Below are 56,510 nucleotides of genomic sequence, written 5' to 3'. Positions count from 1 at the left end.
AATTTTTATCTGGTGTATCACACAAAATGATGCGGGCTGCCTATTAAATATATTAATGAATATCTTCTGGTTGATCAAATTTTATGGCAGGAATGAAATGGGAAATGGTAGCTAACAACACAAAGTCTAAAGAGCTTAGTATTTATAGCCCAGTTCTGAACCAGATGGCTGCGTGTTCAGGAGGTATGTAATCTGGAGTCACCTCTTAGCCTGGAACCAGTTATCTGGTCTATTTCAGCCTTCATGCTAGGGCGAATTTGTTAAGCTGTGATGTGTGTGTGTCAGTGGTGGGTTTCACTTACCTTTGCTACTGGTTCGCTCGTACGCGCTCAGTTCACTCGCTCGCGTGCCACTTCTGCGCATGTGCAGAGCATATTTAATAATGTCCAGGTGGGTGGGCAGAGCCTTCCACCACCACTGCTACTGCTTCGCCTGAACCGGGGCGAACCAGTAGCAACCCACCACTGGCATGTGTGTACATAAAGATGAAATAATATCCTGCGATACCTTGATACCCAACTGCTTTGAAACTGATCAAATCTGGTACTCAACGCATTTTGATGTGAGAACTTTGTCCCAATACTCATCGTTTGTTTGGTACTTAATGCACAAACTAGAACTTTTGCCTTCTGACTCACTACATTATTCCTTATGGGAAAAATTTGTTTGGTACTCATTGTTATGATACCCAACCGGCACCTCCTGAAACCAATTAACTGTACATCAGTACATCCTATATAAATAAAACTGTACATCAGTTTTATTTGTCCTGTTTAATAACTATATTTTCCCAATTAACAGACTGTTTCCCGAATTGGCTGAGTCCTTCCATAATCCATGAAAGCTCAAGAAGCAAGCCAGTGGCTCCTGGTTGCAGTGGGCTCTGATGCTTTCTCCTGCAACTTTTGCCCCAAGTTCTAACCTATTGCTAAACCCAAAACTGGGGGAACAAATCACAATTGCTGTGTTTACATCTTGCGCAATCCTCAATTTAAAAAAAATTCACATTATGGTTTAACTGCCTAGGGCTAAGGCTAGGGATGGATTCCCACAGCACCCTGAATTAGGAACTAGCCAATCCTTTTTCAGCCTGGTCAGAACACTGTGCAAACCCACAATATGGGGGATGGGTGCTGCCCCAAACTTACTTGGCTCTACCTGTATTCAAAACACCATCCCATTCCTTGTGGCCGGGGTGAATTCTAAAAATTTTCCCTGCCGGTTCTGTGGGCGTGGCTTAATTGGTGGGTGTGGCTTGGGAGGGTCAGGTGACTGAATGGGCATGGTCAATAATAATAAATAATAAAAATAATAAAGTATACAAAACTTGGCAGGCACCAGTCTACCTTCTTTAAAAATAGAGGCACCGGTCTACTAGCTGCCTACAGTGCTGATCTGAAGCCCTTTGAAGTGCCGCGGCAGTCATTTAAGGCCATTTGCAGCTATAACACCACCGAGAGCTTCAGGGACAGAGAAGAGGAACAGCGAGGCGTGGGCAGTGGGGGGGGGCAGGGATTTTTGCTACCGGTTCTCCGAACTACCTGCTCCCATCGCTACCGGATCGTGCGATCCGGTCCGAACCGGGAGCATTTCACCCCTGCTTGTGACTCTATTCACAAGTGCTTAACCACCTGTCAAATTAGCTCAGAGGATTCAGGAACAATTTTGGGAGGGTATGTGGCACAAATATTTAAGTATTTTATTTACATTTATTATCTCATATTTATTATATTTATAACAAATGCAAGGCTTCAAACGTACCTACTATAGGTAGTCCTTGATTTACAACCACAACTGAGCCCAAAATTTATGTTGCTAAGCAAGATATTTAAGTGAGTTTTGACCCATTTTGTGACTTTTTTTCAGTTGTTAAGTGAATCGCTGCAATTAAGTTAGTAACACAGTTGTTAAGTGAATCTGGCTTCTCCATTGACTTTGCCGGTCACAAGGTCACAAAAGGTGATCACATGACCCTGGGACACTGTAATTGTCACAAATGAATTAGCTGCCAAGCATCTAAATTTTGATCACGTGACCATGGGGCTGCTGCAACGATCACGTATAAAAAGGTGGTAACTCACTTTTTTCAGTGCGGTTGTAACTTCAAACGGTCACTTAAATGAACTGTTGTAAGTCGAGGACTACTTGTACTAATTCCTCCTCCTATTTTATCCACAACAACCCTGGGAGGTGGGTTGGGCCGGGAGAGAACGACTGGCCCAAGCTCACCCAGCAGGCTTTCATGACTAACCAGTCTCTTGGTTTCTAGCCTGGTGTCTTTCTGCTAGACCAACCTGGCGCTCTGATCAGAACTGTCTGGTCAAGTTTGCCCTGGCAGCACAGAATCACTTTCAAAATCACCCCAGAACTGTAAAAGTTTGAAAATCTGGTGAATGAAATGGGAAATTTGAGTTTAAAAAGTAAGTAGAAAATTTTGTTCCTAATCCAAACAACTAATGAAACATATTTTAATTTATGGGAGGCTATCATATCATATCATTTATTTTAGGAAGTTACATTTCTAAAACTCTAAAGTAACTCATTGAATTGCGAATTTATCAAATGGACCAACTGCCAGAACCCCCATGAATCAAAGCGTAATGTTTTAAATTGCCAGATCTTTCAGTGACTTGGTTTAACAAGTATGTGACTTACAGCCCTGAGTCTCCAGGTCACCGTTTTGAAACCTGAGAATTTGGGTTGCATTTGTTAATTGACTATTTGGTTTGATGAATCCAATTGACGAGATTTTTAAGATTTGAGTATTAAACAAGAACTTCAAAATCAATCAACATTTCTTTACAATTGTGATTATTTTTAATATAGTAATTATGAAAACTGCAGATGGCAGGGCTTTAAAAGAGGCATTCACTCTCACACAGGAAATTACGTTTGTGTGTATATAATAAGATGCACTGTCAAAACCCAAAATACGCTTCCCTCTCAAAATTGTTTTATTGATATGCAAATTGTAGGAATTCAATTTGATTTAGCTAATAAATTACAATTTATTTCACTGAATGAGAGCCTTCCTCCACTCTGAACTAGGCACTTTGCCCATCTTTAGCTGTGAGATGAGTTATTTTGTTTCCCGATATAGGAGCCCAGGAAAGCAAATCACCCATCATGAAAGACATACACCCATTTTACAATTTATTTAGATGCCTAGTTTCCTACATTTTATCTGAATATATCTCTTACAGACGAATGCTATGATAGCACACTGTGGTTGAAGAATCCTTTAGAGCAGTGCTTCTCAGCCTTGGTAATTTTAAGATGTGTGAACTTAATTCCCATAATTGCCAACCACAACTGATTACTATAGTTGGGACCAGAGTTTCCACAACTAAGTTGCTGAGGTTATAAGTTGAGACAAACCCAGTTTCCTGACCATTTTTAGAATGGTTATTAAGCAAAACATCACAGTTGTTAAACAAATCCAGTCATTAAATGATCACTTCAGTTGGAAATTGAATCCATTCTTCCAAATGAGCATTTTTTGCCAAAACCAGCAGGGAAAAAATGGTCACAAATTGTAATGTGACTATAGATAAAGGTAAAGGTTCCCCTCGCACATACGTGCTAGCCGTTGCCGACTCTAGGGGGCGGTGCTCATCTCCGTTTCAAAGCTGAGGAGCCAGCGCTGTCCGAAGACGTCTCCGTGGTCATGTGGCCGGCATGACTCAACGCCAATGGCGCACGGAACGCCGTTACCTTCCCACCAAAGGTGGTCCCTATTTTTTCTACTTGCATTTTTACGTGCTTTCGAAACTGCTAGGTTGGCAGAAGCTGGGACAAGTAACGAGAGCTCACCCCGTTACACGGCAGCACTAGGGATTCGAACCGCCAAACTGCCAACCTTTTGATCAACAAGCTCAACGTCCTAGCCCTTGAGCCACCATGTCCCTCCTATGTGACTATAGAACACTGCAATTGATTGTAAATGTGAGTCAGTTGCCAAACACCCAATGGTAACGTTTACATGGGGATAGTGCAATGGTCTTGAGTGCGAAGACTTGACTTTTTTCAGCACCATAACTTTGAACAGTGGCTAAATGATCATAAATTGAGGACTACCTGTAGTTTATCATGCAGAACCACAGCCCAGTGGCATTTTGCAGGACACAATGTCAGTGGCATCATCTTCCACACAGGATGGTATCAATGGTAACATGTCAGATGCGTCCCACCCAGTGGTAAGATGTTGAGCTGTTTTCTCACCTTCGTCTTGGCAGAACAAATATTGTTCTGGCCACATTTTCATATTTAGCCATTATCCCAACAGGCTGAAGCAAATTTCAAAGGGAGATGAGAGTGATGTTTCCTTGCAATTGCCTTCAGGCAGAGAAAGAGCAAAATTAAAAATACAGGCTCCATTCTGGTCCCTCAACTCAGCACCAACAACTTGACGGGCACATCCAAGTATTTTTGCAATAACAGGGAATCATTATGCTATTTTCTTATGAGATTTTTTTAAAAATTGCAATTGAGTTTACAGCCCTGAATTTCTAGTGATCTCCATCCAGGTACTGATGACAGTGGATCTTGCTTAAATGCAAGGATGGCTAGGGCAGATCCATTTCACTAGCTCAGTGGAGAAAATATTTTTGTTTCACTCCACATTTATTCCTTTTCCAACTGACCATGACCGCCCATTTCAGAATAAATTATAGTTGTAACAACCACAGCCACATTGTACCTGGCAGTTACAATTAGGAAGACCAGCAGGGAGGAAGTGGTCAGATTACATCCAGCTTCCATCTATCTTGAGCAAAGCATATGAAACCACAAGGCAAGGATTAAGAGATGGTCAATTTAATCTGGACACATTAGTTCAAACTATAAATCACCGCATCCTTACATCTGCAACAACTGTTCAACTGTATCTTACAGCTCACAGAAAGCTAAACTGGAGCAATAGAAATGATAAAAGGAGAGATGTGCAAAACTTTTCAAATTTAGAATGGGTCAACCATTAGGGAAGATCAAAACCACTGTTTCACATTTGAATTAGATGTTTTAAATGTTTTGTGTATTTCATGAACAAAACTTAAAAGATCTTTTCTGCTCATCTGGTCCAAAACTTGACAGCTTTTCTTCAATTAGAAAGTAATTCCTGTCTATGGCCATATTAGTATAGCAGATAAACCTTTCTTCTCATGTCAATTTCATTATTGCTCATCTAATTAGCATTACAAATATGCACCACCCTTTTCCAGCTGGTGCCCTAAAGATGACAACGCTGGCAACAGATCACATTTGGAACGCCACAGAAAGTAGGTTTATGGCAACTGTACTAACTTCATGTATTAGAATTGATATAGATGTTGCTATTTGATACACAAATTATCCAAAAGATGGAAATTAGGGAAATGGAAGGAAAAGACCAGAACTTTGCAGCATCTAAAAGACAGCTTTGGTGAGCTATAATCCACCATCCACCTGATCGTGTTATCCTGAATATCAAGTGAAATGAAAAACTGAAAGATGACACTTACTGACCAATTGTGAAAAAAAAGGCATGAGGCAAGATTTTCTTTTTTGCACCAATGGACTGATTATCCAATGCAGGGAGAAAAAAAGGATAAATCCCTGACAAGGTTAATCTGTGAGAAAGGTGTGGACCTTCCTCATAAATTCAGGGCGAGTGTTTTTGCAAGACTTTTGCTCAACCAGAGGAATCATTTGGGAGGCCACCCCTGACTTCCATTTGCCTTTTCTGTAGGGATGCCTGCTTTGGCCAAGGCATGCAGCCAGCCCTGCTGTGGATGATGGGGCGCTTGGTGCACTTGAACCTGATCCACAAGCACCAGGGAGAGGAAGGCAAGTATGGCTACAGCTGTGCAGGAGGCGCGATCGAGCCTTCTCTCACAACGCAGCTAGGCCTCAGGGGCCCCATCTTTCCCAAAGCCTTCGACTTCCGGACCCATCATGCTGCACCCACGAGGAAGTCAGTCTTGTCACGTGTTCCGATGAAGGAGGAGGAGGAGAGATGCAGCCCATCTTCCAGGTAAGCAGTGCGAAAAGTGATGGGGGGGCCGTTGGGGTTGCAAAGAAGGCATATGGCTGGCTGGATGGGACGGATAGGTGTTGTAGTCCTCACCCACCTCTATCGCTTGTAAAGTCTAATAGTGGGAGGGAAGGAGGGAGGGAATCGACGAGGCTGCAGATAGCTGTAAACACCCCTCCACACTCATTTCACACACACCCCGCCACCCGTTTACAGAGCGGGAAGCGGCCCCGGGCTGTGGGTGATGGGTCTTGGAGTCCCGCGGGAAGGCGAGAGCCGCAGGGACCAAACGGCCTTTCCGAATTGCAGCGGCTTCTCTGGCATCGGGGAGAGGCTCGCGGGCGCTTTTCTCCACCGTGGGAAGAAGCCCCTCAGGCCGCCCCGAGACCACCACCCCTCAGCTTGGCTGGCCTTCAAAATGGCCGCCCAGCGGCAGCCAGCCTATAGGGCCGCTCCCTCCCTGCGCTTCGGACTCTATGATCCCCTCTCCTTGCCTTTCCGCTCTGCACCATTCCAGCCGCTCCCTTCCACCGAGCAACGTAACGGGAGAAGGGATGGTGAGCTCAGGGAGCATGCGCGCGCTGCGAGGCGGGGCGAGGGAAGCCGGTCGCGTCACTTCCTCTATTGCGCGGGCCGCCGCCCGGCACCCAACCAATCACCGCGTCGGCTTGCGCTCCTTCCCCCCCGCCGTGCTCCCTCCCCCCTCCCGACTTACCCTCGCCGTTTCCGGCCCCGAGTTCCTTAGTAACAATGGAGCATAAAATGGCCGCTTGAGAGAGCGAAGCGGAGCCAGGAAGGGACGCAGCCGCCGCCGAGCCAGCCAGGCCGAGGAGACGCGTCGGCGGGCGGGAGAAACGGGAGACGGGACGGAACGACGCCGCGGCCTCAGGGGCGGTACGAGGGGGTGCGGCGGACGGGCGGACTCTGGGAGGGCGGCTGAGGGGGAAGACGGGGGACGGGGCGGCGGCGGCGGCGCGCGAGGCCGCGGGGAGGGAAGGCTCTCGGGTCGCGCGGCAACAAGGCCCGTCCTCCGCCCAGGGCCGCTGCCTTCTTTTCCTCCCTCCCTCGCGAGGCGGGATGATCGCTCGATCCGCCGGACTACAACTCCCATCGCCTCTCGCCGGCGGGGCTGACGGCCTCCCAGGCCTTCCCCTCCGTAAATCGGGGAGCGCGGAGAGAGGCCCGCCCTTGGCCCCGCGGCGAGCGGCCTCAATGGCCAGTGTGGGCCTGGCTTGGCCTGACGATCTAGCCTCCCCAGGCCCTTCTCCAGTCATCGCCGCCCCCGCCTAAATCGGGAGCCCCCTCCCTCCCCTCCCCTCCCCTCCCCCGGGGACAGCAGCTCGATGAGGAGAAATCGCGGCGTGCGAGGTCTCGGTCTCCCCCCCCCTCCTCCTCCTCCTCCTGAGTTTCGTTTCTGATCCTCGCTGGAGCTCCGAGGTCGGGCTGCCTTCTGATGTGTCATGGCTGTTGGTTGAAAGTCACGGCTCTGCCAGGAAAATCCCACCTAGCGTGGCTGTCCCAGGAAAAAAAAAAGCCTCTTCGGTTCCCGAGGTCAAGCGGGCTTCTCTCCTCTCCTTTGCCTATTTCGGGTGGGGGGGGCGATTTTTCTTCCTGGCATTAACCATTCTTCCCGTGTGTCTCCTTAGGGTGTGGTAGAGGCAGGAAGGGGGAAGCGGGGCCTCTTTTTTTCCCCCCTTTCCTGGGTCATCATCCCCTCTGATGGTCACAGGCTATGGAATTTTGTGGTTCCTTTATAGATCCCAGAGATTCATGTCCTCTGTAAATTAGAAATAGTCTCTCCCAGTTTTGGAGGACGACCACGACCTGGATCAGGGGTCTCCAACCTTGGTCCCTTTAAGACTTGTGGACTTCAACTCCCAGAGACCCTCAGCCAGCTTTGCTTTGCTTTGCTGGCTGAGGGACTCTGGGAGTTGAAGTCCACAAGTCTTAAAGGGACCAAGGTTGGAGACCCCTGACGACTGACAATGTCCGTAGACATTTAGCAATAGAAATAGTCTGGTTTTAAATCTGAGTTTATTTGGCCCATAAATCAAATGAGAGAACTTGGGGTTGTCCTTGGTTCACCGGTGTGGTTTCATCAAATACCAGAAAGACACACTCATGGTTAGTTACGGTAGTGATCAGGACCCATTCAGATATTTGTCACCCCTAACCAAACAGGAAGCACCTAGTTTTATTACTTTGTGCCTTCATCCTTTCAGGTTTCTGTAATTTGCTCAGTCCAACCACTTGTTAACAATACTACTTTATGATGACAAGAATATCAATTATACTGACAGTGTGCAGGAATAGCTATCTTCAGGATGTAGGTAATTATATAGTAAATTTTGAGTTACTCCTAGTTTTGATATAAAGAATTTTAAATGGGTTAAGTTACCAGCTGTACTGAATTCTGCCAAAAGCTCTGGTGTGAGATTCAAGTATAACATGAAAATAATTGACATTTAAGTCAAATTATGTTTTCTTTTAAATGATCGGCTAGCATATAATGGCTTCATTGTATGTGGTATTCTTCTTTTTTCTAAAAGACAGAGTTACCCCAAACAACTTTTAATTAAAATTTGAGCCGTACATAGAGAGGAACTATATTGCTAGAATCTACCAATTTGTTTAACATCTGCTCTTTAGCATACAGTGTTCTGCTTGGGATATGGAAACTGTTCCAGAGTAGGTGTGAAATTTAAAAGGGTAGGTGGTGGAAATGAGACTTGAAAGGTGCTGGGTTGAAGTTCCAGGCATAAGTAACGGGAAGCCAATAGACCAGTGAGATCACCTCCTCTTGCGAAATAACCCAAAGTTGTAATCCTGGGGGAGTGAGAGCCCAAGTTAGTGAGAAATAAGTAAAGAAGATTTTGTTTGAAAGAAAAGATAAACTAATTCTTTTTAAAAAGATTTGGTGATGGCTTGCTCTGGGATAATTACCAGGAGCATTGGTACATAGTTAAATGTAAATTACTGGTTGGCCATGGAAGTCAACAATTTGTTATTCCTGTGCTTAATAATTGTTAAGCTTTATTTCTCTCCAGGGGTATCAGTGCTACTAAGGATGCAAGTCTGAATCCCTGCCAGGTTCAGGAAAACTTCACATGAAGAGTTTCAATGTTTTGGTAGACCAATTAGATTGCTCCAGTTGGAGAAAAATTTACCTTTCATTTTTCCAACCAATATGTCATTTTGAAAAAAAAACCCTAACCTTTGGTAGCAAATCTAGCACAAATGCATATAAAGTAATGGAAAAAATAGAAAAATTGTTTAGAAGAATATTGATTCAACTCAGCAGTTGATTACATGAAAAAATGTATCTAAATTCTGAAGTTCAACATTTGGAAGATTTCTTTTGTCAACTTAAAATTATTTTAATGTAAGACAATTTGAAAATAAGGATTGTTGGGCAATTTGTAGCTCCATCTAGCTTGAATGGAAACTACTTCAAGCATTCCAAGTACACAGTTCTCAGTACCTTTAGAAGTTTATTTTTCTCATCCCTACTATGTTCTGCGTCTACTCAGAAATGCAGTTTAGGCATCTAGTGTTTCTCTATTGGCTTTTTTGCATTCTCCAGCCTTTGTTAAAAGATTAGAAACTGGTCAGATATTTCCATCTTTTTCTCTCCATTTTCCATAGTTTTATACAATAATGCCTGCATTCCAGATTCTATCCCTGATTAGTACTTACTGTGTTAATTGATAATTGTTTGGCAATTATCAAATATTTGTATAAGATGAGTCATGCTTAAGGCAACAAGTGGAGGAAAAAAGACTTCAGCAAGAAAGGAATGTTTGGTCCAAGCTTTTAATTACATAATATCTTAAGAGTTTCAAACCACCTTTTCTGTACTTAAATAAAAAATGAATGTAACAAAGGAAGAGCGTGAGAAAGAAGAGGATTGAGATGAGGTGGTCGCCATTGCCTAACACTTTTTTTACAGTAGTTGAAGGCTTGTAGTAAAATTGCCTAAAACTATAAGTAACACAATTTGGGAAGTGCGGCTTTGATTTTTTTTTTCCCCCCCCAGGTAGCTAAAGTGATTAACTTTTGAGAAGTCGGGGAACTACGGTATATGTGGCTGTTTACATGATCTTCTGAAGGTTGGATCTGGTTCAGAATGATAATCTGTTCTAACATAATTTTTTGATGTTGATAAATTTTGTAAGCCTTGATATTTTATCCATTTTATAGGTTTTTCATATGTGTAGAAAAACTGGCTAAAAGAGGCAGAAATGTCCAGATCATTTCACAAGCTTCAAAATGAATTTTGGAAGATGACCTTGTGAAACATTTCTACTGACAGAATGGTTTTCTTTTCTTCTTTTTAACCAGTAGGGAGATTCATGTAGAACCAATCCTTAATATTTTTTACATGTTTACCCTGGTTGCACTGAACTGCAGTTGGCTCTACAGAAGGTGGCCTGTGATCTTGAAAGAGAACTTTCTATCAGTTTAAAATTCTGCTGTGACCTTAGTTTCAAAGAAGCTGCCAGTGCCGATTATGAGGATAGAGGGTGGGATGAAATTTTTTCACTTTTTGAAAGAATATCCTTGACCTGAAGAATGGTTGCAGGAATTGGGTATGTCTAGTTCTGGAAAGAAGGACTAGAGATGACATAGCAGTCTTCCAATATTTGAAGAGCTGCCACAAAGAAGAGGAGGTCAACCTATTTTCCAAAGCACCAGAGGGCAAGACAAGAAGCAATGGGCGGAAGCTGATCAAGGAAAGAAGCAACCTGGAATTAAGGAGAAATATGCTAACAGTGAGAACAATCAATCAGTGGAACACCTTGCCTTCAGAAGTGGTAATTGTTCCATTGCTGGAGGCTTTTAAGAGACTGGATACAGGACTAGAAGACCTCCAAGTTTCCTTCCAACTTTGTTATTCTGTTATTTATAATCTTATTTTCTTCACCTTCAAAAAACAGAGTTTGCCAAGTGCATCCATAAAACCTTTTGGCTGATTAGGCACCAGGTGCTGTCTAGATATTTTGGCCTTCAACTCCCATCAATCTGAATGCCTTTTCAGTCAGGAGGCACAGTGTAACTTCCTAAAGGCCTTTGTAGCCCTGTTATTCTGACCTGTTTTTCCCCATTCCGTTTCCATCAGTTCCTTAATATATAGAAATTAAAGAGCCCTTAATTTCATGAGGAGCCGCTTTTTAGACTTGTTTATGATGAATGGGGCCATGCAGACCTTGGGGAGATTTAGCTTGACACAATCATGCAGTTTACCTCATGCCACTTCAGTGGCAGGTCAGAAGAGCTTTTCAGCACAGCATCTGGCCAAAAGCCAATCTGATTCAACTTGCTGATTCTGGGTAAAATGGCTCTGATTTTTTTTTTTTTTGAGTCAATCATCACCCTGAACAAGATAACGCCAATGGATTAGCAACTTTTTGCCAAGGACAAGTCAATCAATCACACTTTAAAACTAATTCCTTGTCCTGTAATATTTCAAGACGAATAATGCTGAGCAACTGTGAGAGAGAGAGAGAGAGTGAGTATGTGTCAGTGTGCAATATGATTCTACCTGTTGTCTTATCCACTGCAGGATGAAGGCCTCTTCCGCGTATTTCCAAACAAAACGGTCCTGAGCTTTCTTTTGCCAGTTGGGCCCGCAATACTTGCTGATGTTGTTCATCCATCTTGCTTTAGGTCTCTTGTGGGCACTTTTTATCAAGTGGGATCCATTCTATGACCGCCTTGGTCCACTTGCCATCAGTTGTTCTTGCTATGTGACCGGCCCATTTCCATTTTTATTCTTTTAGTCTCTTGACAATATCATATACTTTCATTTGTTCTCTAATCCATGTGCAGGTCTTTCTATCTTGTCTTGTGAGGCCAAGCTTGTTTCTTTCCCTGGCTCTTTGCACCACTCGTAGCTTTTGTATCAATATATATAAAATCGGTATCTCTCTAGTAGTACCAGTAATAATACTTTTTATGCATTTATAATTACTACAAGTAGTGCAGCATCAAACTACTAACTCACTACAGTCCAAATTAAAACAGAAAGTAAAATATAGAATTTTGATAATCTGTGACATTTAATTACAGGTAGTCCTCGATTTACAACAGTTTGTTTAGTGACTGTGTGAAGTCACTAAATAACAGCAGTTAAAAATGTGGGCTATAATTTTTTTACACACTTATGACCATTGCGGCACCCCATAGTCACATGATCAAAACTCAGGTGCTTGGCAGCTGGCTCATAGTTATGATGGTTGCACTGTCCTGGGACCATGTGATTTGCTTTTGTGACCTGATAATGGGCAAGCCAGATTCACTTAACAGCCATGTTACTAACATAACAACTGCAGTGATTCACTTAACAGCTGTGGCAAGAAAGTTCATAAAATGAGGCAAAGCTCACTTAACCAATTCTCATTTAGCAACAGAAATTTTGGGCTTAATTGTGGTCATAAGTTGAGGTCTACCTGTGGTGAAATTGGTATTTAAAACAGCAGCAACACATTTCTGCATAACATTAGTAGGGGATCTCTCTCAGTCCAAAGGCCAAATTGGTTCAGGGCAAATGTGCCAGGGCTGAAGTCACCTGCAGGCAGTTTACTGCAAAACAGGCTCAACCTGACCCAGAATTGCAAGTCATATCAAAGATGTTGCTCTAATGTGGATCATTGAATCATAATACAAAATTTGTCTTTTTTTAAAACTTCAGAATGTTCCAAAATGAAAGAAATGTCACAATTCTCAACTTGCTACGTGTGGTATTGAGTTTTGGAGAAGAGATGCAATGCCTCTTTCTTTTTTAACATTGTTGGCTCCCAGAACTCCTTGCCTCCAACTAGCAATTAGGATTTAAAGTGGCTTTCAGTGACTTCCATAGGAGTAAGGTTTATTTATTTTTTATTGCCAAGGGGATATTTTTTATATGCCTTGCAACATTAACAAAGAGAAGATGAGTGCTTTTCTACTCAGAAGTGATTCTTGAAAAATGTCTGAACATTTTTGATGTTTTGTCTGAAATCTTCCTATACAAAGTAGGTTGGGGGAAGAGATTGGAAGTCCAAGTTTTTCCATGCCTAATCTTAATATTTGTTATAACTTTTTAAAATCCTATTTCAGTTACATGTACAGTATCCAGAAGATGACAATAAATTAAACTTTCATCACAATATTAACTCTCCATCCTTCCAGTTTTATATTTCAAAGAATCTGGTTGGGGTTTGTTTGTTTTTTGCTTATCCACTTGTATGAAAGCAAGAGGCCTCTTATGATATAGTTCTCTAGGCACTAATCATTAGCTCCATTTAATTTAAAGAACAGTTACAGTGGCTCATCTGTAAAAATTTCTGATTGTCTGCCAAGCACTACTGTATATTGAAAAACTCTTCATTCAGTTTTGCTGATAGAATTGAACATTACAATTTAATAAGTGGATCCTGCATTCACTAAGCTACATTATGATGCTATTATTGTGAGTTATATTTCTCTCAAGCTAGAAAAAGGCCTGTGATGTGTAGAGGCTTTCCCCCTTATTTTATGAGCTCTTTTTAAATCTAGTTCAATTACTAGATAATTGGATCCTGATTTTATAATGCGGTTTGCAGAGATTAGCTTCCTGCTTCATATTTGCCTCTTCAGTTATTCTCGGAAGCCTTCCAGATGTCTTCACAAAGACAAGTTAGGTATGTGGTTACAGGGAAGAAGACTGCTTAAGGAATGCTTTCCTCATAAGAATTCAAAATTAGCTCCTATACTAACACCCTCTCACCCTCAGCCCAAGATTTTCTTTTTACCAAACACTTAATGCCTGTATTAAAGCAGACAACGGCTTTTGTTTCTTATTCTAATTTTCCTTACATAAGGATGTGCATGAAATGAGAAATGGCATTTGCTCTGAACCTGGAACAAACATCACTGCCTGAAAAGTTTTGGATGAGCTATTATAGGTAGGACATGGTTTGGGCGTTGCCCTTCCTACCAGTCTAGAATACCCCCATTTTGGTTCAGATCTGAACATGCATATCCCCAAACTCCAAAATGTATATTTTAGTCCTGGTGTAGACTGCCACTGACTTTTCTTTGCAGGGTATGGTTCTTTTCCTATCAGACTTTTCCTATCTATTTTTCTGCTAATTATTTTAATGCCTTTAAGCGATTTTATAATCTGTTTAGGGTACCTGAGTTTTGGGGAAATAATTGATGCATAATGAACACTACCTAAAGTCGAAACACTACCTAAACACTAAAGACACATGTGGAGAAGTTGGGTGGACATGCAGATATTCTTCATCAAATGAAGTCATGCTTTCGAAGTCTGCCCTGGTTAGCGATGGAACCTATAAAAGTCATTTTTCTTCCTTCCTCTTTTCATCAGATTGGAGTAAAAGTTTTAGGGCTCACAGGATAACAGATCTGGGGTTTATGACTCAGTTTTGGAAAATTCAGCTTCTGGGAAAGATGAATTTGGAGTTGGAAAAAAATCACTGGCTTTTAATTTTTTTGAAGTCACTCTAAATTTAAATCTAAGGTTTTAGCCTATTTTAATCTTCCTAATTCTCAGGAACAGTTTCAGTTATTGGTATTCAAGAACCCAAGTTGCCTGTGTTCTCATCTTTCTTTGGTATCGAAAACTTCCACTAGTTCTTTCTGAAACTTAATCCAGCTCAAAACTACCTCCTCAGTCTATATTTTATTTCCATACCGGAATTTCCCAAGTCCAGATACACCCATTTAAATTCTGGTTGGCTTTGGTCTGCTCCCCAAAGTGTAGTACATTATTAAAAGAAGACATTAAAACAATATATTGTTAGTGGCAAAAAAAATGTTGAAAGGATATGCTTCAGTTCCAAATGCTGTTATTGAAACATGGCAGGTAATAATCTCATAAAAGTTAAAAAGGAATGCTACAGTTTTCTTAGCTGTCAGATCATTGCAATATAGACAGCACTCTTTAGCATTCTAAGAAGCTATTTCTAAATCTGTTCTGTTCCTAAGTCCAAATGAGCATATGTATATGATGCACTGTAAATTAGCCTGTAAATTATCTAACAAAATGAAATTCAGTGGAGGGATAAGTAGGTTTCTACATTTAGGAAAGAAAAGCTGAATATACTGGTACAGATTAGTTGAAACTTGGCTTAGTAATGGTAACTCTGAGAGAGATCTTGGAATCCAAGTGTAAAACACTTAAATATAAGCCAGCAATGTTTGGCAGCAGCCAAAAAAAGCGAATGCAATCCCAGGTTGCATTAATAGAGGGATAGAATCAAGATCATATGAAGTGTTTTATAAAGCCTTATTGAAACCACACTTGGAATACTGCGTCCAATTTTGGTGGTCACAATATAAAAAGGATGTCGAGACTGGAAAGAATGCAGAGAAGAGTAACAAGGATGATTAGGGGGCTGGAGGCTAAAACATACAAAGAACAGTGGCAGGAATTGGGTATGTTAAGTGAAAATAATGACTAGGGGAGACATGATAGCAGTGTTCCAAAATTTTATGGGGTCACCTCAAAGAAGAGGAGGTCATTCTATTTTCCAAAGCAGCAGGGGGCAAGACAAGAATTGATGGATGGAAACTGATCAAGGAGAGAAGCAACCTAGAACTAAGGAGAAATTTCCTGACAGTGAGGACAATTAACCAGTGGAACAGCTTGCCTTCAAAAGTTGTAGGTGCTCCATCACTGAAGTCTTTTAGAAGAGATTGGACAACCATTTATCTGAAGTGGTATAGGGCCTCTTGCTTGAGCAGGGGCTTGGACTAGAAGACCTCCAAGGTCCCTTCCAATTCTCTTCTTCTGTTAAACCTCCCAACTTGTGGCCAGTTTTGTTCGTATTGGTAAAAGTGTAATTTGAAAGTTTATAAGTGGAATTGTGTCTATCAGATTTTGATTTGAGTGCTGTATTTTTGCTTGCATGTATTAGAATAGATAGCGTAACCTCCCATATATTTTCATTTTTGATAGCATTGCTTTGTAATTACTTTTAGTGTATGCTCTCTTGCCTATTTTTTTATTTTTTTTATTTTTTTAATTTATTTTATTTTTAGACAGTAATTGAGAATGAAGATTTTTTACCAAATTCTTAAGTCCTCCTTAAGCATTGTGAAGGATTTGTTATTTTATTGATTAGCCCTTGGGCCATGTCAAGTGAAGGATATTAATCATTAGTTATCTGTAAGAATTTTCTCCAGATAATAAACAGAAAAATTACAACTCACTTTAGCCACTGATGACTAACATTGGCATTTGTTATCTAGCTACTTCCTGTTTATTGATATCCAGGATTTGCAAATTGTATTGTCTGTCACTGACACTGTGGTAATACTGGGTAATATGGGAAATGCTGCTTCCAAGTAGAAAAAAAACCTAAGCTAAAATAATAGCTTAAAGTAAATAAAATAAAAGATTTCAGTGCATGTAGTTTAAGGCTGAAATTTATTGCTGGTATTACTTCAGAATTGGCCATTGTCATAATTTTCTGAGGAGGAATGTTACTCAAACACGTCTTCCTGAAACAGGACTCACATGTTTTCTTTCTGCTTACAACTGTACCTCAGAAACTCGGTCACTATTTGCTTCTTTGTACATGTGTCTCAGACAAGCTGCTAATGTTTACTTTGGGTGTTTTAAGAAGCAGCGCCTCTGTTCAAGTAGTTCTGGGGGTTAAAAGTATCGGCTTATGTTTGGCCTATTTGTCATTTGGCATGTTAGATGTTCCAAAGCATCATGGTATTACAAAATGTGTATCGAATAGGAAAAAATAATCTCCTAAGAAAATTCTATTAAAATAATTTAAAGATCCATTATTGCACAGAACCAAATTTATAACACTTTATGTTATAGAGCAGAGATCCCCAGCCTCTGGGCTGCAGACAGGCGTTGGCCTGTGGCTCACCAAGAACTGGTCTGAGCAAGCGGATAAAACCCCATCTGCAATGTGTGGGATCTAGGGAGCAAACGAAACCATGCCTTCTGGTCGGTGGAAAAACTGGCCTCCACAAAACCGGTTCCTGGCCCCCAAAACGTTGAGGGCTTCTGTTTCAGAGGTTAATGGAACATGTATCTGCCCCTCAGTAATTCCCTATTTTTACAGTTATCCATGCTGAGAATTTCTTACCACCCAAATTATAGAAAAAAATAGAGCTAATAATCTTACATCCAGAATGGTTTTCTGAACTGTCTTGTCCCCATCTCATCCTTAACCCAAATGCTCCTAGCCAGCGATACTGCCATAGGAAGAAGACCAGTACCTGCTGCTTTATTGGATAATCTACTGTTAAAAAAAAAAGATAAGGAGAAAATGAGTTCAAAATGCTATGAAACTCCACATTTTGAGTGAAGCTTGGGATAAAACTTTGGAACAAAAACTGAAAGGCCCTATCTACTGAGATAGGGACATCTTAAGCTCAGAATATTTTGCATATTCCTATTGCATTTATAGGTCATGACTTGCTTTTCTTTCACTCATTAGCCAAAACAAATAACTACAGGCCTCTTCCTAGTTCTGTAGTAGAAACTTAACACCGAATTGGCTCATCTTGGATGTCATGATTAACGATTCATCTCAGGGTGATTCATTAGATGAGCAAATAGCGGGTTATGTGTGTGATCCAGGTGAGTTGATGTCTTCCTCTTCCTGTCTGGGAGGTAGCCAAGCAACTGCCGGTGGTTCAGATGTTGACATGGGAGATTCGTCCTAAGGAAGACAAATTGCTCCATCCAGCTAGAATCCAGGCAAAAGTGATATACTGTAAAAAAAATAAATTGTTCAGGATATTGGCTGGCGAGCGAGCCGCATACAGGTAATCTTCCACTTACAACAGTTTGTTTAGTGACCGTTCGAAATTACAACAGCACTGACAAAAAGTGACTTACAACTTTTTCACACTTGGGACTCTGGCAGCATCCCCAGGGTCACCTGATCCAAATTCGGATGCTTGGCAACTAACTTGTTTATGAAGATTGCAGTGTCCCCTTTCGTTACCTTCTGACCAGCAAAGTCAATGGGGAAGCCAGATTCATTTAACAACTGTTACTGACCTAACAACTGTAGCAAGATAGGTTGTAAAATGGGGCAAAATTCACTCAACAGAAATTTCGGCTCAATTGTAATCGTAAATTTATTTATTATTTAAATTTGTATACCGCCCTTCTCCCGAAGGACTCAGGGCGGTTCACAGCCAGATAAAATAGACAATAATATTACAATATAAATACTATTAAAATACAATTAAAAAACTTATTGAATTGAGGATTACCTGTATTATCAAGCACGTAATGCAGATTGGACATGCAATAACATGCTTAGGGCTGACAAGAATTGTGCCGTAGTGGAACCTAACGAATTTGTGACAGGTATGATTTGAGGTTGCCAGAGCTTCCAGTTTTAAATATCTAACTTTCCCAGGGACCTTTTTAGTAAAGTACCAAAGGCAGAATATAGCTCAGCATAGCAGTGAGCTTAAATGGATATCTACTCCGGAAAGCTCAGGAGACACAGTTGTGTGTCTTGAACAATAGATAGGTGGATGGGAATATCCTGAGAAATCTTGTCTTGGGTTAGACCAGTGTTTCTCAATCTTGGCACCTTGAAGATGTGTGAACTTCAATTCCCAAAGCTGCCTGGAGAATTCTGGGAGTTGAAGTTCACACATCTTCAAGCTGCCAAGGTTGAAAAACACTGGGTTAGTCTAATTTAACCTGATGGTGCTTAGCATCCTCTTCTTCACACTCCGTGGAAGGAGTTATTTTACAAACTAAGAAAACTAGTGGCACACTTCAGTCATTGTGTTAATCTTAGTATTGGTCTGTCCCATACTAAGATATTGCATGATTAAATGGAGTGAGTTTAGCCACAGAGCTATTGCTGTCAAATTGCTCTTGACTTCATTTGACCTGTCTGCCTTTGACCACAAAGTTACAGTTGAGATTATCTGCTCAAACAAGTATTCGATACACATTATTACCTGCCACCTCTTCTGAGTGTGAGGTCCAATATTTTACAATGAAAACATCCTGTGCCTGGGTGCTATATAGTGTAGGTGGCAGATGTTCATTTAGATTCTCTTTACCTCATTTGTGCGGTGAGGGAAATATAAAACACATGTACTTTATCAGTGGAATAAGTGGTGATGGTGGTGAAGTTAATGTTTGAGCTGAAAGCAGATTATTTTTTCTGAATAAGTGATAGAGTGAGCGCACCATTTATGCTAAAGGTAATATATGAGAAGATCTAGATAATCTAGGTCTCCAAGAGAGATGGGTAATTAAGAAATATAAAATATATGGAGAACATGCAGACTATGATTTTCCACCATATTGGATGATTGATCATCCTTGCTATTGTTTACATGAAGTTTAATGTCTTCAGTCACCTTACCACTAATGGCTCCTTGACAATGTTCTACTTTAAAAGAAGTGCTTTGCAGCTAATTCATAGCTTTGTATGTAAAAGGGACAGCAGGATGACATCTAAAAAGGTACTGTTGATGTTCTCAGAGTTTATTGCCTTTCCTCCTGCTGGTATCCTCATTGCAGTGGGTTGTAGCTAGGTAAGCGCTAGCTTTCAGCTTCAAGCTTGAAGTACTTGACCATCCTTGGGTGTATAGCATGCTGCATTTGTATGTATGGGTGTTTGTGTTTTTGCATGGTCTGGTGGGCTCTCTTGATTGCAGCACCACTTATTCTGGACTTCGATTTCGGAGGAGGCAATTCCTCCTGATGCTTCTCCTCCATGTTGGCCTGTTCACAGAAGCAGGTGATCGTACATTTGGATCAGGGAAGAGCTTGTCCCCAGGACTGGGTCCCAGTTATACCCTGGTCGGTCTTGCTGCCAGCTGATGCCTCTATTCTGCCTGGCAGGCCCAGCCTGTTCTGACAATCAGGCTGTCTAGTTGCAGATACCTTTCCCTCCTCCTTGGAGGCTTAGAAAATATTCTCAGCTTTTCCTCTGATTTCTGAAATTGCTACAGTTTTAGGCATTTTTACACTGTTTATGGAGACGTTAAAACTTTCTGGTAACAGTTAACAGTGCAAAAATAAACAGAAGATTCAAATAATATATCAATATTATACTGCATAATCTTTCTTGTGGACAGGTGTGCTCTTTTTAATCACAATTTGGTGCCAGCAGCCTGTATGACATTCTGTAGTTTTTCTGTGTTCCTGTAGAATGATAATATATGTGTACATTCTTCACTGAAGTTTAGCTATATGGAGTAAGGAGTTAAACATCCCTCTCCCCAAAATTGGCTGATCATTTTTTTTATTTTTTATTTTTAGAAATATTTTCTACTTTTATCAACATGGAAAGCTCAGAGGCTAATAATAAAGGAAATATCAATCAGTCGGAAGCTCAGCGCCGGAGTCAGCTGGACCGGTTGGACCGAGAAGAAGCTTTCTATCACTTTGTAAATAACCTGAGTGAAGAAGACTACAGGCTGATGAGAGATAACAACTTACTAGGCACACCTGGTACGCTGCTTTCTTAGCTTGCCATTCAGACAGTAAGAATCTTGCTGTTCTGCTGTTAATCCAGCAGTTATTTAATTTCAGCCGTTCCCAGGGGTGAAATGCTCCCAGTTTGCACCGGCTCCCCCGATTAGGTAGCGATGGCAGCTGCTGGTTCGGAGGACCGGTAGCAAAAATCCCTGCCCCCCCCCCCCGCCCCTGCTGAGCCGCACCATCAGCAGAGGGTTTTTTTTTACTTCTAAAAGTTTTCCTTCAGCCGAAAACATGCCTTTAAAAGTTAAAAAAAAAACCTCTGATGATCGCGGGGCTGAGCAGAGATCATCAGAACACTTTAAAAGTTTTTTTAAAAAAACCTCTTCAGCCGAAGGGGGGGAAAAGGAAAAGGGGAGGGGCTTTAAAAGGCTCCTCTGGCCATCCTAGCTGAGTTCCTCATCACCAGAACCTTAAAAAACATGTTTTCTATATGTTAAAACAATTATTTTAAGAGGTTCTGGGCTGCTATGAGGGAACTTCAGCTGAGATCGTCACAGGAGCTGACTTTAAAACTTTTTTCCCTCCGGCGATCCCAGAGGAGTTTCCTGATCCTAGCAGGCTTTTAAAATCACTTTTTAACAGCCCCCACTTACAAGAGCCCCCACCCATGCCCAGCAATTCCCCCTCCTCACCTATAATTACTGCATACTGCTCCTTTCAGGCTGGCAACGCAATGCTTACTTCAACTACTGATTACAGCCTGCTTTGATTTCCTGCTTTGCTGAATGAGGAACTCTGGGATTTGAAGTCCACAAACCTAAAGCTAATAAAGTTGGAGACCCACTGATCTAAAAAAATAAATAAAATAATAAAATAAAATATTTGTGCAGCTTTCTGAAATTCGGTGTGTTTCTGTAGTGTTTCACTCTAACTACACAAACACACAAAATCTCACAAAGCTGTATGTGGCATTTTGTGTGTGTTTGAGTCAGTTGTGTTGTGTGTGTGTAAAGTGTGAAAGTGTGAGGTTCCTGCTTGTTGCAGGGGCCATTTTGGGTGAAGTGCAGCTGCTTTTACATTGTGTGTGAGTCAGTTGTGTTGTGTTGTGTGTGTGTAAAGTGTGAAAGTTGGTTTTTGGTACCTCTTATAGTTTTGTATACTTTGTTTATTATTTTTATTATTTATTGTTATTGGCCACGCCCACCCAGTCATCTGACCACCAAGCCACGCCTACCGATTAAGCCACGCCCACAGAACCGGTAGGGAAAATTTTTAGATTTCACCCCTGGCCGCTCCCGATAGTTGTCATAGAATCATAGATCTGGAAGCAACCTTGGAGGTCTTGGAGTCCAAATCCCTGCCAAAGGGCTCTCTAACCTTTTCTTGAAAACCTCCAGCGATGGGGCCCCCAGAACTCTGGGAAGCAAGCTGTTTCATTCATTAATTGTTCTCACTGTCAGGGAGTTTCTCCTTAGTTTCCAGGCTGGGTCTCCTTTAATGAGCTTCTACCCATTGCTTCATGTCCTGCCCTCAGGTGCTTTGGAGCATAAGGGATTACACACGTTTTGCATTAGTTATGCTAATACTTTCAGGACCCCTACAATATGGACTTCCCAAAGATCTTGGTCTCTGCAATAAATACAGCTACAGAATACAGATCTCCATTCCTCTCTTAAAGACCACACATCAACTCTTTCTTTTATTCTGTCCCACTCGGCAGAAGAAATTATTGTCATTATTTTTTTAAACAGATTAACAGAATTGGAAGGGACCTTGTAGGTCTTCTAGTCCAAGCAGGAGACCCTACACAACAAATGGCAGCCCAATCTCTTTCTGAAAGTCTCCAGTCTCCAGTGACGAAGTTTCCACATTTTAATTGTTGTATAATTGGTCACTGCCCAACATCTGTTTGAGTTGGGTGGTGAAGAAATGGAAATAAATGAATTAAATAGATTTTTTTTAAAAAAAAGCCATTAATTCTCTTGAAAAAAAAAAGCAGTATCAAAGCAAAGTTTATAGAACGATTCTTTTGAAAGAAAATCCTGTAGAGATGCTAAGATTTTGGCTCTCTTAGTTAACAGAGGAAGTCTATTGATGGTTCAGTCTTTCCATGGCGACACATTCGGTAAAGACTTTGCTAGCTAATATAATAAATGAGTTACTTCCAAGAGCATCTAGATGATATCTAGAATTACTTACCCAATAAACTTACATTTGACATTCCCAAATACTTCTAATAGGTAACGGTATGCTGGGCATCAATAGCAAGTAGTTGTCAGCCATCTGAATTTGACCATGGGAATAGTTTTATATTTTATAATGTTAAAGCTGTATTTTGTTTATTGGGCAAACGTTTCTTGATCTCTTCCCCTGTTTCCCCATAGCAGCTGAGATAAGATTGTTTTTCTTTTTTTGCTATTGATCTCTCTGTAGATGTAATTCAATATTTTTTTATGCTCTTTCACACAGATTCCCTTTAAAAATATATTGTTTATTTTATACACTACTGTCCATTCATTTTCTTGACTATGAGCATGGCAGTTCTGATTTCTTGCCCTTCTGTTCTTCATTGTATATGCAGTGCTGAGCAGAAGGATTGCTCTTTTCTTTTCCCAGGCAGAAGCAGGCAAGCCAAATCTCTGCCTTCTAGAGTGCCTTGTCCCTCTGTCTCCCTCTATGTTCTTTTTCTTTTCTCTTTTTTCTTTTCTCTTCTTCGGCCCTGTATGGTAACTTTTCAAGGTAGGGTGGTTGGGAATATTGCCATATGTCCACCCAAAATTATCACGTCTCTAAATGAAAATACAATCCCAATGTTAGAGAAAAATTAATAGTAATCTTGGTAAACCCATCTCTGCTTTGGTTCCCCTAGTGTTGGCTGCACATGAGTGTGAATGACTTTCTCAGGAACACCTGCCCATTGTTTCCTCAGGTGAAATTACGGAAGAAGAGCTGCTAAGAAGGCTGCAGCAAATTAAGGAAGGCCCACCCCAGCAGCACACGGAAGACAACAGAGGTACGCAGTGTTCTTCTAAGGTTCCTATGGTGATAGTCAGATTGAACACCAAATGACTTACAAAAGAAGCGATTTGAATTTAGGCATTGTGCTCCTGTGGCCAGGAGTTCCTGTTGGGCCTCTGACTTCTGTTGTGATGCAGTTTCTAGAACTGGTGTATTCACCTCCTTTGAAATGGCTTCCACAGACTGTTCCCTATTCTTTTTCTTCTTTGTTCCTGGCTTAAGAGAGGCAGGGGGTGAGCATTCTGACTGTGCCGCGAACTTATTCAGAGCAGGCCTGCTTTACCCATGATAACTGCACGTGCCTATCTGAGATCTTGTCTGAACCAGCGTGGCTCAAATCTCTCTGGCCAAGTGTTCAGCCTTTGATGTATTAATATTGTAGAAGCAGTCTGGATGAAACTACATGCTGGGCTTATGCAATGTTGCATGGATAAACTATTGCCTGGCAATTCATTGGTTGCGGGTGTTCCAATTTAGAGAATGGAATTCATTAAAAGTATCACAATCCATTATCTTATTTCCTGATTTTATAAAACAGTCATTTGCTGAGTTGTTCAATACTGGGCAAATAATTATTTGATGGTACAGTCTATTAAAGGTGCTGAAATTAACCTATCCCGTAGATATTGCTGTGATTAATTTAGGAAGACACAGCGAGTTAAGCATTTGTGGTGTCCAAAAGTTAGAAGAACAAATATTTGCACTGTGGCCAAGGACCTTATTTATAAAATCATAACTTGTAAAAAAGGTTTGGAGAAAGTTTTTAGCCCAGAATTATACCAGCCGCCTAACTATAGCAGTTACTTTTATTTGGCAGGTGCAGAGTCCGCAGAAGATGTGTCTAATGGTGATTCCATAATAGATTGGCTTAATTCAGTTCGGCAAACTGGGAATACGACACGAAGTGGGCAGAGAGGCAACCAGTCGTGGAGAGCAGTAAGCCGGACTAATCCAAACAGTGGAGATTTCAGATTTAGTTTGGAGATAAATGTCAACCGCAATAATGGGAACCCAAGTACAGAAACTGAGGGTGAGCCACCCATAGAGCCCCCCACTGGGGAGGACCTAGAAAACAGCCAAAGTGACACTGAGACTTCAAGATCAGCCTCTCCTCCGGTCCTAAGGCAGAGCTCCTCTCCTCCCGTGGCCAGGCAGCCTGACTCAGAAATGAGTTATCCTGAAGAACTGAGTGAAGACATCTCTCTTCAGAGAGGCCAGAGAAGGTCCAGAAGCAGAAGCCCTGAACAGCGGAGGACACGGGCAAGGACTGATAGAAGTAGATCCCCTCTTAATCCAGTGAGTGAATCTCCTCGCAGGATACATCACAATACATCCTCTCAAACCCCTGATCTTCCCTTGGTTGCTGAAGCAGAAGGAAGTTCTAGAACAAGGCAGCACATGGTCATACGTCAACATGCCACAAGTTCCGAGGCGCCCGCTGAAAATACTGTTCTCTTTTCCACTGAAGCCAGGCCTGTCCCTCAGGCAGCGAGCTCTTCAGAAACGAGTGGCAGTACGGAACCCCCAGCCCCTGGACAGAGACCTCCGACCATTGTGCTTGACTTGCAAGTGAGGCGGGTTCGTCCAGGGGAATACAGGCAGAGAGATAGCATAGCCAACCGAACTCGATCCAGGTCCCAGACTCCAAACAATACGGTCACTTACGAAAGTGAGCGAGGAGGATTTAGACGTACCTTTTCGCGCTCGGAAAGGGCAGGGGTGAGAACTTATGTCAGCACCATTAGGATTCCTATTCGCAGAATCCTGAACACGGGCCTGAGCGAGACCACCTCAGTTGCCATTCAAACCATGTTAAGACAAATCATGACTGGCTTTGGTGAGCTTAGTTACTTCATGTACAGTGATAGCGACGCTGATCCCGGGGGCTCGGCACCAGCCCCAAATGTGGAGACAGCAGAGGCCCAACCTGGAGTGGGCAGCGGAAATGACCATTCAAGCCCTGAGGGTCCTGAGGCTGGATCAGGTGAGGCCTATGAAGGCAGCCAGGAAGGGGCCCCCACGGCCGGCCCGAGACGGGAAGGGCGGAATGCAAGGGGCTCCGTTACTTTTGAAGAAAGTGGCTCCTTGCCATTCCTTAGCTTGGCCCAGTTTTTCCTGCTCAATGAAGAAGATGATGATCAGCCCAGAGGACTCACCAAAGAACAAATTGACAACCTTGCCATGAGGAATTTTGGTGAGAGTGACGCTCTGAAAACCTGTAGTGTTTGTATCACTGAATACACCGAGGGGAATAAGCTTAGAAAACTCCCTTGCTCCCACGAGTATCACGTGCACTGCATAGATCGCTGGCTCTCCGAAAATTCCACTTGCCCAATTTGCCGCCGAGCCGTCCTGGCTTCGGCTAACCGGGAGAGCGTTGTCTAAGCCACCGTGGTATCCTTTCAGCTGATTACGTGGTGAGGGAGCCCTGGGCAAGGCGCTGCTTGCATCAGCCACTTTTTGTGTGGTGGTTATAAATACAAAACAAAGAATAGTGTGATTTCCTCTTATGAAATGGAATTTCTTTTTTCTTAAAAAAAAAAAAAAAGGCAAAACCTTCTCAATTAGGGTTCCTAAAATAAGACCAGGTTTGTGTTGTCAATTAAAAAAGGAAAGAGAAAACTATATTTGCCCGAAGACACTTGGCTGTTGTATAGTTTCAGTTTTTCAACACAAATCAAGTTCTCGGTCCCACCTGACCCCAATGTGTGTTGAATGCTGGAGGCCTCGACTAACTGGAGTCATTTAGCCTGTGCTTCACTGTGGATTAAAGCGAAACGACTCCACTCCCCTGGCAGAACAGTTGAAGTAATCGCCCACGTCTGATTTTAGCTCCTTTCTTGTATAGGGTATTGAATATGGTAATGTAAATAACACTAACCTCAGCCCCTCTCTCCCACTGTACAGCTGTCTTAAGCCCAACACTATGGCACGCCATAGAATGACCTGATAGTTTAACTGGGATATTTATCTTGCTGTGGAAATATCTTAATTAATTGCTTATGCTTGTTTAAATAAACACTTTTGTTTTAAAAACAGTAAAAGCTTTTTGTACAGGTCAGTGACTTTCCCACTGTGCTTTTGTGCAAACATTTTGAGAATTTAACCCTCCACTGTGTTTAGCCACAAGAGCACACGGTGTGGTTCTCCACCTTGGGCAAGCAAGCCTCATGGCAAAAAGCCTAGCTTTCATCAGTATTTATTATTATTGTTATTATTATTATTATTTGGGGGGGGAAATAAACATCAGGAGTTAAGATAACTGAGCCGAGTGAGTCCTCTGCAGCCTCTGAGGCATAAGATGCCTGCATAGTTTGGCTGCAGAGCTCTTTCTGGAAAGATTAAAAAGGGCACGTTTGCTGCTGCAACAACGGCTTCACTCACCTGAGCTTTCCCAGTACAAATTTTCACGATGAACACACTATTTGTAAAGTCAGGTTGCCAGGTTGTACGACAGATTGCATTTGCACAACACACTCGAGCAAAATGTGATTGCTGGCTGCTTCATGGCTCGGTGTGTTGTGCAAATCTAAATCCGTGTGGTTAGCTAAGGGCTCCGCACATTGCTAAGCAATGTAATGTAATTGAATGGGATAACTGTGGTTCAGTTCACCAGTGCAAGTTGCTGGGCCTTCTGTGGTCCCAGCTTTGCAAAGGTAGCTGGTTGTGTTGTTTTGGCACTGTGAAATCTGCTTATTATCCATCTTACTCTGAATGCAGATACTTTCTTTGTGCACCATATTTCTAACCACTATGCATCAGGCATTTGTGGCTTTCAGCAAAACTTCTTTCTAGTGACTTGTATAGTTTTAATTGGGATGTTTTAAAAGTTGTATCTCTGAAAGTTTAATTCCTTGCTTGGAGGTGGAAGAGAAGCTCTTTGTATAAAACCTATTGGGATTTTTTCCCCTCCCTCTCAAGCAAGAGGTTTTATCGAATTAAATCTTACAAATTCATCAATTAGTCTTAAGGCAACTGCTTGGAAACACATCAGATTGTTTCTTCTATGCTGTATATATCCTAGGAATAATTTTTATTGAGTAAATAAATTGTGCTTTTGCTTATAGATTTTGCAACCGTTTTTATCTTCCGTTAATGATATATAAAGAAATGATTTTTTCATTGGATATTTTAAAAAATACACAAAGCACTTTTCTGCTGTGCCTCGTTAAGAATTGCAGCACGTTTTCTCCCTCTCCTACTGCCTCAAAAAAATTGGATTGTAATTAACAGTGTTGTTTCTGCTTCTCAAATGAATATTCTTACAAAGCATTTTAAGTATTGTTTTTTTTAATTAAACGTGCAGTTAAATAATTGCAAACCTATTGGGACATTTAAGTTTTAAACTTTGACGATAATAACGAAGTGAATCTGTAGGACATTCAGAAATGTGATCTATTTGTTTCAAAACATGTTGCTTTAGTTACACCCTAATTGGATTCTTGAAGATTCAGTGAAGTTCATGATTTGGTTACCTTTTTTTCTTGGCTTAAAGATGAGCCCCCCCTCTAGGACCCACTTTTTGCTTCTCGGTTGCATGAGATGGCAACAGTCACCACAGATTATTCAAAGGCTGTAAACTGCTATTTGAGTTCTACATCCCCTGCCCTCAATGGGAAAAGGATCAGACTAGGAAATCCTGGTTCTTTGTGTAGAAAAAGCTAACAAGCTTTCCATAGTTCTGACTTTTTGTTCTTTTTGCCTCCATTTTAATAAAGTAGAAGTTTAGGCTGATTCTAGGAACTCAGTAGAAGAGTGTTGTGTCTGCACCCCGAGCCGGGCCCCCTGCCAGAAAGTGACTTGGAAAGTGAGGGGGAAGGGCCATCAGGACTTACCTCGGGAACACCGGCTTCCCTGGCTCAGCTCCAGGAGCCAGAGGCAGGCCAGGTGGAGGAGATAACGAGGCCTCCGTCCCCTGACTGGACCCTAGGTTTCATAGGCAGGAGAGGCGGGAACAACAGAAGCGGGTGGGGCAGGCCTAGGAAGTGCTGAGTCATGGAGCCACACCCCACAGGATATAAAGGCAGCGAGAGCTGCTGTGCCTCTTCGTAGCAGGCAAATTAACTGCTTAACTAAGAGCTGAAGTTTGTTCCTGGGTGACTCATCGGCGTCGAGGGAGATAACAGACACTTGGCAGACGCTTGCTATATTGCTGCCAGAGCTGATAGTGTCAGCTAATTAAGCCATCGCTTGGACAGAGGCGAAGGGGGACAGAACAAAGAGAATATTGGCAGCTCGGGCTGAACTGTAGGGTCCTTGATGCTCTCTGAGCTGGGTGGTTTTCTTGCAGATACGACCCAACTAGGTAACATCAGTGCTAGAAGGGAGTGGGGTTTGCACTCTGTTTATGGAGACTTGAATATGAACAATTACGACTATACCATTGTATACAAACAGAGAGCAAACTCCACTTCCTTCTACCACTGATGATGTTTAGGAACTTGGCCTGCATCAGTATGATTTTGGTGGCCTTAACAGTTTTCTTAAAAGCTCTGTTGTACAAACTACCACTTAATCAAGCATCTCTTCTCACACTGAAAAGCCCAAACACTGGTATTATCCTTTTCTGCTGTTCTTTGCGGCAACATATTCAGTGACCTATTTGACCATCTTCCAATATGGCACCCCCTGAAATGTGTTGGGACTGCAACTCCCAGAAATCCCAGCAACAGTCCCAATCCTGTGGAACACTTCCCAGGAGAGGCTGCCTTATGCCACAAAAGTCTATCAAAATTCTTACAACACGTTAAGCTATAGTTAAAATAACGGGCTGTGTTTGCATACAGGGGTCTCCAAACTTAGCAACTTTAAGACTTGTGGACTTCAATTCCCAGAATTTTTCAGTCGGCCATGTTGGTCTAAATTGTGCTTGAAAAACCACAGTTGATGGATGTGCAGAGCCTGCAAAAGCAAAACTAAAACATATGCTCTTGGTGATGTATGGATTTAGCAGACTCACATTTTGAAAATTAAAAAGTCCTTGGTAAGTCACATTTAACAACTTCATGGAAGCCCACACTGGAAGTGAGATGGTCATTAACACCTAGGCTGTTTTCCTGATTATTCAATGTAATGTACAGTCCTCAGGTTTTCTGGATGTTCTACCAAGCCTCCAAACAGGTGTCTAAGGCCGGCTGAAATCAAAGATGGAAACTTTTGCCACAACCCCAGGGAGCAAACGAGGAAGAAGTTCAAAATTCAAGACTTTTTTTTTTCTCTTCCTTTCTCAGCAAGGGTTGTTTCTTCTATCATGATTCTGTTGACTTTGTGTCCCGCTGCTATTTTTAGAACTACGGCAGCTTTCCATGGCTTTTGTGAAAGCACGTGAACAGATTTATCCTTAAAAATGGAATTTCTTGCCCTCAGCCCCAACCCCTTTTGGGTGTAGGTGGGTAAATTCTTAGAAGCACCTTGCAGAAAAAGTATGTTACTCAGTGAGGAAAATCACAAAATCCTAAGGAGTTTTCCGTGTCCTGAAGAACAGCGTATTTCTGCTAGTGCTGTAGGTTATTGGGTCCTTACGATCTTTAAAGACATTTGCAAATATAACCACCGTGATCTGTTGTGGAATTGGGTCACCATGGTTTTTTAAATCAACATTTTATAATCTTCAGCTTTTCCTAGTTTGATACTTCCGGGATCTCCAGGTCCCATGTCAGGACCTATGTCAGGTTTGGAAAGATTGGAAAGACAGGGTTGCATGTCATAAAAATAATGGGATATAGAACATCTTGAAACCCATAACTTGGGCATTTTGGTCAACATTGATGTTCACATTTTGTGTAATGCTAATAAGCCTTTAATCACAATTCTCATACATTCTCATCTCTTAGTGCCTGCTTAAACATCACAATGTACAGGTAGTCTATCTTAACGACTACAACTGAGCCCAAAATTTCTGTTGCTAAGTGAGACATTAAGTGAGTTGCCCCATTTTACTTTTCCTGCCACAGTTTTTAAGTGAGTCATTGCAGTTACTAAGTTAGTAACAGTAACGGTTGTTAAATAAAACTGGCTTCCCCATTGATTTTGCTTGTCAGAAGGTCACAAAAGGGGATCACTTGACCCCAGAACACTGAAACAGTCCTAAGTGTGATAAATGGTCATAAGTCACTTTTTTCAGTGCCGTTGTAACTTTGAACAGTCACTAAATGAACTGCTGCAAATCAAGGACTACCTGTGCAGCCTTTTATGAGAAGAAAAGCAACTTTGAGTTTCTTCATCCAGATCAGGCCTATCAACCTCCTTGCAGTCTGGTTGACTGCTGACCAAGTACCCCATACTAATATCTAAACCAGGTGGCAGCCCAGAAGGACCGGTTGAACCAGGTAGTGAACCTGCTAGCTTGGCAGGTGAGCCCTGTGTCAACAGCACTTTGTATGCTTCAATGCCAAAACAACAGTATCAGCCACCATGCTGTGACCTCTCTTGCCTGATAGATGTGATGCATACCTTAGTGCAGGAGTCTCCAACCTTAGTAACTTTAAAGCTTGTGGACTTCAACTCCCAGAGTTGAACTCCTTTGCTCCTCCTCCAACTCCTTTGCTGGCTGAAGAACTCTGGGAGTTGAAGTCCACAAACCTTAAACTTACTAAGGTTGTAGACCCCTGCCTTAGTGTGTTCATGTATCACCCACCTGAATGAGGCATCCTTTAAGAGCGGCGGGATTTTCTGCAGGTTAAAGCTTACAAATGGCCTTCTGACCAGAGGAACGTGTAATAGGCAACCCTCTTTTGCAACAGAACAGTCCAGACAACACACGGACAAGCCTATTATCTTCCTTGCCAGACCAACGGCTTTAATGACATCGCCAAATGTGACAGTGAATACAAGATCAGATGCTTGCAAACGTGTAAATGTTGAGGATGCACCTATGTGGCTGAGGTCATGGTTTGCTCAGGACAGGGCCTGAGTTCTCAAGTTTAAAATCTCATGGAAATGGGAGGTGTTACTCCAGCTCTGCTTGACCTCAGATGGAAGCCTTGAGGAGCTGTGACAAGATTGGGTGAGGAGAGAAATGGATAACTGGTAACCCTCGACTTACAATGGAATTGAGCCCCAGATTTCCATTGCAAAGCAAGACAAGTGAGATCCGACCCATTTGATGACCTCTCATCACAGTTGTGAAGTGAATCTGGCTTCCCCATTGGTTTTGCTTGTCAGAAAGACCCCAAAAGGGGATCACGTGATCCTGGAACAATCCAACCATCATAAATATGAGCCAGTTGCCAAGTGCCTGAGTCTTGGTCATGTGACCATGGGGATGATGTAGTAATGATCATAAATGTGAAAAATGGTCATAAGTCTTTTTTTTTTTCAGTACTGTTATAATTTCTGCCACTAAACGAATGCTTGTAGGCCAAGGACGACCTGTAGTCTTACGCTTTTCTTTTTTCTGCTGAAAACTGGATGTCGAACCCGACCACTAGGCAGCTCGTGTGCCACCACCAGCTCAAAAGAAGCAGTTTCTGCACATAACTTGGCATTTTTATCTTGTGGAGGTTCAACGTTGCCAGGTTAAAAGCCTCTCATTTGGCCGAGTGTCATTTATTAAATTTCTTTACCACCCACCTCACCACTGAGTGACCCAGGACTCTCTTGAGAGAACGGGGGACCTTTATTTATTATTTATTTATTTATTTATTAAATTTTTATACCGCCCTTCTCCCGAAGGACTCAGGGCGGTTCACAGCCTGATAAAAAATACAAAATAATACAATATAAATACGATTAAAATATAATTAAAAAACTTATTAAATTGGCCATGATTAAAATTTAGAATAAAACCCATTAAAAACCCATAAGTTTAAAAACTAACCCAGTCCAGCGCAGATGAATAGGTGAGTTTTAAGCTCGCGACGAAAGGTTCGGAGGTCCGGAAGTTGACGGAGTCCTGGGGGGAGTTCGTTCCAGAGGGCGGGAGCCCCCACAGAGAAGGCCCTTCCCCTGGGCGTCGCCAGACGACACTGTCGTGCCGACGGCACCCTGAGGAGTCCCTCTCTGTGAGAGCGCACGGGTCGGTGAGAGGTATTCGGTAGCAGCAGGCGGTCCCGTAGATAGCCCGGCCCTATGCCATGGAGCGCTTTGAAGACGTTCACCAACACCTTGAAGCGCACCCGGAAGGCCACAGGTAGCCAGTGCAGCCTGCGCAGGATAGGTGTCACGTGGGAGCCACGAGGGGCTCCCTCTATCACCCGCGCAGCTGCATTCTGGACTAACTGAAGCCTCCGGATGCCCCTCAAGGGGAGCCCCATGTAGAGAGCATTGCAGTAATCCAGACGAGACGTCACAAGGGCGTGAGTGACTGTGCATAAGGCATCCCGGTCTAGAAAGGGGCGCAGCTGGCGCACCAGGCGAACCTGGTGGAAAGCTCTCCTGGAGACGGCCGCCAGGTGGTCTTCAAAAGACAGCCGTTCATCCAGGAGAACGCCCAAGTTGCGCACCCTCTCCATCGGGGCCAATGACTCGCTCCCAACAGTCAGCCGTGGACTCAGCTGACTGTACCGGGATGCCGGCATCCACAACCACTCCGTCTTGGAGGGATTGAGCTTGAGCCTGTTTCTCCCCATCCAGACCCGTACGGCTTTAATGACATCGCCAAATGTGACAGTGAATACAAGATCAGATGCTTGCAAACATGTAAATGTTGAGGATGCACCTATGTGGCTGAGGTCATGGTTTGCTCAGGACGGCCTGAGTTCTCAAGTTTAAAATCTCATGGAAATGGGAGGTGTTACTCCAGCTCTGCTTGACCTCAGATGGAAGCCTTGAGGAGCTGTGACAAGATTGGGTGAGGAGAGAAATGGATAACTGGTAACCCTCGACTTACAATGGAATTGAGCCCCAGATTTCCATTGCAAAGCAAGACAAGTGAGATCCGACCCATTTGATGACCTCTCATCACAGTTGTGAAGTGAATCTGGCTTCCCCATTGGTTTTGCTTGTCAGAAAGACCCCAAAAGGGGATCACGTGATCCTGGAACAATCCAACCATCATAAATATGAGCCAGTTGCCAAGTGCCTGAGTCTTGGTCATGTGACCATGGGGATGATGTAGTAATGATCATAAATGTGAAAAATGGTCATAAGTCTTTTTTTTTTTTCAGTACTGTTATAATTTCGGCCACTAAACGAATGCTTGTAGGCCAAGGACGACCTGTAGTCTTATGCTTTTCTTTTTTCTGCTGAAAACTGGATGTCGAACCCGACCACTAGGCAGCTCGTGTGCCACCACCAGCTCAAAAGAAGCAGTTTCTGCACATAACTTGGCATTTTTATCTTGTGGAGGTTCAACGTTGCCAGGTTAAAAGCCTCTCATTTGGCCGAGTGTCATTTATTAAATTTCTTTACCACCCACCTCACCACTGAGTGACCCAGGACTCTCTTGAGAGAACGGGGGACCTTTTATTTATTATTATTTATTTATTTATTTATTTAAATTTTTATACCGCCCTTCTCCCGAAGGACTCAGGGCGGTTCACAGCCTGATAAAAAATACAAAATAATACAATATAAATACGATTAAAATATAATTAAAAAACTTATTAAATTGGCCATGATTAAAATTTAGAATAAAACCCATTAAAACCCATAAGTTTAAAACTAACCCAGTCCAGCGCAGATGAATAGGTGAGTTTTAAGCTCATGACGAAAGGTTCGGAGGTCCGGAAGTTGACGGAGTCCTGGGGAGTTCGTTCCAGAGGCGGGAGCCCCACAGAGAAGGCCCTTCCTGGGCGCCGCCAGACGACACTGTCGCTACCGACGGCACCCTGAGGAGTCCCTCTCTGTGAGAGCGCACGGGTCGGTGAGAGGTATTCGGTAGCAGCAGGCGGTCCCGTAGATAGCCCGGCCCTATGCCATGGGGCGCTTTAAAGGCGTTCACCAACACCTTGAAGCGCACCCGGAAGGCCACAGGTAGCCAGTGCAGCCTGCGCAGGATAGGTGTCACGTGGGAGCCACGAGGGGCTCCCTCTGTCACCCGCGCAGCTGCATTCTGGACTAACTGAAGCCTCCGGATGCCCCTCAAGGGGAGCCCCATGTAGAGAGCATTGCAGTAATCCAGGCGAGACGTCACAAGGGCGTGAGTGACTGTGCATAAGGCATCCCGGTCTAGAAAGGGGCGCAGCTGGCGCACCAGGCGAACCTGGTGGAAAGCTCTCCTGGAGACGGCCATCAGGTGGTCTTCAAAAGACAGCCGTTCATCCAGGAGAACGCCCAAGTTGCGCACCCTCTCCGCCGGGGCCAATGACTCGCTCCCAACAGTCAGCCGTGGACTCAGCTGACTGTACCGGGATGCCGGCATCCACAACCACTCCGTCTTGGAGGATTGAGCTTGAGCCTGTTTCTCCCCATCCAGACCCGTCGGCTTCCAGACACCGGGACAGCACTTGATAGCTTCATTGGGGTGGCCGGTGTGGAAAAGTACAGCTGGGTGTCATCAGCGTACAGCTGGTACCTCACACGAAGCCACTGATGATCTCACCCAGCGGCTTCATGTAGATGTTGAACAGAAGGCGAGAGAATGACCCCGCGGCACCCCACAAGTGAGGCGCGCGGGCGACCTCTGCCCCCGCCAACACCGTCTGCGTCGGTTGGAGAGATAGGAGGAGAACCACCGATAAACGGTGCCTCTCACTCCCAATCCCTCCAGCCGGCGCAGCAGGATACCATGGTCGATGGTATCGAAAGCCGCTGAGAGGTCTAATAGGACCAGGGCAGGGGAACAACCCCTATCCCTGGCCCTCCAGAGCTCATCCACCAACGCGACCAAAGCCGTCTCAGTGCTGTAACCGGCCGGAAGCCGGACTGGAGCAGGTCTAGATAGACAGTTTCCTCCAGGTGCAGGGGAAACTGATATGCCACCATACTCTCTACAACCTTCGCGCCAAGGTTGGAGACCGGACGATAATTACCTAAAACAGCGGGTCAGGAAGGCTTCTTGAGGAGGGGCCTCACCACCGCCTCTTTCAAGGCGGCCGGAAAGACTCCCTCCACCAAAGAAGCGCTCGTAATCCCCTGGAGCCAGCCTCGTGTCACCTCCTGAGTGGCCAGCACCAGCCAGGAGGGGCACGGGTCCAGTAAACACGTGGTGGCATTCAATCTACCCAGCAACCTGTCCATGTCCTCGGGAGCCACAGGGTCAAACTCATCCCAAACAATATCACCAAGACCGCCCTCAGACGCCCCGTCCGAATCGCCACAATTTTGGTCCAGACCGTCCCGAAGCTGAACGATTTTATCGTATAGATAACCGTTAAACTCCTCAGCACGTGTGGTGAAGGAGGGAGCGGGCCACCCGAAACAGGGCAGCTGGGCGGTTATCTGCCGACGCAATGAGGGAGGAGGCGTAGCAACGCCTCGCTTCCCTCAGTGCCACTAGGTAGGTCCTAGTATAGGATCTAACTAGTGTCCGATCAGCCTCTGAACGGCTGGACCTCCAAGAACTCTCTAGGCGTCTTCTCCGGCGTTTCATCCCCCTCAGCTCCTCGGAGAACCAAGGAGCCGGTTGGGATCTGCGCCGGGTCAGAGGCCGCAGAGGCACGACACGGTCTAAAGCCCCAGCCGCAGCCCGTTCCCAGGCTGCGGCCAGTTCCTCTGCCGTGCCGTGAGCCAGACCCTCAGGGAATGGCCCAAGCTCCGTCCGGAACCTCTCTGGGTCCATCTGTCATCTCTGGGTCCATCTTTGCCACTGTCTTCCAAATAGCAATAGCACTTTGTCTTATATACTTGCCTGCAGAAGTTGTGAATATACTTGCCTGCAGAAGTTGTGAATGCTCCAACACTGGAAATTTTTAAGAAAATGTTGGATAACCATCTGACTGAGATGGTTTAGGGTTTCCTGCCTGGGCAGGGGGTTGGACTAGAAGGCCTCCAAGGTCCCTTCCAACTCTGTTGTTATATTATATATTATATGCTGCTTCACAGTGCTTTGCAGCCCTCCCTAAGCGGTTTACAGAGTCAGAATATTGCCCCCAACAACCTGGGTCCTTGTTTTAGCGACCTTAGAAGGATGGAGGGTTGAGTTAACCTTGAGCCGGTGAGAATCAAACTGCTGGCAGTGGGCAGAGTTAGTCTGCAATACTGCATTCTAACCACTGTGCCACCACAGTTCTGTAGGAAGAAAAGGGAAAGGAGGGCTGGAGGGAGGGAGGGCTGGAGGAAAGAACAGTGGGAAAGGCAGGGAAGGAGCAATAGCACTAGATTTATATACCACTTCACAGTGCTTTTACAGCCCACTCTAAGCAGTTTACAGAGTCATCCTGACTTTTACGCCCAAAATCTGAATCTTCACTTTGCCAAACTCAGAAGGATGGAAAGCTGAGTCAATCTTGAGCCGGTGAGACTCGAACTCCTGGCAGTTGGCAGAATTACCCTGCAATCCTGCATTCTAACCACTGCGTTCCTCATCTGTAGAATTTGGTGAGGTCATTCAAAAATTAAACAAGTCTCTGACCTATAATGCCAAGCGCTGATACTTGGTCCTTGTTCGCTTTCTTCAGGCTTAGCTGTCTGATGCGTCTACAGTCAGTACTTGGCTTACAATCATTCTCCGGTGACTGACTGAAGTTAACCATAGCCCTGAAAAAAGTTACTTACAACCTACCCTCACAGTTAAAATAGTTGCAGCATCCCCACGGTCACATGAGCCAAATCCAGGCACTTGGCAAGTCACATGTTTTTACAACAACTGCAATGTCCCAGGGTCACATGATCACCCTTTTCGACTTCCCAGGTAGTATCGGACACTGAGAGAAGCTTATTTGCTTTTCCGCATGATTCACTTAACAGCCACAACGATTAAGAATCGTGGTGGCGCAGTGGTCGGAATGCAAGTACTGCAGGCTAATTCTGCTGACAGCAGTTTGAGTCTCACCGGTTCAAGGGTGACACTGCCTTCCATCCTTCCCAGGTGGGAAAAATGAGGAGCCAGATTGTTTGGGGCAATAGGCTGGAGGGCTGTACAGCAGGAATCTCCAACCTTGGTCCCTTTAAGACTTGTGGACTTCAACTCCCAGAGTTCCTCAGCCAGCAAAGCAAAGCTGGCTGAGGAACTCTGGGAGTTGAAGTCCACAAGTCTTAAAGGAACCAAGGTTGGAGACCCCTGCTGTAAAGCACTGTGAAGCGGTATAAAAATCTTAACTGCTGTTGCTATTGCTATTTGCTTATCAGAGCAAAAATAAAATCACATGATGTATTAGTACCGCTTTATAAAACCTTAGTAAGACCATACTTAGAATACTGCATCCAGTTTTGGTTACCATATTATCAAAAAGATTCTGGAAAGAGCACAGAAAAAAGCATCAAAGATGATGATGGGGCTGGAGGCTCAAACATGAAGAACCTTGCAGGAATTGAGTATGTCTAGCCTAGTGAAAAGAAGGACGAGGTGTGACATGATAGCAGCCTTCCAGTATTCGAGGGGCTGCCACAAAGAAGAGGAGGTCAGTCTGCTTTTCAAAGCACCAGAAGGCAGGACAGGAAACAATGGATGGAAACTAATCAAAGAGAGAAGCAACCTGGAAGTAAGGAGAAACTTCCTGACAGTGACAACAATTAACCAGTGGAACAGCTTGCCACCAGAAGATGTAGGTACTTCATCACTGGAGATTTTTAAGAAGAGACTGGACATTCACTAGTCTGGAATGGCATGAGATCTCTTGCTTGAGCAGGGGGTTGGACTAGAAGACCTCTAAGGTCCCTTCCAAATCTGTTCTTCTGTTACTACGTTGCTTAGCAAATGAAATTCTGGTCCCAGTTGTGGTCGTAAGTCAAGGATTTCCGGCAGATGCTGATGCTATGAGCAACTTCATAGACTCATCCACTGCATGCCTTGCTTACCTTTAAAAACCACGGAGTGGAAATCTTCTGTTATATTCTTGGTGATTTGAAACGGTCTGAATCACTGATCGCTGTGGACCAAGGGCCACTAAATTAAAACCTTGCTAGCTTTCTCTGCCTTCCCCATTGCATTTTCCTACACTACAGCAATGTTTCAATGTGGACTTCAACTCCCAGAATTCTCCAGACAGCCTTTATGGCACACAATCTATCAGAATAATAGAGTTTGGAAGGGACCTTGGAGGTCTTCTAGCCTGACTCCAACCCCCAGCTCAAGCAGAAGATCCTATGCCCTTTCAGATAGGTGGCTGCCCAGTCTCTTCTTAAAAACCTCCAGTGATGGATTATCCGCAGTTTCTGGAGGCAAGCAATTCCACTTGTTAATTGTTCTCACTGTTAGGAAATACCTCCTTAGTTCTATGTTGTTTCTCTTCTTGATGAGTTTCCATCCATTGATTCTTGTCCTACCCTCAGGTGCTTTGGAGAATAGCTTGACTCCCTCTTTTTTGTGTCAATATTTTGGAGACTGCAAGATACCAGATAAAATCTTACTGGCTGAGGAATTCTGGAAGTTGAAATTCACACATCCTCCAGCTGCCAAGGTTGAGAAACACTGTTCTACAGCATCAGGAATGTGTTATCTTTACGCCCACAATCTGTATTTTAAAGAAGGCATCACATTTACTCTCAGTATGTGAATCTTGCTCCTTCTAATGATTCCCTCCTGCCCTCTTCCTTACACTCTGCACGATGTTTCCCCAAATTTATCTACCAAGGCCTCTGCTTGCATTGACAGCTGTGAGAAAAGACGCACACACACACACCCCACACACAACCCCCCCCCAATTGCCTGCGATTGCATTACCAATCCCTGGAGCACAAATTCAAACCAAGAGAAACCATCCCTTATTGTGGTCTGAATAAGTCTGCCTGGAGAAATCTCTTGATGATAATCTACAGGATTTATTCTGCTGACCCTCAACCTTTTTTTAAAAAAAAAAAATTCTTATTCAATGTTCATGATTTCTGTCTTGTAAACCCTAAACTTCTAGAGTTAAGGATTCCTGATTTTGTCCTCTCATCTCCATTGTTTAAAATGAGAACAGAAGACTCATATTAGTGGGATGGCGATAGTGACACTACGCTTTGAATACTTTCTACTGTTCTGACCACCACAATAGAAAAAAGATGATGAGGCCCTAGAAAGAGTGCAGAGAAGCGCAACAAAGGTGATTAAAGGTCTGGAGGCTAAATTGTATGATGAACAGCTAAGGGAATTAGATATGTTTAGCCTAAGGAAGAGAAGGCTTAGGAGAGACACGATAGCCATACTTCAAGAACAGTCATAGGGAGTCTCCAACCTTGGCAACTTTAAGACTTGTGGACTTCAACTCCCAGAATCCCTCTTTGCTTTGCTGTCTGAGGAATTCTGGGAGTTGAAGTCCACAAGTTTCAAAGTTGCCAAGGTTGGAGACCCCTGTTCTAAGTCCAATCCCCTCTCCAAAGCACCAAAGGACAGGATAAGAAACAATGGAGATCCAATTTGGGATTAAGAAGAAATTTCCTGACAACTAATTTCCTAAGAACAATTAATCAGTGGAACCCTTTCCCTCCCAGAGTTGTGGATGCTTCATCACTGGAGGTTTTCAAGAAATAATTGGACAGAGTTTGTCCAGAGCTGCAGAAGGACTCCTGCCTTGAGCAAAGGTTTGGACTGGGAGATTTCCAAGGTCCCTTCTAGCCCTATCATATCAATCTGGGAATTGGATGGGCCTAGTATCTGATTTTCCTGATGGGCGCAAATATTTAACTGTCATTTGTGTTAAACTTATATTTACCAACAAAGAAAGAATGACTAGTATAGATCTGTTTCAAGCTATTTCGCTCTCGTCAGCTAGCCACGCCCTTCTGGGATTCAAACCTGGGCTGTTTACGTATTAGGTAGATGTATTAACCTCTAAGCCACAGACTCTCCTAGCTTTGTACCAGGGGAGGGATTAAGTCCTTTTTATTATCAGGGCAACCTGGTCAGTATGCTCCCTCCCATATTTGGGTAGACCAGGTTGCCCTGATAAGAAAAAGGACTTTAACTGTCATTAGTTATGGAAAGTGTAGATATACAATTACATCTCTCTGATTTAGTGCATACATCATCAGTTTTCCTGATGTCTATGAATCGTATTTCTCACAATATATTACAGGTAGTCCTCAACTTACAACAGTTCATTTAGTGACCAGAGTTACACTGGCGCTGAAAAAAGTGACTTATGACCGTTTGTCACACTTACAACCATTGCAGCATCCCCATGGTCCCATGATCAAAATTCAGATTCTTTCAACTGACTCATACTAATGACGGTCGCAGTGTCCTGGGATCATGTGATCCCCTTTTACAACCTTCTGACAAGCAAAGTCAATGGGGAAACCAGAGTCACTTAACAACCATGTTGCTAACTTAACAACTGCACTGATTCACTTAATAACTGTGGCAAGAAAGGTCGTAAAATGGGGCAAAACTCACTTAACAAATGTCTCGCTTAGTAACAGAAAATTTGGGCTCCATTGTAGTCCTAAATAGAGGACTACTGGTATACAGCTTTTTGTTTGTCTAACTTATTTTGAAGTTCAAGCTACCCAACAGTCTTTTCTTCTTTGCTTCGCTGCCCTTTTTGCATCTGTCCATATTTACCAGCAAGAGGAGGAGGCTCCAGGGACAACCATAAGCCCTAGACAGCCACTGCCGGCCCCTCAGAGGAAAAATCTGCTCTCCTGTTTCAGTGTTTACAGTCATAAACTAGCTTATCAACCAGCTGGAGCCTTGAATCTCTCTCTGCTGGCCTTCAAGCCAGATGAACTCTCTGGATGACACCTGGCGGGAAACACAGGAGACAGCTAAACCAGGGTTCAAGGTGCCCGTTAGGCTGAGAGCTTTCCAGCATGGCATTTATTATTTATTTATTTATTTATTTATTTTATCACATTTATATACCGCCCTATCTCCCTAGGGACTCAGGGCGGTTCACAGGCAAATAAAAAAGTACATACAAATACAGACTAAAACAACAGTTAAAAAACTTATTCTACATGGCCGAATTATTAAAAAAGCAATATAAATAATAAAACCCATTAAAACCAGTATAAATTTAAAATCTAATCCAGTCCTGCGCAGATGAATAAATGTGTTTTAAGCTCGCGCCGGAAGGTTCGGAGGTCCGGAAGTTGACGAAGTCCTTGAGTCCTTCTTGAAGTCCTTCTGCATGAGCAGAAAAAAGTAACACAGGTCGTCCTTGACTTACAACCACAGTAGAACCCCACATTTCTGTTGCTAAGCCAGAGAGTTGTTAAGGGAGCTTTGCCCCATTTTACAACTTTTCTTGCCACGGTTGTTAAGTGAATCACTGCAGGGGTTAACTATGAGCAGCGCTCATAAATACATGCCAGTTGCCAAGCATCCAAATTTTGATCGCGTGACCATTGGGAAATGCTGCAATGGTCGTGTGAAAATGGTTGTAACTTTTTTCAATACTGTTGTCATTTCAAACTATCACCAAACCAATGTCCCAAAGGTGCTTTTCTTCAAGAGGCAACTGGACTTCCTTCCTTGTTTTTCTTTGAAGACGTTTCGCTTCTCATCCAAGAAGATTCTTCAGTTCTGACCAAGTGGTGGGGAAGGGAAGGCTTACATCCCTCATCATTCTTCACCTTTGGCTATCCTGGCTGCGGCTGATGAGAATAAAGTTTGCTCACATTTGGCGGGCCAAGGAGACTCCATTTCTGCTCTAGGATGGGCAAAAGATTCCTGCATCCCAAACTTTTGAACAGGTTGTGACACCGACATGGCAGAGGTGAGCCAGGACGTTATCTCGAGGCTCTGTAAAGTCAAGAACGTCTCACATAAATGGGACTTGAAACTGTTCCGCAAACGAGTCAGGTTTGTTGAAACTGCCAAATGACCAATCATAGTGGATTGGAGGGATTCCAGAAAGGGCAGTAAAATAGAAAATGAACCTCAATCCAAGTGAATATGTCTTGGTGGGATTTCAAGCGGCAGATACTGGGATTCCCACTAATTTGAAAGCCCTGTTTCAAAGAACCGCTGGCCATAAAGCAAGTAAAAAGCACTTAACCCATTTTCTTAAGTGAAAAAATAGGAGCAATGTTTATTTTTAAGTCTAGGTTTATTTCATTAGTTGACAAATACTGGGAATGGATAAAGAAGTATTTGGTATTGGTGGATGAATGAATTTGTACAGGTATAATCCTCCCTGCCCCCGCCCCACCAAGTGGTACCACATGGCATATAAGTTATTGAATGATGGTTTACTTAACCCAGCTTTCCCGGTTTCTAGATTCATGAATCTCAAAGTAATAAAATAACTGAAGATATTTAGGGGGAAATGGGGTTGGCTGCCTTGTGGCTCAGTGCATTTTGCAAATGCAGGAGAATAAATAATGGTGAAAAATCAATAGCATATCTGTACTTACTAGGAGAGGGGAAAATGCTATTATTGCATAAGAAACTGCCTGTTTTTTCTGGCACATGCTGTAGCAGCTTAACAATTTCATTTGCAGAATTTCATTAGTTTGAATCTTGGCTTCTTTTGTTGTTGTTTGCTTCTTTGTGGTTTTGCAGACAACAAGGCAGATGAATGGCTTGCCTTCAGAAGTTGTGGGTGCTTCATCACTGGAGGCATTTAAGAAGAGACTGGACAGCCACTTGTCTGGAATGGTATATAGGGTCTCCTGCTAATGGGCAGTTGGTTGGACTAGAAGACCTCCAAGGTCCCTTCCAACTGTTATTCTGTTTAATTGAATAACCAGGTTAAAGGTGTTGTGAAAATGCAGACTTTGGCTAGACATGAAAACTTAGAGCAAAAATTTATTTGGGGATTTAACGGATAAGAATCTTGTTGCATTTCTGCGTAGGCACCAATTGAAGCTTGCCCAGTGATATGGCAGAATTTAATATCTAGCCAAAGACTGCTTGGCCATACTCTTGAAATATTCAGCCCCAGATGCATTAAAAAGATGCTTAATAACGCTAGTTGGACTCTGCACTTTCCATAGCATATCATCAGTCCTGAAAGACAACTCTATTTTGTTTTTCTTTGAAGACAGTTCTGACTGTAGAAGCTGCTTGGATGAGAAGCAAAACGTCTTCAAGGAAAACCAAGGAAAACTCCAGTTGCCTTTTGAAAAAAAACACCTTTGGGACAACCATGACCTGGATGACTGAGAATCTCCATAGACATAGACACCAGTCCTGAAACTACTCGAGATGTTGAAGGCCACAATTTAGTAGTCCTTAGTTATAATATTATATTATAATATAATATAATATAACAACAGAGTTGGAAGGGACCTTGGAGGCCTTCTAGTCCAACCCCCTGCCCAGGCAGGAAACCCTACACCATCTCAGTCAGATGGTTATGCAACATTTTCTTAAAAATTTCCAGTGTTGGAGCATTCACAACTTCTGGAGGCAAGTTGTTCCACTTATTGATTGTTCTAACTGTCAGGAAATTTCTCCTTAAGTTGCTTCTTTCCTTGATCAGTCTCCACCCATTGCTTCTTGTTCTACTTTAAGGTGCTTTGGAGAATAGCTTGACTCTCTCTTTTTTGTGGCAACCCCTGAGATATTGGAACACTGCTATCATGTCTCCCCTAGTCCTTCTTTTTATTAAACTAGACATACCGAGTTCCTGCAACTGTTCTTCATATGTCTGACAGTGGAGTCTTAGTAGGTCAGCAGTGTGGAGAATTCTATTCAGAGCCAGCAGGTAGACAGGTGACAGCATTAGGCTGCTAGCAACTGGTTTTTTTAAAAAGAAATCTCCACGATCAAATCCGGTTGGAGCAATGCCTGATTTTGTAGAACTGCAGCTGACCAGCAGAGGGGAGTTGTGTATCATTGAAAGAAATTGCAGGAGGAGAGGAATGGGAATTTTTGGAGGTTTAGAAAAACCAGGCGACTGGAGGAGCAATTCAACAATTTTAAATTTTGATGAGCTGCTGCCTTGAGAGTCCTGACAACTGAAAGAGGAAAGCTGTTAGAGCAACTGGGATTTTTGAAGTCTCTTTCTTGGTGTGTGGTTCAGGTAGCAAGGTTATCTTTTTTTAAAAAAATAAAAACTATCCCACCTTTATTATTTTCATAAATAACTCAAGGTGATGAACATGCCTAATACTCCTCCCTTCTATTTTTCATACAACAACCCTGAGAGGCACTCAGAGTGTGTGAAAGGCCAAAGTCATTCAGCCAGTTTTCATGCTTAAGGGCAGGGGTCTCCAACCTTGGTCCCTTTAAGACTTGTGGACTTCAACTCCCAGAGTTCCTCAGCCAGCTTTGCTGAGACCCCTGCCTAAGGGCATTTCTATGCATGGGTCCTGATCAGGGAATTACCAAGCACTTAAATTAAATCTATTTCTGTGCTGCATTCTACATCAAGGTGATATAGAGGAGAATCAACCGGAAGACTCAAATCCAGGAAACCCCCACTGGCATTCGCCCAACATCAACCCAACAACTTTAGCATCGATGCCCAAACGAAAGCCAAATGGGTCACTGTCATAGGAAGACATATTAATAACTTTTTATTAATAACAACAGAGTTGGAAGGGACCTTGGAAACCTTCTAGTCCGACCCCCTGCCCAGGCAGGAAACCCTACACCATTTCAGACAAATGGCTATCCAACATTTTTTTAAAAATTTCCAGTGTTGGAGCATTCTCAACTTCTTCAGGCAAGTCCACTTATTAATTGTTCTAACTGTCAGGAAATTTCTCCTTAGTTCTTAAGTTGGTTCTTTCCTTGATCAGTTTCCACCCATTGCTTCTTGTTCTACCCTCAGGGGCTTTGGAGAATAGCTTGACTCCCTCTTCTTTGTGGCAACCTCTGAGATATTGGAATACTGCTATCATGTCTCCCCTAGTCCTTCTTTTTATTAAACTAGACATACCCAGTTCCTGCAACCGTTCTTCATATGTTTTAGCCTCCAGTCCCCTAATCATCTTGGTTGCTCTTCTCTGCCCTCTTTCTAGAGTCTCAGCATCTTTTTTACATCACAGCGACCAAAACTGAATGCAGTATTCCAAGTATGGTCTTACCAAGGCATTATAAAGTGGTATTAACAATTCATGTGATCTTGATTCTATCCCTCTGTTTATGCAGCCCAGAATTGTGTTGGCTTTTTTAGCAGCTGCTGCACACGGCTGGCTCATATCTAAATGGTTGTCCACTAGGACTCCAAGATCCCTCTCACAGGTACTACTATTGAGCAAGGTACCACATATACGGTACTTGTGCATTTTGGGGTTTTTTTGCGTAAATGTAGAACCTTACTTATAAATAACCCCACAAAAAAATGTTGAATCCCCAAAGCCACATTTAAATAAAACCACCCAGGAACCAAGCTTGACTTTATGGACACATCGTGCTGTTTTCCTGACCATGGTACAGATGTCTATGCCACTGCATTCTTCCAAAGTGTCTTCTTGGACAAGTGGCAAGAACCTAACGGTGGAGTGAACCAGTGCTCGGTTATTGCAGTGATGAGGCGTCCTTCACCCAGGAAAGAGCTTATAGGTAGATGGAGAATAGGCTGCCCCCCTCTTCTTCTTCTTTGAGGTGCCCCCCCCCTCAAATATTACAACACTGCTACCATGTCACCCTTATTCTTTCTTTTCATTAAATTAGACATACACAATTCCAGCAACTGTTCTTTGTATGTTTCAGCCTTCAGTCCCAATAATCTTTCTTGCTCTTCTCTGCAGTCTTTCTAGAGTAGGGGTGTCAAACTCATGTCATCACAGTATCGTCACATGACATATTGGGACTTTTCTCCCCTTCGCTAAACCAGGCATGGGCGTGGCCAGCACGTGATGCCTCCGGCCCGCTGCCGTGAGTTTGACAGCCCTGGTCTAGGGTCTCAATATCTTTTTTATATTGTGGCTAGCTGGGGAATTCTGGGAGCTGAAGTCCACATGTTTTAAAGTGGCCCAGAGCCCTGCTCGGCCTTGTAATGGGTGCAAAGCCACCACCAGCAGTGTCCCTCCCCCACTCTACCTGTACGGAGTGAGGATATTCAAGGGCGGAGGCTTATCACAACGCTGGTACATCTCCATCACGGGATTAGGGATCGAATTGCGCGACACCACCTGCTGGTTCTGGATGGTAGAGCTCTTGAAAGCTTTCCGCATGTTGATATCCTGCAGGGAGACTGGAAGACACAAACCAGGCGCTCTTTAAGGTATGCTCACGATCCTATCTCATACACAAAACACACAGGGGCACACACACACACACACACGGCCCCCTGCAAATCCTGCTGGATATCCTAAAGGTGCTTTTTCAAGAGGCAATGGGACTTTCTTTGTTTTTCTCTGAAGACATTTTGCTTCTCGTCTAAGAAGTTTCTTCAGTTCTGACTGAATGGTGGAGGATGGAAGGATTTATATTCCTTGCAGTCCTCTGGTCATTTGCACTCTTTCTGAGAGTCTTTGAGGCCACGTCCACAACCAATTGCTATATTCAGATGATTCTGAGAGCATGGATATACCTCCAAGTGGCCTCAGTGACTCTCAGAAAGAGCACTAATGACCAGAGGACTGCAAGGAATATCAGTCCTTCTATTCTCCACCATTCAGTCAGAAATGAAGAAGCTTCTTGAATGAGAAGTGAAACGTCTTCAAAACAACAACAACACCAGAAAGCCCAGTTGCCTCTTGAAAGAGCACTTTTGGGACTTCAGGAAGGAAAGATTTTCCCAACATTTTAGCTGTGTGTTGCCGGAGCCTTGGAATGCTTCTTTTATAACACGCTATGGTGTTGTTCTCATCTCTGCTTTTTTCTCCTGGAGAGTTCCCTGACTCCTACATCTTACGATTGATCGATGGGGATGCCTCTTGCCTTGGAGCCTTGGAGAGTTCGGTCCCACATTCCAGTTACCAGATTACTGTTACTGTCCAGTTACTGAACAGGCAAAACAGGACATGGACATGAAAGGAGGACAAAGGAGGGTGAAGGAGGACATGCACTAACTGTCTTTCTTGACATCCGTGACTGGAAATTACAACGGAAAACTGCAATATACATATACTGATATCTTATTAGATATCCAGCACATGCATATGAAATTCCTTTCGCCATCATCAGAAGGACTGGTTTTTCAATCGTAGGGATGTGGTGGAACATCAGAGGTTTTTACTGGTTGTCAAGCTATGCTAGGAGATGTCTCTGCTAAACCCCAGTGCCATATTTGTAAAGGCGCCTGCTTTGAAGTGAAAAGCACCATCCCTTCTGCTTCTGATTCCATTCTCAGATTAGGTCCCTTTTCTTTCAAAAGCGACCATTACAAGGGAAGCTTTTAGAGCAAAAGAGAGCAGAAGCTGGTTAAACTGCCATTATGGGTGCTTTTAGAATAACAGAGTTGGAAGGGATCTTAGAGGTCTTCTAGTCCAACCCCCTGCTCATTAGCAGGAGACCCTATACCGTTTCAGATAAGTGGCTGTCCAATCTCTTCTTGAAAATCTCCACTGATGGAGCACCCACAACTTCTGAAGACAAGCCATTCCACTGGTTTATTGTCCTCGTTGGGAAATTTTTCCTTAGTTCTAAGTTGCTTCTCTCCTTGATTAGTTTCCATCCATTGTTTCTTGTCCTGCCCTGCGATGCTTTGGAAAATAGGTTGGCACACTCTTCTTTGTGGCAGCCCCTCAAATATTGGAACAGTTTTATCATGTCTTCCCTAGTCCTTCTTTTCACTAGACTAGACCTGGCTGTCCAGTCTCTTTGTGAAAACCTTCAGTGGTGGAGCACCCATAACTTCTGAAGACAAGCCATTGTCAAGCCAAGACATTGGTTAATTGTCCTCATTGCGGGGAAATTTCTCCTTATTTCTCGGTTGCTTCTCTCTTTCAGAAGTTTCCATCCGTTACTTTTTGTCCTGCCTTCAGGTTCTTTGGAAAATAGGTTGACCCCCTCCTCTCTATGACAGTCCCTCAAATATTGGAAGACAGCAATCGTCACTAGCAACAATGTCTTGATATTTCCGGGAGTATTTTTGGAAAAAGTGTTGAGGTGGTCAATTGGGGCAAAGCAGAGATTGTTCTTGAAGCAACACACTCCAAGTTTTATTCCCCAGCCTTAACAGACTAAGATTGGGATAAGCCACAATGGGCCTTGAGTTCAGGACAGAGGTGAGATGATGACAGAGCAGCTGGGCCAGAATGAAAAGGTGAGGTTTCATTTTGGATCCTTGTCAAAAAGGGAGCAGGTCCTAACCTTTCCCAAATGTTCACGCGCCTTTATGAGTAAGAATTCTTTGTGAAGACTTGGCAATAGGATCTTTGTGAATACTTGCCAGTATTCTTTGTCAATACTCTGTCAACAGTGTGTGTGTGTGTGTGTGTGTGTGTTGTTATATAACCCCAAATTATGGAACATGCCAGGCTGTTTTTCTAGGGCATCAACTAACAGGCTAGCACTCTCCAAGAGTTCCCCAACTTGGCCTCAAGGCCAGTTAAATCAGTGTTTTTTAAACTTGGCAACTTTAAAACGTGGACATCAACTCCCAGAATTATCCAGCCAGCATGCTGGCTGGGGAATTCTGGGCATTGATGTCCACATATCTTAAAGTTCCTCAGCTTCAGAGGACCATTCCCTGCAACTTTGTAAATGAGAATTGGCTAGTTGAATTCCCTGGACTCCAGAGATGTCCTGCATACCTCTCTTGCTTATTTTTTATTTATTTATTTATTTATTTATTTATTTATTTATTTTGTCACAACAGTATATATAAGCATAAGCATGAAAATAACTATATAATATATAAGCATATATATAAGCATAAGTATGTAATAACTATATTAATTGGATATAATGAAAGGAAACAATAGGACAGGAACGGTAGGCATGCTGGTGCTCTTATGCACGCCCCTTACAGACCTCTTAGGAATGGGGTGAGGTCAATAGTAGACGGTTTTTGGTTAAAGCTTTGGGGATTTTGGGAAGAGACCACAGAGTCAGGTAGTGTATTCCAAGCACTAATAACTCTGTTACAGAAGTCATATTTTCTGCAATCAAGATTGAAGCGGTTAACATTTAAGTTTAAATCTATTGTTTGCTCTCGTATTGTTGTGATTGAAGCTGAAGTAGTCTTCAACAGGAAGGACATTGCAATAGATGATTCTATGAGTTAAACATAGGTCCTGTCGAAGGCTTCCTACGAGGTGCCGTGCTGCTTTTGACTTTCATGTTTGAATTAAAACATGAGAAGCTGGTGTAGGGTAAACTAAGCATCCAGGTGCCAGCTTCAGCTTAATTTCCAGAAATCCCCATGCATGGCTGCACCCCTGTGTTTGGCCTGGAAACAGGCTTGCCTATCCAGAGGTAAGGTGATAGGGAAGGCAGATCCTGGGGATGAAGCTAAAAAAGCATAACAGGATCCATCCTCCCTTTGTTTTGGTAGCAGTCAGCCCCCTTCAGAGTAGGCAGAGTGGGAAGGTTTCTGCTGTGGCAGCCATTTTGTGACAATTTCCACAAGTGCTGCCAGGATGACCTTCCTAATCCCAATTCACCGCCTTTCTCAATCTTTGTGCTATGGGAACACTCATTTGGGCCCAAGAGATTCCTGTTGGTCTTTTTTTTTTTGGCCAGGGATTCCGCTACTTCAGCCAAAGCCTCAATTCACCTACTCAAAAGTATGATGCTGCTCACTTACCTTCTGTGATTCTGTGGCTGAGCTAGCCGAGACCTTCACTTCACTTTGAGCTTAACTGGGAAACAAATTCAGGTGCTTCGACCACCTGAAATTAGAAATGCAGCTCTTTTCAGCACAGGGGGTTGGACTGGAGGACCTCTAGGGTCCCTTTCAACTCTGGGATTCTAAGCCTTAGCTACCTGACATAACCTTTGCTCAGTTTCTTCCCCGAGACAATTCAGCAACCAATTTTTCCAGGCCAAACGAAGCTTTATGGCATTTAGGAGCAGCCCTGATGGCAAAATAATAAAAAATAAACTTTGCAATTGTACTTTTCCACTTTCTGAGTATATCATGTACCTTTTTGGGTGGCGGCCAGAAGAGACGTAATCTTGCAGATCAGACGTAAACCCGGGGTTTGAACTTGTCTTGCGGTTGAGATGGCGTGCTGATAACGCTTTGTTCTGTTTGGGAATGTACTGTCGGAAGCCATGAAAGATGTAGGGAAGGGACTGGAAAGACGGAGGAGGGGAGCCGTGTGCTTGGGAAGTGATGGGCTTTGGGATCGAGTGAGGTTGACTCATATCTTTGGCAGGATTCTATGGGAGAAAGAAGGCTGGCAACTAATGCTTTGAAGGACCAGTCTAGAGCAGGTTTCTCGACCGTGGCAATTTGAAATTCTAAGGACTTCAATTCCCAGAATTCCCCAGCCAACGTAGACCAAAGCACCTGAGGGCAGGACAAGGAATAATGGGTGAAAGCACGTCAAAGAGAGATCTAACCTCAAAGTGAGGAGAAATTTTGTGACTGAGAGAACAGCTAATTAGTGGAATGGCTTGTTTCCTGGAGTTGTGGGTGCTCCCTCACAGGAAGTTTTCAAAAATAGACAACCTTTTGATCAGGATGGTCTCCTGCCTTGAGCAGGGGGGTTTGGACTAGATGACCTCTCAGGTCCCTTCCAGCCCTATGGTTCTAAGGTATTATGTTCTAAGGCACAGTTACATGTTGACATTACCAGATACCCAAAGGTATGGACATTTGGGGCTCTGAATAACGTAACCAGAAAGCTGGACGTATCTGCAGGGCAAAATCTAAAGAAAATGCAGCATGATGAAATTTAACGTGTGCGCCATGGTATGTGACACGCAAAGCTTGAAAGCCACAATTTCATGAGTATCGTAAAATTACAGATTTTGCTTATTTGCACTTACACTTATTTGCTATATTCCTGAAGATATTCCTCCCGAGGTGGGGTGGGGAGTGTCACAGAAGAAAATGCCAGGAGGCAACACTGACTCACTCACTCACAAACACACGCACACTCCAAAAAGAACATACCATTGGTTTCATAGATTGCTTCACCACTGGAGATCTTTAGGAAGAGACTGGACAGCCATTTGTCCTGAATGAAATAGGGTCTCCCGCTCGAGCAGGAGGTTGACTAAGACCTCCAAGGTCCCTTCCAACTCTGTTATACTGTTACCTGTCCTGCTTGTAAGTAGCCTTCAGGATGCCTTCAAGTGAACAGCTGAAGGTCTTCTTGAATATTTCTTTTTTTTTTATAAAAAAAGTTTTATTTTTACATTCATATCAAATAATTCATCCAATGTACAATTATATACAATTAGTCGGGCTTGCCCAGTCACCACCCCCCTTTTTAACTCTCTTCCCTCTTCTACCTTCTTCTGCCTTCTTTCCAAACCTTCCTCTCCTTCTCTTATCTACATCCTCTCCTCCCTCCACCCTATACCTTCCTTCTCCCTCTTCTACCCCTCTTCCTTCCTCTTCTCCTCTTTCCTACCTCCTACTCTCTCTTTTCTCCCTCCCCACCGTTCTAAAATGGTAACTGGGCAGACCTGACCCTACATTAATTATATTTATACATCTTCAATAATCCCTGTACATTCACCATCACTCCATCTCTAGCCTCAACCCCCCAATTCCCCTCCCCCATACCCCCCGCCCCCCACCCCGACTTCCCAGAACAAAATGCAGGGTATCAAAACTAACAATCATAATCTAAAATAATTCCTAAATTATAACCTCTAGTCTCTCCACATTTAATCACACTCTCAATTCCCCTCTCCTTCAGAAATATATCTAATACAAAATATTTCCTAAATTTATTCATATGCTATTCGATATTTCTTGAATATTTCTGAAGCTCCCTCCCACCAGAACTGTGACTTGGAGGGATGGTCAATTGACCAAGCCTTGTGCTTGCCTTCATTTGGAAGGAGCTTCCTGCTGAACAGTCCTGGGACCAGTTCACCTGAAGACATGACCACCTGCCTAATTTGTTAGAAAAGGAAGAAGATCAAGTCAAGAAGAGAGGGCCCCTTTTTTTCAGAGAATTTCTCCAGCTTAACCCAGCTTTTCCCACCTGACATATTCCAGATGTGTTGGACGTACAAGTTCCAGGATTCTGACTGAGGCTTCTAGAAGTTATAAGCTCATTTATTGGCAGGTGACAGGTTTTAAAAAAAACACCACCCTTTTCAAGGTATGTTTTTCTTTTCATTTCAAAAAGCTCCAGCCACCCACTGTGCCAAGTTATGAAACAGGGCTAATCACAAGAGTTTGCTGTGCAAATCTCCTGGTTTTGCGGTGTATGTTTTAATTAAAAACAAAAACACAACTCAGCTTTCTCTTTATTCCCCTTTACAAGAGAAACCCAGAAGGGAGTTTAGGGAACATTTGGAAACATTTTTTCAGAGTGATTCCACACCGCAATTTACTTAACGTCAACAGTCTTTTCCACGGGTTCTGAAGAGGCAGAGAATCTGATCTTTGAAAGCACAAATGCTTCGAGTATCAAAACAAGCAAATCCATCCCCCTCCCCTGCACTCTCCCCACCCACCCCCCGGAACTCTATGAAACATTCATCGGGCACAAACTGATCTAAGAACAACAATTCTGAACAAATCCAAGTCTTCGGTTTAGGAACTCACCACTTGTTAGACGAGTTGCATAATGACAAGTAATGGTTATGATTTCCTTGTGGATTCAGCTGGAGACATGACGTCTCTCTGCTTCCCAAGAGCCGCTCTGTTTGTGTTGGGTAGCTCACAGTTGTCTCTGCAAAACAAAAAACGTCCTTTAGCAGAAGATATACAAAAGATAACTGCCTCCTCAGCAAAGAGCCCAGACTTATTTAAATGACTTCCGTCTATTTTTGTTTGTTTGTTTGTTTGTTATAACTGCTTTCAGCCTCAGTCTGTCTAGCTTTAGAGCAGGGGTCTCCAACCTTGGCAACTTTAAGCCTTGCGGACTTCAACTACCAGAATTGCCCAGCCAGCAAGAATTCTGGGAGTTGAAGTCCGCCAGGCTTAAAGTTGCCAAGGTTGGAGACCACTGCTTTAGAGTGTCCCCTTTTGTGACTATGGGTAGTCTTCGACTTACGACCACAATTGAGCCCAGAATTTATGTTGTTAAATGAGACATTTAAGTGAGGTTTTTTGCCCCCATTTTACGACCTTTTTTGCCACTTTTGTTAAGGGAAAAACTGCAGTTGTTCAATTAGTAACACTTTCGTTTAAGTGAATCTGGCTTCCCCATTGACTTTGCTTGTCTGAAGGTCACAAAAAATGATCACATGACCCTGGAACCATCATAAATATGAGCCAGTTGCCAAAGATCTGAATTTTGATCATGTGATCATAGGACATGCTGCAATGGTCGTAAGTGTGAAAATGGTCACAAGTCATTTTTTTCAGTGCCATGGTGAAGGGCCTCTGGTGGTGCAACAGGCTAATGCAGCCTATTATTAACAGCAACTGCTTGCAATATTGCAGGTTCAAGTCCCACCAGGCCCAAGGTTGACTCAAGCCTTCCATCCTTTCTAAGGTAGGTAAAATGAGGACCCAGATTGTTGGGGGCAATAAGTTGACTTTGTATATAGTATACAAATGGATGAAGACTATTGCTTGACATAGTGTAAGCCGCCCTGAGTCTTCGGAGAAGGGCGGGATATAAATGCAAAAAAAAAAAAAAATTTGAACAGTCATTAAATGAACTGTTATAAGTTGAGGACTATCTGTACACAAGCATGCTGAACGTATGCTCTTTCTGCAACAGAGCATTTGAAATGCTGAATCTGCCCTCTGTTATGTTCAAAAGAGCATGAAGGGTCTGGCACTTTTGAATCCGACACTTTTTAAAAGGACTTTTAAATGGAATGCTCTTACCATTCTCACTGCAAAAACATATGGACTACAAATCTTGATCAGGTCAAAGCAATAGATGCAATCTACAAAGACTTTTGACTCAGTAGTACATAATAAACTTCTCCTAAAACTAAAATCCTACGGCATCTCAGGATCCCTCCACAACTGGATAACAGCTTTCCTATCAAACAGACAACAAGTGGTCAAAATTGGCAATGCTCTATCAAATCCTGTTCCTGTCAAAAGTGGCGTTCCCCAAGGTAGCGTTCTTGGACCAACGCTCTTCATATTATACATAAATGATCTCTGTGACCTTATCTCAAGTCATTGTGTTCTCTTTGCTGACGATGTCAAACTATTTAACACCACTAACAATACTTCTACCCTTCAAAAAGACCTTGACTTTGTATCTGAATGGTCTAAAACTTGGCAACTCCAAATCTCAACCAGCAAATGCTCAGTCTTACATATTGGAAAAAAGAACCTAAACACTAAGTACAAGCTTGATGGACATTACCTTACAGATGACCCCCCACCCTGTTAAAGACCTTGGAGTTTTCATATCAAATGATCTAAGTGCCAAAGCCCACTGTAACTACATCGCAAAAAAGGCTTCAGGAGTTGTAAACCTAATCTTGCGCAGCTTCCTCTCCAGAAACACTACACTACTAACCAGAGCTTATAAAACATTTGCTAGACCAATTCTTGAATACAGCTCGCCTGTCTGGAACCCATACCACATTTCAGACATCAATACAATTGAACGTGTCCAGAAATATTTTACAAGAAGAGTTCTTCACTCCTCCGAATACAACAAACTACTTATGCCACCAGATTTGAAATCCTGGGTTTAGAAAATTTAGAACTATGCCGCCTTCAACATGACCTGAGTTTAACTCAGAATCATCTATTACAATGTCCTTCCTATTGAAGACTACTTCAGCTTCAATTGCAACAATACACGAGCACACAATAGATTTAAACTTAATGTTAACCGCTCCAATCTTGATTGCAGAAAATATGACTTCAGTAACAGAGTTGTTAATGCTTGGAATACACTACCTGACTCTGTGGTCTCTTCCCAAAATCTCCAAAGCTTCAACCAAAAACTTTCTACTATTGACCTCTCCCCATTCCTGAGAGGTCTGTAAGGGGCATGCATAAGGGCACAAGCGTGCCTACCGTTCCTGTTCTATTGTTTCCTTTTGTTATATCCAATTAATATAGTTATTACATACTCATACTTATATATATGCTTATATATTGTATAGTTATTTCATGCTTATGCTTATATATACTGTGTGACAAAATAAATAAAATAAAAATAAAAATAAATAAGACGATGTCCAAGGACTGATTCATCTTTGCAAATGGACCTTTTCCTTCTCTAGCACTTCCTGAATGAGCTATTTGGATTATTTTTTTTAAAAAAGGTTAAGAAAGTAGACGCGCCCCCTTCCCTAAAGTTTTGTATTTCTTTTTGGAAGGAGAACAAATGTAACCAGACTTTGCCTGGGGTGAAAATTGATTGCTGTGGGATGAAAGCATCAATTTAATCCCAAAATAATTCATAGCAGAATTTTTTGTAACAGAGAATAAAGATTTAATTTAGGTAGGTCTGTGTGGTAACTGCAGTTTGTTTGATATTCTGTTATTAGTAGACTAAGCAGTGTGGTGGCCTAGTGGTGAAGATGCTCACCTCCCACTCAGAAGGTTGAGAGTTCAATCCTAGTTAGCCGAAGACGTTTCTCTCTTAGGGTGCAAAGCTCTACATGGCATCAGAAAAGGCATCCAGCCAGTAAATACTCAGCTCCATTCAGTCCCCCCAACTTTACCCTGAATTAATGGATTACAAGGTTACAAAAAGGCAGTTTCTCTATTATTAGTAGACCATCCAGCTGGAGAAATGATCGATGTGCTTCAATCATTTCTCCAGATGCATAACCCAGAAGAAGATGAAGATGATGATGGTGATGGTGATGGTGATGTTAGATTGATATCTCACCTTTTCTCCAGGAGCTCAAGATACTGACGTGAGTGAAGTTCATCATCATCTTATTCTCAAAAGGAGAATCCAGTGAGGTAGTCATGGCTGAGATTTTCTGGCTCACAACCATTTGCTGAACTTCTGTGGTAAACTTGAACCCGCCTCTTTGCAATTCTAATCATTATGTCACACTAACTCTTTGTAATGCTTAATTACACCAAGGTGAAAATATTCTAAGTTAAGGTGAAAATATTCAGATGCATGGAAAGTGGTCCTGCAAATTATATTTAATTAACTTTCTATTAAATATGGCTTTTTCCTGCCTTATCTAGTTGTTCAGAGTACCACCAGCTTCTGGCAAAGTTT

At 43.0% G+C, this 56,510-nt stretch overlaps 2 protein-coding genes across 14 annotated transcripts; one reads left to right on the top strand and one right to left on the bottom strand.

Moving 5' to 3' along the window:
- Window positions 1-5,702: 5,702 nt before the first annotated feature.
- RLIM (ring finger protein, LIM domain interacting) lies at window positions 5,703-26,497 on the top strand. 2 transcript variants are annotated; one of them, XM_058196797.1, is made up of 4 exons: window positions 5,703-6,010; window positions 20,274-20,465; window positions 23,365-23,448; window positions 24,271-26,497. In XM_058196797.1, exons 2-4 carry the CDS (start codon window positions 20,297-20,299, stop codon window positions 25,836-25,838), a joined length of 1,821 nt encoding a protein of 606 aa, XP_058052780.1. In that variant the 5' UTR covers window positions 5,703-6,010; window positions 20,274-20,296; the 3' UTR covers window positions 25,839-26,497. The 2 variants fall into 2 exon arrangements, with proteins under 2 accessions (XP_058052780.1, XP_058052779.1); XM_058196796.1 differs by lacking the exon at window positions 5,703-6,010 and adding an exon at window positions 6,737-6,904.
- Window positions 17,198-55,264, bottom strand: LOC131205021 (actin-binding protein WASF3-like). Of its 12 annotated transcripts, none has more exons than XR_009156693.1 (5): window positions 52,943-55,264; window positions 51,329-51,540; window positions 50,012-50,282; window positions 46,357-46,510; window positions 17,198-17,740 (listed from the first exon to the last, which is right to left on the bottom strand). XR_009156693.1 is itself a non-coding variant. In XM_058196813.1 (3 exons), the coding sequence occupies exons 1-3, from the start codon at window positions 52,378-52,380 to the stop codon at window positions 17,544-17,546; spliced, it is 306 nt and encodes a 101-aa protein (XP_058052796.1). In that variant the 5' UTR covers window positions 52,381-52,730; the 3' UTR covers window positions 17,198-17,543. The 12 variants fall into 12 exon arrangements, 5 of the variants coding, with proteins under 5 accessions (XP_058052796.1, XP_058052795.1, XP_058052793.1 ...); XR_009156692.1 differs by lacking the exon at window positions 52,943-55,264 and having other exon boundaries at window positions 50,012-50,096; window positions 50,191-50,282; window positions 51,329-52,367; XR_009156695.1 differs by lacking the exon at window positions 51,329-51,540 and having other exon boundaries at window positions 50,012-50,096; window positions 52,943-55,262.
- Window positions 55,265-56,510: the final 1,246 nt, after the last annotated feature.

This window comes from Ahaetulla prasina, chromosome 11 (assembly GCF_028640845.1).
Source record: "Ahaetulla prasina isolate Xishuangbanna chromosome 11, ASM2864084v1, whole genome shotgun sequence".
NCBI classification, from domain to species: Eukaryota; Metazoa; Chordata; class Lepidosauria; order Squamata; family Colubridae; genus Ahaetulla; species Ahaetulla prasina.
Note: the sequence above shows the minus strand (reverse complement) of the source record. Positions and strands in the feature narration are given on the sequence as shown.

Coding starts and splice junctions, on each gene's coding strand:
- RLIM (XM_058196797.1), top strand. CDS start 20,297: ATGGAAAGCTCAGAGGCTAATAATAAAGGAAATATCAATCAGTCGGAA. Junction 20,466..23,364: donor CAACTTACTAGGCACACCTG/GTACGCTGCTTT, acceptor TTGTTTCCTCAG/GTGAAATTACGGAAGAAGAG. Junction 23,449..24,270: donor GCACACGGAAGACAACAGAG/GTACGCAGTGTT, acceptor TTTATTTGGCAG/GTGCAGAGTCCGCAGAAGAT.
- LOC131205021 (XM_058196810.1), bottom strand. CDS start 50,483: ATGGCTTCCGACAGTACATTCCCAAACAGAACAAAGCGTTATCAGCAC. Junction 46,511..50,350: donor TCTGGCCGCCACCCAAAAAG/GTACATGATATA, acceptor TGTGTCTTCCAG/TCTCCCTGCAGGATATCAAC. Junction 17,689..46,356: donor AATATCCTCACTCCGTACAG/GTAGAGTGGGGG, acceptor TGTCTTCCTTAG/GACGAATCTCCCATGTCAAC.